The 72,089-nt window shown below is 41.1% G+C and overlaps 1 protein-coding gene across 1 annotated transcript; it reads left to right on the top strand.

Annotated features, from left to right (window-relative positions):
• Positions 1 to 21,120: 21,120 nt before the first annotated feature.
• On the top strand, positions 21,121 to 50,183 carry EFL1 (elongation factor like GTPase 1). Its single transcript, XM_061558260.1, has 24 exons — positions 21,121 to 21,259; positions 24,374 to 24,489; positions 24,705 to 24,772; positions 25,181 to 25,265; positions 26,247 to 26,380; positions 29,241 to 29,378; positions 29,848 to 30,071; positions 31,499 to 31,622; positions 31,776 to 31,855; positions 31,968 to 32,104; positions 32,992 to 33,114; positions 33,846 to 33,945; positions 35,034 to 35,194; positions 35,696 to 35,886; positions 37,755 to 37,890; positions 41,047 to 41,178; positions 42,296 to 42,443; positions 42,976 to 43,128; positions 44,168 to 44,375; positions 44,891 to 44,997; positions 45,159 to 45,276; positions 45,838 to 46,309; positions 46,833 to 47,017; positions 49,409 to 50,183. Exons 2-24 carry the CDS (start codon positions 24,399 to 24,401, stop codon positions 49,595 to 49,597), a joined length of 3,504 nt encoding a protein of 1,167 aa, XP_061414244.1. The 5' UTR covers positions 21,121 to 21,259; positions 24,374 to 24,398; the 3' UTR covers positions 49,598 to 50,183.
• Positions 50,184 to 72,089: the final 21,906 nt, after the last annotated feature.

The raw sequence follows: 72,089 nt of genomic DNA, 5'->3' as shown, positions 1-72,089 counted from the left end.
CAACTGATTGTGGAGCATTCCTGTATAATTATGCATATATTTATTTTACGGTACAGTATGATGACGAGTAGGCCATAATACCCTCCAGAGACATTCTCTGAAGCTCCCTCGCTCTTCTCCTCCCGTCCCAACAATCTCCTTCCCTCCTCTCTGTTTTTTTACATTGTTTTCGTTGTTTTCTCTCGCACTCCCGTGTCCTCTGCCCTCAACCTTGGCGTCACCTTAGACTTCTTCCCTTATTTCTTACACCCACGTCTCCACTACTACTCGCATATGCCACTTAAATCTATTCAACATCAGGAAAATCAGCAATTCCTGCCGTTATTTAACCACCTGGACAACCTGAACTCTCTTCTTCTTATTGGTCTGTGCTCACTTTCCTCCGATAATTTCAAAATTATTCTGCACTAGTTATTTTCAATCTCCCTTTGAATGCTCACACTTCGCCTCCTCTTCAACTCCACTGGCTTCCCCGTTATCCGTATTTCTTCCCTCTTTGCACCCCTCCACTGGAATAAACTTCCCTCGAAGCAGTCCCCCTCTTTAACCTCCTTTTATTCCTCTCTTGAAGCCTCAACTCTTCTCTATTGCCCGTTTTCTTCCTGTTCCCTCCCCTCGCCACTCCACTCCTTCCCATCGCTGTCACTCATTCCTTAATCCATGAATGCCCCTGTCAACTACATCATTCCATTCTGTAATCTTTCTGTAAGCTACGTAAAGCGCCCTGAGTGAAGGCGCCCTATAAATATAAATTAGATATGATTCTGCCATCAGTGACGTGAGAAAGACATTTCGGGGCTGAACTTTTGCCAGTTTCCCCTATAGCGATGTTCTTTTTTATATTCAATCTTCTGCCTGATGCAATGTCAGTCAACGTACGAGCAGATTGGTCACACGGGGGACCCAACACCAGTTCATGAACAATGTACCACTGATGTTAGCCATGGATGGGAATCAAACTCAATTCATAGGATAGTGTGCTCACCACTGCACCACCCGATTGTAAGCAAATATATTATTCAATGTTCAATTCTCCATAGCTTTGCATCTCATACAATTCAAGCAGGAATACCGAGTTGTGGTGATATCCCATTGAGACGTTGTCTCTATGTACGCATGTACAAATATGGCTAACATATTTAGAAACATATGTTTAGAGTATTTGGCTGCAATAGATTTTCACATGAGTCACTTCGTTGAGCAAGGTCGCTTCTGAAAAAGAGCTACATAGCTCAGTGGGCCTTACCTGGTGACATTAAAAAAATGCTTTTTTAAATACAATATATTTTTTCAACTTTAGTTTAAGGTTTAATGCTTTCCTCTGGCTTCTTGGCAAAGAAATTGCCAAGGAAATGAGCCAACCTGCAAATTCCATTCTTCGTATTTGTAATTTTATTAGGCTCCAAAGGTTTTTGGTGCACAAAGGTTAAACATGTGAAATTGATTACATTGTTTTAAAAAATGTCAAAGGAGGTGACAAACGTCCAATAAATATAATTGGCTTGCGAGTACTTGAAACTGCTGATTTAGTATTGAATTACTTAAGTGTGACCATGTTATTTATTTTAAAATGTGTTCTTCCGCAATATTCCAATATCGTGAATATTCCTGATTTGCTGTGCAATAAAAGTAGAGCAAAATTAAGATTCATTACACTATTGGTTTGTTTCATAATATTCTAGCTACATAAAATATTATTGCACACACAGCACTCCTGTTTTAGGTCAAATGTGTTTCTTTTATATATATAAAGGGGTCAATTGTCTCCATCATCGCCGACATAATAGGAAGCCTTGTTTATGCAAATATCAAATTGCAAATTGCAGCCACTAATGTGCTATCATTTGGGATTCATCTGTTTCTTCTCAGCGTTGTCAAGCCCAAGAAAGCTCTCCCTTTGTGTGACACAGAGGGCTGCTGTGCGGCTGCGCTCTGTCACGTCTGGATGTGCAGATTGTGGGAGAAAAGACGCGATGGACTCGTTAGTGCAAAGTCAAAAGCAGTAGCACATCTCTCAGCCGGTGATTTTCAAAACACGGTCTGGGTCACACGAAGTTTGATGGGGGCCCAGGGCTGTGAAAGTTTTGGGGGCCCAACTTGATGTCGTATATTCAGTTCCTTCCCTTGACTGTTTTATCACCACCCATGGACGATGCCAAAGACTCCATTATTATTTACCTTGGTTGCTCAGTTTTAGGTATTAAATTGGATACATTGTAACGCTAAATCAAAGTTAAAATGAACAAAACTATTTCATTTACGGCACGTAGCCGGTGCTTATGCACACAGCGATGCTATGGGTTTTTATTACCAAATTACACCAGGATTTATCATCGTGATCCAGAATTGCGTTTTTACCATTATAAAGCAGTTATATATTTTCAGAGGCCCCTCAAAATCTGCGGGGCCATGGCTGAAACTCCAAAAGCCCCCTGCGTTAATCCGACCATGAACACAATGGCTGTACACATTTTTATCTACGGATTTTGCACATTCGGTTGAAGCTGCATGTGAAACCTTAAAAGCAACACGGATGTGTACTATCGATTCAATGAATGCACGGCATTGAAAAATTATCTTTTTTTTACATAGTAGAGTGTATATTGCCGAAGTAGATTGTCTTCTGAATGAAAATGTAGCCTTCAGAAGGAAGCAGATCATGAAGAGCAATCAATTAGAATGTCATTTATACGGAGCAGTGCATTAAGCACACTACTTATGTAACATTCAATACCTCTAACCACAGTAATGTACTGCAACACAATACTTACTCATTGATTCACTGAAGTTAGACATTTGAGGTGAATTCGAGAAGGTGGTGTTGAAAAAGTAAAATTCTACCTCACAAACATGCATTGCTCGTTACCTAACTGAGTAGAGTAAATTTCACTATGTTGAATGGAAGGGCAAAAAAATCACGTGTCAAGTAAAATGCAGACTATCACTTACTACATTCTTACAGAAAAAATGCATCAACAATATAGGTGCCAGACTGTCAAGTGTTTCCGGATAGACACTCTAAATAATGTAGGAAAATGCTCTTTCTTTATTTTCAGATTTTAGTGATGATAATGCATAAAAGAGGGGGGGGGAGTGGAGTGATGGTGCAGTGGTTGGCAAACTGCGCTAAGAACCTAGCAACCTTTGGCGAACACTCATGGTAAGTGATATTTTAACGAATTCTGGGCCTCCCATTTGTGGTGAATCGTCATGGAAGTGGAATCTACGAGGTCGTAATGGGAACACTGACAAGAGCCTATACATTTTTTTAATTATAAAATATAATAATATAAAATCATTATTTTGAGTTATGTATCATGTAACTGATGTGAAGTCAAACCTTTAACAATTCAGTAATTTGTAATAAAAGTGAAAAAGTTGTCCGTATAACTGAAGGATTAGAGCTATTGCCAGTCAGAAGCATACATTAATATATATTTTCTAAAATTGTGTCGTTATAAGTTTAAGGAAGATAAAAAGCCAAACAACGTGTTTTTTCCCCATGTGATTTTCTTTTGTTACTTAGCACAGAAAAAAAAGATAGTTTTGTGCCTTAGTAGCAACCTGTCGTGGAAAATTGAGCCTTTAAAGTCTGACATTAAACTGTAACTATTTTCTGGAACCATGCAGGAGTGAGGTCTTTGCATCTTGCTTTCACCAACACGTGTGAAAAGCACAATTTAAAAGTAACGATATCTTCTTTTTTCAATTCAAAGATTAAAATAACTATTATAATGACTTGTGTCTTTGGTTCTGTCGGTAAAGTCACGTAGGTAGAACAATAAAATAAAAAAATAATATATCACGACGTTTCGATCGCAACACAAGCGGTCGTCCTCAGGCGGAAAAAAATAATGCAGCAGTGGAAAAATAATCCACTGCTGGGGACGACTGCGTGTGTTGCGATCGAAACGTCGTGATAGATGCTTTTTTTTTATTTTTCTACCTACCTGACTTTACCGAAAGAACCAAAGAGTTTGGATTCCTGCAGTCACGAAATCTTCAAATCAAGAATGACTTATGTCATCAGAAAATCTGAGATGGTTAATATACGTAAATTCATGTTTTCATTTCTCCACTGCCATATTTGGAATGCGTGTTGTTGAATAAAAGAAATGTGCCTAACAACGATCTCTCCTTTAAATGCTAATAATGTTTACGCCGTAACAAATCACCCTCAATGCAAGGCTTTCCTTTGTGAAAAGTGGCATTATAAATATTCCTAAAACAACTGCATGATGGGAAATATTTCCTTATCCAATTCTTCGCCTGTACTTAGATGGCTAGATGGCTGTGTAACTGACTCACCATAATCGGAAACATCTGGTAATTAGCGCTCATTATACAAAGAACACTGCTATAATTGCATTCTAATTGTAAACAATGCGATCGACATAATTGTGAGCTGCGGTTTAATTGTAGGCCCGCATTGCTTGTGGATGCCACTGACACATACCACGAAATGCCTCTATAATATTGGTATTACAGATCACACACTGCAACCAAGATTACATGCTTTAAATGACAAAGGAATCCTCTGCTGTGTAAAAGGCAAAGATGCAGCCCTGGCAAAAGTCTTGCTCATGTGACTGCTAAGTGGAAGGGCCTTCACTGAAGAGAGCTCTAGAGTCCGTCTGGAGGGTATTTTGGCCTACTCTTTCACTCTAGCCAGACAGAGATGCGAGTACCCACACGATACGCCACGACATGTTACCTCCCAATACTTTTAATAGTGGTGTTCTCTTCCTACTGCTGGTAGACGGAGGCTGGAGTATTTAAGAAACGTGCACCATTATTTCTACGGCCACGCCAGGAGATGGAACCGGTTGATCTTGGAACTGTGAGGCTGCTGTGCTAATGACAGCATCCCTTGTACTGTGCCGGAAATTGATCCATAAAAAACCCATAAATTAATTAACTTTTAAATGTATTAATGAAATTGGAAATCATTTCAGGAATTAGCACACTCTCACCATGCCTGTTATTTTGTTAAATGCATTAAAATCCACTTACCTGTTATTTACCCGAACACATTCGCTTGATTATTTAGACGTTTCAATAATTGGAAAGCTGCACAAGTAGTTCTAAAATTCAAGATAGGAGCAAAACAAATAGACCAATAATTATCTCGTTAAAAAAAGATGGTCATTGTTTTTATTCTTTTAAAATTGCAGGGTAATGGCGTAATGCTAAACAAAGCACACATAATATCCTATAACGGAGGTGGTGTCCCTGAGGAACCATTACATTCTATTTAAGTGTATTTATCCGAGCACTTATAATTGCCAGTAATGTGCAGTGTGAAGTGGCTGGCCATTGTAAACATGACAAAGTTCCTGTGCTTCCTGGCATTTCTCTACAAGGTTGTGTTTTATCTATACGTTTTTAGTAAATGCCAAACCAAGTAAACACCAATTAGTATATGTTTTATTTGATGGACAGGTCACCTGTGATGGTGGTGGTGGTGTAAAGTGTGGATACACTCCCACGTCTTCCAAGTGTCATCTGGCCAGCATGGAACAGCCTACCAATCTACCCTCTAGACTAGAGGGACTATCTTCAGCTCCCTCCAGTGGCAGCCATTCCTCCAGCAATAGTATGAGCAAGATATTTCAGGGCTGCCCCTATACCCATGCTGTACATAGTATTTGTTTTAGTATACGAGGGGGTGTGCATGAAGGGTGCGAGATAAAGCCAAATGTTTTTTATTGTTAAAGAATTGAGCAGTCCTCGGTTCTGAAAATTACGCTTACAATCCAGGATTTGGATGAGATGACATTTCCTTCCACATCCCATGTAATAATATTGAGTATTGAGTAGCAATGGAAAGTATGCTATGACACACGGAAACGCACTTAATCAAAACAATTGTACTTAAATGCTGAAAGCTCTCTTGCTCTTTGCAACATGTGCATTATGATAGTTTTGCTGCAATAATATTTAATTGTCCAAAACAAATGTGCAACATCTACGTAAAATGTTACATTTCATATTATACTGTACTTTATATGCCGTAAAAAACTATTAATAATCAACGATGTTGAAGTCATTGCACTTGCTTGCAAAACCGCAAGTTGCAAAAATAAACTCTTTCAAAGTATTTATATTCTAGTCAAAACGAATGTGTGCTTACTCTGCTCTATATTAACGCTTCGAGGAATCGGTTTACACTAATGTGCAATACACAGGCATTCAATTATATGAAACATTGAATTGGTGCCACGTGCAGAAAAAATATAATTAAACGTAGCTGAAATAAGGAGGCATACATTTCCTTGTAAAAGCCTGCTCCTTCCATGAAGAGTATAATTATTGTAACTTGACAATTTTCAACTTTTGAACACCACCCCTTCTTCGAAAACTACAGAGAGAAATATGACCAATTTAATGAAGAAAAACGATTACTCAGATTCTTATTTTCTTATTTTATATATACAATACATATATATATGTATGTATACAATATATATAAATTAAACCACACGGCATACTTGTTAATCAGAGGTAAGGAAACATAATTTGAGCGCTATATTTAAAACGTTATAACCAGATGTGTAACGTTAAAAATTAAAACCAAAATTTGTGCAGACGATGCAGAATATGCCCATTACCGTATCTAAATTTTGGAATTGCAAAATAAAATGTGTGGCACCACAAGTAAGTAAATGTAAAGTGAGAGTAAAGCACTCCATTTTTCAAATTTAGTAATCACCAAGCAGAAATCTCTGGCACCAGTGATTTAATGCCTACATGAAATATATATCAGGTTAACAATGCTATGTAATATGACTATAAAACACTTGTTTACATATTGTATTTATCTTGAACCTTTAAGTTTTACATTTCATAAAGATACTGTTTCCCCATGTGCCCGAATTCTTTACAATTCCATATCTACTATTTTCTTTAAATTGTAATTGTGTTAAATTACGTGTTGCTCTATTTCCCCCTACATTTTGTTTCAATCCTTTAGGTAAAATGAATGGGGATAGCATCCAGGTTAGATCTGTGCATAGCGTATTAAGAATTCATTATTTAATAACTTCATAGCGAGGGATCTCTCCAGGGCAAGAACAATCTTTGCCATGGTATTTCGAGCTGATGAAGGCTTTGATGGTTTTTGAACGTGGTGACGTTTATCAGACTCACATCTGACATTCGAAATGGAACGAGTGTTTGTCTGAATTGAATGCTGGTTTATGGAAGCTCCTGTTGATTAAGCTAATTTAACCCATGGGATCGCTTATTTATGTAACATTTTTGCAACTGTTGGCCAATTGACTAGACAACTCAGGTTTGCTTGGCCATTGGAAATGCTTGTGGTAGTTTACCATCATAATGTTTAAAATAAATACATACAGTACATATTTATGAAGAAATGACACATGCTCTGTGATCTATGGTCCATTTTATAAACGTGCCTTTTCATCTTTAATTTTGCACATCCATATCAGAAATATAAAAATAAGGTAGTCTATTATAGCATGGCAGTTTAACATAAAATGGCCAAATTTCTTTTAAAAATTCTTCCTGCCACTGTCCAACCAGTAGCGTACACGGATGTGGTGGGAAAAGTGGACCAAATAGCCTGTAAAAACTTCCTCTGCTAGAGTCCTTCTGCCAGCAATGGCATGATCATTTTGCGAGAGCAGTACGGCTGTCGATCTTATTAAGGTGCAAGCAAAGTTTGGCATACTGAATTCGTAACCTGATTTCGAAACCGAGGTGGTTTAAATCTTAGACAATTTCTTCGCCAAGATAAATGGGCAAGCGGGTCAATTGACAGGTTGTTTAAGGTGGAATAATTCAAAGTTACTTTTTTATCTGGACAGCGTGAACCAGACACGGATCAAAGGCAACTTAAACAGAAGCAGGAGCCATGGGCGCTGTGTGTCGTGCACATTGTTACCATCGCCAATTAGGCAACTGTTACTCAGTGTTTCTTAAGAGTGTTCATTATTTTTAAAAAATATAATACTGTGGCAATGTGTAAAAGCAAACTCAGACTGACTTCTTATTCTTTATCAAAGAAGCTTGATTTCTTTCGTCGTGAATTATTTTTTATATGTCTGCAGCTGTTAAATAACACACACAAGACAACCACATTTCCCTAAATCATTTCCGACACCATCTTTGGTCTTAGAGGACGCGTATTTATTTTCTCAGCTGTAACTGCAGCAATCGCCAGCATTTAAAAAAATATATGACAGCGGCTTGAAAGATGAGTGGATTTCTTTCGGGCGCTAAATGTTTGTGTTTCAGCGGCTTGAAAGATGAGTGGATTTCTTTCGGGCGCTAAATGTTTGTGTTTGCGAATGAGCTCTAGGATGAAGCGCGTGCGTGCGTGTGTGTGTTTTAAATGACTCCAACACACGCAACACAGACAGAGAGACGGCGTATTAAAGCAACAGCGACATGTGCGCTTAGAAGCACAACACATTCTGCTCCAACATGACAAGCTCGCGAGCACTGTGCTTTTTCATGGACTCAGGCGGGCGGGGGGGGGGAGATTGTGGTCATGAATGGGGGCTTAATGGATCGCAGGTTGCTTTGCTTAATCACCGTCTGGAAGCTTGAAATATCCTTTCAGAGATACGGGCCACTGTCTTTAATCCTCCTGCCTCTGTGTTACCCAGCAGCATAAATGGTGGCGCGCCACCGTTAGTCGGCAGGTCACGTGTGTGGGGTAAAGCGTGGGTGGACTTCCACCTTTTTCTAACACATCTGGCCAGTGCGAAAGGGTAGGGCAAAATGCCCTCTCAAAGGACTCTGTCGAACTACTTCTTTCGGAGTCAGCAGCGGCATGAGAAAGACATTGTATGGCTGCACATTCACTTTTTTGTTTAACCACTTAAGAAGGAGCCATCTTCATCCAGAATCGTTGATACTTTTCTCACCGTGGCCACCGCAACTTTGGTTCCAGTAATCTTTGTTTCAACATCGGTCTCCAGTGACATCTCAGCAGGAGCCTGTGAATGAAGACAACACTCTTGTTCTCCTGTTTATCAATTAAAAGGACATCAATTAAGGCTGGTGAGGATTAGGAAATGCTCACTAGCCTTTGGACAATTAATTATGTTGATTGTTTTAGAAAGTTGGCTTTTAATGCTGATTCCCATTGGCGATGAATGCAAACTTTGGGGAAAAAAATAATTACGTTTTTAAGTCTTCAATGGCTAATTTGCACATGCTTACGGTAGCTGTATAATGGGGATTGTTTCCACAAACTAAGCTTAACATTGCACAACATTGGGCATATGTTAATGATAGTGGAAATCAAACTTCATAACCGTCTGTGCTTAATATGCTCCGCACTCACTGAACATTCAAGGGGTAATAAAAAAAAGAATATGTTTCACGATATTTCTTTTGGAAAACTGATAACATTGAGTCCATACATCTGTCGTTCCGTTTTGCTGGATGTGTTCGTGCACGGTCTCATTGCTGACCAAAATGCCACCCAATCATCAGCCATTGTCTATCCACTGCTGGATGAAGGCCTCCCCAAGTCATAACCCCATCTCTCAGTCTCAAGATGCAACAATCCATCCGGCTCCTGTGCACGAGCTGATGTCATTACTCCATCTCTGCGATCGACATCCTCTCGCACTTGTCTGCTCCTTTGACTGCCGCTCCTTCATTGGTCTCGACCACCGGCCGTCGTTTCTTCTCGCGACGTGTCTCGCCCAGGGCCACCTACTGTTATTGACAGTAAATATGACGTATCTTACTTGTGTATGTTCTCAAATCCACGTGTTCCTCTTCCTGTCTCTCTTTGCATATTTCAAGATGTTGTTCCATTTTGTCCATGTCTAACCTTTTGAGCCGTATCCCATACACGCTGATTGAAAACTTTGTTCCCTAAGTCAGAGTACACTATTTATTCACACATTGCGGGGCTTCACAAAAAAAAAACATCCAAAGAATGACGCGCACGCAACTTCTCCGTTGGTTCGGATGATATTGCGACGTTTCTCACAAGACCGCATGTACAAAAATGATGTTTCATCCTGGATTGAATTCATTATTTGTTCTACTATAGTAACTTAGTGCCAGTGCTCCATAAGTGCAACAAATGCAAATGTCAAAGGTGTGCCAAAATGTGGTCTCAGTCTTAAGTCAACATCCATGATGTATTGTACATTATCAACTGTGCAGACAGGGGGGAGTGAGGGAGAAGTTAAACACTTTTTTTCTGGTCACTTTGGCAGGATTCAATTGCCTAACAATGTCGTATTGGTCCCACACAGTTATGCATATCAATTAATATGTCCGCTAATTGCATATGCTTTGATGATTTCATGATGCCAAAACAGGTCATGCATATGGCTATAAATGATCGATCGAATATTGTTTTTTTCTCACCACGCTTTCGAATAACGGCGACAATTTAATAGTTTGACAAGACAGGGGCAGAAGACAAATGATGTCTGCGTGTTGAAGTGTTCCCATGACTAATGGCTATGAAACGTAATACACTAACAACAGTAACATAGTCCCCACACAACATGCTACTGACTAAACCAAGGAATGTGATAGGCCTTTGAAGGTGGCACAGATATTTCCCCTGTATTGGGGTTTTAATATAACAAAAGCTTCTCTTCAAACCGTTATGAAAAAAAATGAAGTTTCCATCACCATCCCAGTAGTATGTTTGGAAAAACGACACACGTTAACTCAAAGGAGATCATGTGGATTTCATTAAATGTTACATTATTAGCAAAGGCAATGAACGATGACAGAAAACTGCTTGTGCAGCAGGGAGGTTTAATTGATATTTTTTTAGTTTTTGTGAATTTAAAACCTCATCGGATATAATTGGCAAATTCTGAATGTAATTATACTATTATCACTAATAACCCTTTTTTATTTAGGGAAATATTCAACTGAGTCTTTAGACTATTTTGTTTTCAGGAGGATCTTAATTCAGATGTGTGACCAAACTCCTGAATGACTACCTGAATGAAACCTATGCATTCGGAGATGACGTTCAAAAATCACATATATATGTGCAACTTACCTTTCTCGCTGCATTACAGAAGCCACTTTGTGGCCATGCAAGTGTGTGGTTTTGCCCATATAAAACGTATGTGTGATTCACACATTCTACTTAAAAAGTGCAGGATTAAATATTCCCCCGGTCATTATTATTTTAATATCTGTTTTATTTTCTGTCAAAATCTTGCTCATGCACACAATGCAGAATAAAAAAAAAGCTTTGCATATTGGCCTTGGATCTTCATAAGGTGTTTAAAGAATGTTAAATCAACGTTACTGCCTAGATCCTGACATTTCACATGGATCAAATTGCTTACACAGTTCCAATTGTATTATAACTACAAAGAGGTGTTGTGTGGGCCTGGAATTTTAAAATGGATATTCCAACATCAATATGTAATATTAATAATGCTCAACCGCTGCTTGTTCGAGTCAAATCAAGTTCATGTTAACCTATAAATTGAAGCTTGCAGATGTTTTTTTTTAGACAAATAAAGATTTGTTAAACAGAGACAAACCCAAACCAAACTTGTAAGTTTTTGGCTATAAAATTAGGTCAGCGTCAAGGCTGATAGTGATTGGACATTTAAGGCATTTTTCAAAGAATGGTTGGTGAATACATTTTTTACATTGGCAAATGTTTACAGCTTTGCAAACTATTCAATCTACAACGACTAGGCGAGATTAAATCAAATCGTTATTTGTCTACTATTGGACAGGGACAGCTAAGGAAAGGAAGGAATGGGGAGGAAATGTGGGAGGCATTTGCCCAGCACTGGAATGAATGCAGGCTGAAAACAACAACATATGTAATTGCTGACTTGTTTATGCAGGAAAGCCATACCGAGTCATACGACTCTCTTTCAGGAAGGCCCTGCATTTTATTTTGTATATGTTTTCATCCAATGCATGAGAGTTATACGTGTGGGAGGAAACCGTTGCACCTACAGAAAAGGCATGCATGCACGGGGGCAACGCTCTATCCCCATACAGATTGAAACTGATGGCGATTAGTCCACTTGCTGTACTGCATTCTCCTGATAAGCCTTGCCTCCATAGTGCTGTATTACTGGCACGTTCTTCCAAAAGGACAGTAAAGGACATTTCGCTCTGGCTCAGAAGCCCTTTGCATTTACAAAGTCAGGACCCTACATTCTCCTAAGAAACGAAAATTTCCCACAGGGAACCATGTCGTTTTTATTTGCAACTCCCACAAGGAATCAGTTCTTTTTACATTTTATCACAATCAATCTTGGTCAATCCACTGCTGACTGAAAGAATCCTCTACCCAGTGTTCTTCATTACAAGGCCAGCAGACCACTAGCGGTCCCTGGTGGCCTTTAGTGCGGCCCCTGACGTGTTTTCATGGTGTGTTTTCACCAATTGTGCGTGTTCAATTATGTATTTTCACCGATTGTTCAAACCCCAATTGTTTTAAATATGTGGCGGCTCTCACACTGATGATGTCTTATCGGCGAAAGTGGCCCCACCTCTGAAAATGAGCGAAGAACGCCGCTCTAACCGTTGTCTCTCATGATCCTGCAATGCAATGATCCAACAGCAACTTGCACACGCGATGATTTTATTGCTCCATCTCCCCTCGGACGTTTTCCGTTACAGATATAGTTACCGAGCAGTGGACTAATGTACATTTAATACCAGCGCAAGCACGCAGTTTAATAAATGCATTCACACATAATATAGGCTTTTAGTTTGGTTAGATCGCGTAAATTTAAATGCATCGTTAAACCCGCCTCCACCCGACAAAGCCAATTAGTAAGGTTTGTCACGTAAACAGAACATGCCAATTCGTTACTATTCAGCACACTGGCGTGTTGGAGAGAAAATCAGCAAAATTGACAATCTGACCCCAAAAACCTATATTATGGATATTGGTCGCGAAAGCCTACGTGTTAAGCATACACACATGCACAACAAATATATCCAATGAAAAAAAACTGACGTTTACATTCGCCACATCCACATATGGGTCTGTTATGCCATTATACAATATATAGTACGTTATTATACTGCATGCACACGCATTTCAATGTGAATAGTAAAAAGGCACAAAATACAAGCAGAATAAGATTCACTTCAACAAGCCCTCATAAGAGTACACACAAGATAACCACGTATTACTTTTCTTATGAATGTGAACATATGTGTATGTACACTGGGACTGACCAATTCATACACATCTAATGTAGCTCTCAGAGACACAGCCTTGTTCAGTTATATTTATTTTGAATAAAGTATGCCGACTCACTGCGAGTGACTATATACATTTCGATTTAAAGCTTTCGTGACTGCAGGGATTCATCTTCTTGGTTCTTTCGGTAAAGTCACGTAGAAGGGAAGTAATACAATAATAAAAATAAAACAATGAAATACAATTCTCACGACGTTTCGGCCACAACGCAAGCAGCCGTCCTCAGGTGAAAACCAGGTCTGTCGGGGAGACAGACCTCGTTGTGGCCGAAACATCGTGATAATTATTTAATTATGTTTTATTTTTTGATTATTTTATTACTTCCCTTCTACGTGACTTTACCGAAAGAACATAGAAGATGACTAGATACACTTGGGTAACTTAGAAAGCTCTATTCTGAGACAACATAACTCTAGCCATCCAAGACTAACAAGGTGCCCATTCCAGGATGATGAAGATGACCCGCTCCAAGGTGATGACGGCCGACGGCAGTTCCCCCACAACAGCAGCCCAGAGCCCCGGTTCGCGTCGGCTTTTATCCCCCTCACGACCCGGCCACGCCCCTATTCCCGAACCCTCTCTCACTGCACCTGGCCCTGTCTGTCTCTGCCCTGATTACAATTTACGACCGTAAATTGCGACCCTGTCAAAGCTTGTAGCATCAATCATTATTAGCAACCACTTAGGGCCCACATTACCCTAAAGTGACCTTGTCTGTTCCCGTTACGTTAATTAGTAGCCATGGTCACGGGGAGCTGTACTGTCCCTTCATCACCCTGTACTGTCCTTACACACATATTTAATATAGCCATTACAGCAAATATACATATGTGCTCTCTCACCACACTGTACTTATTTGTTCAAACAGTTTTAGGAAAATCGACATTTGAATGTAATTTTTTTTCCGAAAATTAAATAAATAAAAATTCCCCCATGAATACAATATTAAAATACGAAATTTGCTTTCTATTGTGCTTGTTCCATGCTTGTTATAAGTCCATTCTCTCCTCCGGCCGCTATGGGCAGGAATTCCACACAACTCCCCATTTGCACCCCCCCCACCTCTCTCTCTATTGAAGGCCTCGACACAGAAACGTTGTCTTTCTGTGTGCCTATGTGTGTGTCTCTCTCTCTGTTTGTCTCTGTGTGAGTCTCTCTCTGCTTGTGTGTCTGTGTCTTATGTGTCTATGTTTTGTCTCTCTCTCAAATTTATCAATCTTTGGAAGAACGTAATCAACCAGGTCGGGACTGTTTTGTTGGCTGACTCTCTGTGTTGTATTGCATTATGTTTCCAAGTTTACTATCTTTATATTCTCATTCATTTGTACCTGATGATGGTTGCTTGTGTTGCAATTGAAACGTCGTATTCTATTATTTAATTGAATTTAATTTATTTCTACGTGACTTTACCGAAAGAACCAAAGAGTAATTATTGCGGTCACGAAAGCTTCCAAACTAGTTTTAATATTAAAATAATCAATATTTCAGTAATAAAGAAACATTGTTCAGTTTACCTACTGATTAAATGACGTAACACTTTATTTCACTTAACATTATTTTTTTAGGATGCATTATGGAAGGCAAGTTTATCGTGGAAGTAGGCCAATTTCGTACATTAATCAACAACAGTCATATACCCACGTCATTTCTATCCCTCTCCATCCTGCAAATAATAAGCGATACACTCGCTTATTTGCATGAGACGTGGTTGGTAGTCCTCTGAGGTGCATTCTCCCCTTTGGTTGCGTTTCTATCACCAGTGACATCCATCAGCTATCATACCTTCCAATGATGTGTCCTGCCCAAACCCATTCCCCTTATGTTCCTTCACAGGGTGCTGTGGTGGGGAAATGTCATCTGCCTCGCCTGGTGATTCAGGAGGTTGTGGGTTCGATCCCAACCCTGATGATGCCTGTTCTCCCCGTGGTCGCATGGATTTTTCTCCGGGTTCTCCTGTTTTTCCCTTCACATTTAGAAATATTCGTTTACAGTGTTTGGCTGCTATAGATTTCCACATGATAAGCCACTTCGTTGAGCTATTATTTGTGGCCAGGTCACTTCTGAAAAAGAGCTATATAGCTCAGTAGGCCTTATCTGGTAAAATAAAAAAAATAGATTAAATAGTTTTCATATGATGTCTTTATTTTGAGTTTGTTCCTTAATTTGTGTGTTTCTATTTTTGTTCATCGGTGTAATTCCAAGGATACATATTTCAATGTTTATTTTCATACTTTTAGGTACTGTTCCCTTTTGTCTTTTTTACTCCAACATTCTGATCTCTGTCAGGTGATGTACGCTGAATAAAATGACACATTTATGGGTAAAGAAGAATACTGTAGATACAATTAGACGATTATACGTTTTCACTTATATGGTCTTTGAAGAGTCACAAATAAAATTGTAAATGAATGCAAAATATTCTGCACAGTATTTACAAAATGGTGAGTGTATTGTTTTTACTCGCTGTGTAAATCACTAGTTTCCGAAAGAAAACTCAGAAACAACAAAACAACATTTTTTTTTTTGCCAACGCTTGCAGGAAGACTCTGGTGAATTCTGCCAAAATAAAACTCCCTGAAAAAAAAAGCGAGGGGGGGTATGCAAAATGTTTGAGACTCTGCGACTGTTGAAAGTTTAAACTAAGTGCTGTGCAATTTGACATTTATGAGAAATGAGAGGGTTATGCCAACAAATGTTAGAGTATAGAATTCACACATGTGCTGGCATATCTCATACCTTCAGCAATCCCCACTAAAGTGATTAAAGTCAGACGTATATATGATGAGAGACAACCTGTACCTTGGTACAGAATTACCGTGTCTCCATGATATTACCTTTACACATAATTATAGCCAGAATACATTTTAAAATAAGAACAAAAGATCACAAACAACATATTTTCCAAAGCACGTGTCACATGCTATGGAAATGGATCGAATTTGTAGACACGTTTATTATTATGGTTAGAGTTTACCAGTTCTTCCTTGCAGAGCAAAAAATATATATGCCAAAGGAATGCGCATGGACCAAAGCCATTTGTATTTATAAAACATATGCTTACACAGTTTCACCTTTGATTTTGCATACTTGAATATTGACTGCCAAGTTAAAGAGTAGATAATCAACGTCAACAGCTCTACAAAGAACTTGCTTATATTCGTGCTTTTCCATGAACTGTCATTGAGCTGACTGCAGCACAGTGTCAGAGAAAATAAATTAAAATTCGGAGTTATATTTTGCAGTTATCCCATCTGGATTCTAAAAACAACCTACATGGTCATGTGCAAAAGCGACGGGCCTGACGATCAGAGCAAAATGGAAACTATGCTGAAAATAGCTTGAGGCTTTTCAAAAGTGTAAATCCTAGTGAGAAATGCTTCAATGTCAGCGCTAATTGTACGCACATAAATTAAGCCAGCGCATTTCTCTTCACAAGGTCTGTGATAAAACTGAGCACCTCATAGGATCCAATCCTTTATGCATTCACAGCTTTAAAATTGATATATTTACATGCCTCACAAAATGCAATTTTATATTCATTGGGAAGAGACTTGTATCAAGCTGTGCTCAATGTGTTATCAATATGTAGTTTCAACTTAATAATTATTTTAATTTACAACCCTTTGTCCAATCCAGTGGTGGATGAAGACATCCTCATGCTGTGCCAGCCATGGGGGATGTTTGATCTATTACCTCACTACGTTGGTCCGTGTGGGTTTATCAAGTGGAAGGGCACCCAGGATTACCGAGCCGGGAATTGAACTCAGGTGGTCACTGGAAACTATGCTGAAAATAGCTTGAGGCTTTGCTAAAGTGTAGATCCTCGTGAGCAATGCTCTGATGCGCCATCGCTCTGTGCACGCCAATCTAGTGAGCCTTTCATCTTTCTATAAAATAATAATTTGTTGGCTTGTATATTAACATTATAATCAGAATATTGTTTAGCATTCATAATACTGTATTGTCAATAAGATCAATCATAATATTTTCACCAATTTTTTTAGTGAATGCAATTAAAGGTCTATTTTTACAAGTACAGACATTTTATTAAAATTAGATATTTTGCAAGAGCTCAATTCGAATTATGGGACTATTTCACAACGACAACGCTCAAGTAATTTAATGCACAAACAAAAACGATCGTATTTTCATTTAAGAGTATTTCGTGGCATTGTTTTGCAATCACATAACGAATGCATGCAATCATGCAAATGCATTTTTACAGCCTTGCAGTTTTCTCCAGAAAGGTTTGGATAGTAGGTGGTTTATAAGAGCATCTGCACGTCTAATTTGCTAATGATATTTTTGACTCGAGCTTTAAGAAGGCACTTGGCCAGCTTCCACATTGTGATGCATGATACTGTCATTGTTGAGATCCTGACAGGGTGCAACTGAAATATTATTTTGTCGAGTTAAAGGTTTATAACTGTTTGAAGCAATATCATGGAATGTAGTAGCAATACTCAGCTAATGTTATCTGTGTATCCAGGAAATATTTGCTAAATGTCAAGACTCTTTTTAATGATGGTCCTGCATTGGAATGTTTGGACCATTGCTTTACACAGAGTGTTTGCTTCTTTATCATATTCTTAGGTTTTTGCGTCTTGCACCATGCATACAATGAGGTAACACGGAAACGTCTACACAGATGCGTTCATGAATCCACTTTCTGTATCACTATCTTGTATGTATGTTGAACTTCTTTCACACCATACGTAGCCAACTGTGATCATAATCGGAGGTGGTCACCTCACAGGTCAGTAGATTTGGGAGTTGTAACATATCTGTGTTTGCCACCAATCTTTGCCTCAGTAGGAAATGGAATAAGGAAGTAGGGTGTCAAGAGAACGGATGGCTGAGGGTAGAGAGTTCCAAAACCATGAGAGCAGCAAAGAAGAATAAACGACCTCCCACAGAGAACATTTATTGGGGGCTTCAAGAGGCCTTGGTTGCTGGAGCATAGATGATGTGAGGGGGAGTAGAGTGGATCAGATGAGAGAGGAGAGGTAGAGTTAGGGGCAAGTCCATGGAGGATAGCTTTCCCATGTGTTGTCAGGTTGTACTATGTGCTGTTCGGGAATGATGTCTGATGCTTTGCTCCACTTGCTTCTTCAGTTCTTAAAGAAGCTCCCAGATGGCACTGGTTTGGCAGCCAGTGAAGGGCTTAGAGTCTTTACGTGGTTCTATTTACACGTGGAGTCTGATAGTGGAGTTTTGGTACATCTACCATTCATTCTGCATATCCTGTTGCCCTGAAGAAATATATATAATCGTGTTGTAGTGTTTGAGTAATATTCCATCGATGAATGTTCTGAAAAACACATTTGTGGGTGAATATAGCAAAGCTGTGCGTATTGAGCCAGAGGGCCGCCGTCCACGCGGACGTCCGAAGAAGCGATGGATGGATCGAATAAAGGAAGACATGAAGACGGTCAATGCATCCCCTGAAGATGCCCTGGACCGAGCCAAATGGAGAAGACAATGCCGAAAAGCGGAATCTGCGCCACAGCGGGAACAACGCTAGGAAGAAGAAGATTGTAACCTCTATTTATGGACTGGAATATAATTACTGTGTTGTAAATATGTTTAATTGTTTAAAATAGTTTGAGTTTAGATTTCAGGAATTGCTTAATGTATGGCCCAATCAACGTTTTAGTTTGGTAACTATTCTTGTCAATTTAAAACGTGTTCATCAGGCTGCATGGTGTAAAGTTCAGTCTTCAACTCGTAGGCATTCTATCTTTTTGGTCTCTCTATTTCTGTGCTATGAAGGGCCATTGCCCGAAACGTCGCCTGTAATGTTTACCATCACAGTATCACAGTATTTACTTTGTTTTCTTTGGTAAGTATTCAGAATACTATACTACGTCGCCCTCTGCTGGGAATGATGAGGAAATGCAACATTTCTTTAAGTAACACTTCCTGAATTTTATAGCAATACCAAAATACCAAAATAGGATATTATGGAGAGAAGCTAATACAAAAAATCGGATTAACTATGTGCTTTGTATAGTCCACTGTATATATATATTATCGTAATAAAGTGCACGTACAAATGAACAGAACGCATTGATGCATTATTTTTCCATCAACCGAGACCATTATTAATGCAAGCCACGGTGTGCACGCTTAACACAAACAAACATAGAGTTAATGACAGGAGTTAGACAAAAGCATGGTCATGCATGGTTTTCATTTAGCTTCAGAGGACCAAGGGGATCTGGAATTGAAACCGAACTGCTCTAGGATGTTTCTTAAGAAAAAATAATGACTTCAGAAAAGTTCTGACAAAATAATGAGATCTCATGGGGCCACCCACGGTTTTTTTTGCTTCCTTGGAAAAAAAAACAAGGCTCCCCAATCCATATAAAGTCTGGACAATAGCTACTGGCTCAACCATGAAAACAAGTTTTGCCAACTTCAGTCCATTCTGTTTTAACAACGAAGAGATTGAGGCTCTGCATGTAACGTCTGCTGCATTTCTATCACGACATACTATAAAACGTTTCAAAGAAGAAGATAAAGGTGACAGATGAAGAGTGCATGCTAGCGTTGTTGAAACTTTAGTGGACATGAAGTTCAATGTAAGACATACTAACTGCCGTGTTTGTCTCTATGGGTAAAAGACTACTTGTGATGTTTAAATTAACATTTCCATTTACGTAAGCTGCGCACTTACAAGAAAATACCGATTTGCTTTTATATTCAACGAGAAATTCAACACAAAAGCAATTCAATAGAGTTGTGTGGATTCTTGCAGTTGCAGTGTTCGTATTTCAGTTGGAAATGTTTTATGACGTTATTGTAAATGTATCATGACCAATGTATATATATGTTCTTCACAACGATGCTAATGATGTAAATGCATCACATACAGTCATTATACTTGTTTGTTTTTTCTAATCATTCTCTGGAGAGATATTTTATCTCAATCCACAGAGTATTTTCCACATCTTTAAAACGTTTGTTATTGTTTAACAAACAAAATAAATACGCAATGTCTCCTTCGAATATTTGTTCTTCCATGTAAGAAACAAAAGTCTTTTTTCCACATCCCATCAGCCCCACATCCTTTTGGGAGTGCACATTTCAGCAGCATTGGCGTAAAATGTCGTTTATTATTTTGTTTGATATGTTTTAAACTTGCGTTTAAACTTTGCATTTGAATAGTAAACTTTTCGTAGATATCGAGTAACAGGCAAACACTTCAATAACCAATTTAAAGCTTTCGTGACTGCAGGGATTCATCTTCTTGGTTCTTTCGGTAAAGTCACGCAGACCTGTTCTTCACCTGAGGACGGCTGCTTGCGTTGTGGCCGAAACGTCGTGAGAATTATTTTATTATCTAAATTTTTTTTATTTTATTATTTCCCTTCTACGTGACTTTACCGAAAGAACCAAGAAGACTTCAATAACCATGAATATATAACTAAATTAACTAATTTGTATTAAAAGTAAAGTTATACAATGTTGCTGACACATTGCAATGAGGTTAACATCAGAAATTTTGACCGAGCCCTCTGAGTGATGCAATCGGTCTTTGCAAGAGGATTAAAAGCGCCTTTCAGACATGTTTAGTTCCTGAACCTTGCATATAGGGCTCAGGAATTTACGGGAGACAATTAAAAGTGCAGTTTTCGTCTGATCTATATTGGGTTTCTTTTGTGTGCGTTAAATTAGATTTTATTGCATTGTTACTTTTTTGCGCGGTGACGTCATGTCAGTTCCCCGCAAGCGACGTCTTTGGCCCCCCTGTGCGCGGTGACGTCATGTCAGTTCCCCGCAAGCGACGTCTTTGGCCCCCCTGTGCGCGGTGACGTCATGTCAGTTCCCCGCAAGCGACGTCTTTGCCCCGCCCCCCTGTGCGTGGTGACGTCATGTCAGTTCCCCCTTGACCACGCCTATCGTGACGTCACGACCGCGGGAGAACGCACGTGCGTGTCATACCCGGTACAGTGCGACATGAACTAGCAAGTACAGTAGTCCTGTTGTGTATCGTCGACGTGCCGGCTGATGAGAGGCGGTAACGTCGGACTGTTATAAACTCAGGTAAGGGCTGCACGCACGTTGACCGTAGATTGGGGGGGGGGGGTCTCGTTAATAGGTTCGTCAACACGTGTGCTCGCATGGTCGGCTGCATGTGTTTTAGTGAGGCCAGGCCTCGGGTTTAAAGGGTTTAAATACTGCTCCGCGTGTTTTCAGGGAGGCACGCAGTTAATTAGGTTTGGTTAAAAGCCTCTTGCCGACTGTGGGTGACCTTATTGTCTGTTTATTTTATAATTATCTTGTAAACAGCTTGGATCGGAGTCTCAAAGCTACTGCAACGCACGTTGTTTTAAGCTTCGTAAATTTATTAAAAGACTCTTAACTTTGCGGTCAGGCGCGTCATTACCTCGGCAATGTTCGTAATGGCGTAGTGGACGTCACCAGAGTTGTGCCTTTGAAATCCGGACCGTCAATTTACTAAAGTAATTATTGACCTAATTTTAACACAGCTGCGAGGAACACACGCGCAGAGTATATATATAGCTTTTAATTCGTTGAAAGGGCAAGGTGTCTTCGCGTGCGAGCTTTGGGCAGTGTGGCAACCCTGAATGCTTGGGTGTAAATGCAACATGCCTGTAGTACAGTACACAGTACTGTATATCCAATCAACCACAGGACAACCAACAACTTTTGGCATGTGCTCATTTAAATGTACTGTACTCTACGTAATCGATCATGGAAGTATGATTGGCTGAGCCGACCATAATTCAGGATGTAAGCTCACCAAATCACCGTTGGCCACCAATGTGTATCTGAAGCCAGGCTTGGGCCACCGTGTTTAAGTCGAGGTTTAAATGATTACCTGGTGCCGTATTATTCTTTGGTTCTTTCGGTAAAGTCACGTATAAAGATAAAATAATAAATTAAATAATAGCATACGACGTTTCGATTGCAACACAAGCAATCATCAGGTATAATGAAATAGCGACATAAAATCTGACCAGAAAACCACAAACAGACATATAAGCAGACAGATATCACCAAGATACACAGAGAGAGCAACCCAGGTACAGAGAGGGGTAATCGTCTCTGTGGGGTGGCCTTAAATAGACAGAGGGGGGCGGAGGCAGAGAGAGGGAGGGGGTTAGAGACAAAATTTACATGTCAATGAGTACGACGAGTAAAGTACGCAGGCTTAGAGGGAGAAAGAATACGCTAAATTAAATAAGCTAGCAAAGTATCGAAATGTTATGTAAAACGACACAGAGAGTCGGTCAACACACAATTAACGCATAGCCTGGTCGATTACGTATTTCAAAAGTTAGAATTTAAGTGTGAAAATTCCAAAGAAAGACAAAACATAAAAACAAGAGGAACGGAGAGACACAGAGCAGAACCTAAGAACGACAAAAAACGAGTGTAGACAGAAAAAATTACACTAAATAAACAGGCAGAGAGAGAAAACAAAAAACCCAGAGAGAGAGAAAAAGGTAAACTTGGAACTTCCCCGTAGAAGTGGTTCAATCTTAATTTTGGAGCTTTCGTGACTGCAGGAATTATTCTTTGGTTCTTTCGGTAAAGTCACGTATAAAGATAAAATAATAAATTACCTGGTGTCGGTGCGGTTATGATGAGACTGAGTTGGCGTCTACGTGAATGTTGCTGGCTCTCCGAACGCCGCGTGACTCGTTAAGTCCTCATTTTTGCTCGCCAACAAAAACAATGTCCAGAGTGTCGAGCGAAATGCTTGTAGGATGTTGACAAAACATGACAAAATATCCGGTCAGAGATTTAGAGACGGCGGGGTGGGGGGGGGGGTTTAGTAGGTGAGCACGTTGTTTATTTGTGAACTAGATTTTTTGCCTGTCCAAGGATGGGTGTATGTTGCAGTAAATATGAAATATTCAATAGAAAATTATTTCAGCTCATGATTATTAATGAGGGGGGTTGTCCCATGTGGAGTGACGTCACCGCTAATGGTTATTGGGGAGAGGCGCGGCATGTGGAATGTGTAAATTTGCAGGCGTGCATGAATATTAATGAAAGGGGGGCTCTTGCAGTGACGTCACGCACGGATGTAGCACTGCTGCTTAAATTCTTTTTTATCGTCACTTTCTGTAAAGAAACGTCATATTTGAAGCGACTTTGCGTAATACATTTTTTAATTTTGCTCGACCTTCCTCTGCGTTAGTGTAAAAATCCACCGTTCCATGAATATATAATGGGGGGGGGGCTAATTTGGAGTGACGTCATGCACGGGACGGACAGACATTTCTGGGTGATTATAGTCGGTAATGATGGAGAGAGACTCGTTTTTTTTAAATCCTTTATATTAAGTTCGCTTGCTTGCTTAGGACCGTGCAAATCTTTCGGTCGTTTTTTAACCCACTTCCCGTGATCCAATCGAGCTGACATTTTCCACACAGACTCGTTGTGCGTGACAATTAATGTTCGTGAATTTTTTTTCTCCAAAATGTTACACTTTTTAGGACAAAAAATATTATATTTAATTACCAATTACTTAATGGTGCAATGCAATCATCTGACCCATAGGTGGCAGCCATCTCAAGCCAGAGGACGAGAGGACTCTAGCCGCCACGCATATAAAGGATTTATAGTGAAAAACTTTGTTTTTATGGGTTATACTTATTACTGGGTCAGCACGTTACAAAGTGCGTCAATTTTAGTGAAACCGACTCGTCAGTGAGCACAGTGCTAGGCTGCTTGCCCCCCTGTTACATGCCTCTTGGTAAGACTTTGTTAATTCAGATCTTGAATGAGGTTTTATTCAATCGTAGGACTAATGTCTGGTTTTTCTTAACTTTAAGTTCATCGTTAATGTAAAAATACGTCACCTTTACATTTATCTACGCTACCTGCATATTTTAGATTTACAGTGTGTATCAACACATTTGTCATGAACACACCTTTAACAAAAAATATATAATCAGGGCACATTTTAGTTGAATGCTCTTCTTCCAAGCAGAATATAGACCATTATAATTAAGGACCACTGGTCAAAACATTATATTGTTATATTATGTTATAAGACAATATTAATGATGAATGCGGTACTTTTGATGTGTGCTTGTGCAACATTACCAAGTACAGTAACCTCAATTTCTTTTGCACATAAAACAATAACTGTGTTTTTCTTCTGTCCATTGTATCGTTCAGTTATTTACAGATTATTAAAGTGACCATGAAGGACGTGGAGGTTGCGAAGATCGGTGCCCTGCAGAAGATCACCAGCAACATCCGCAACATCTGCATTTTGGCACACGTTGACCATGGTGTGGCAGTGTTTGCTGCTTTCTTTGAAAAGCACACGGCTTCCATATATCACACGGCCCTTTGCAGTATCATTCCTTCTTGATTTTTGAAGTATTATTCCTGTTGCGAAGATTTGTGTGGTGATCTCTAGATGCCTAATAGTTCAGTGGTAACATAAAAAAAATCCACTCTTGATTAATTGTGCATTTTGTATTGACATTGTTATTTCTTTCAGGAAAAACCACCTTAGCTGACTGCCTGATAGCCAGCAATGGGATAATTTCGAATAGGCTGGCTGGAAAGGTACATTTTTTAATTACTATTTGTTTTTATGCTTGCTATGCGTGATAATAATCTACTATAATTGTGATTAATATATGATAGAGACAACATACTTTCTTTTGATTATACTGCTTCGTAGATGTATGTGGTTATGCTTTATAGCTCTCCGATGTTTTTTTTTAGGTTGCACTGCTTATTGTTTGGAATTGTATCCGATGATTAATTTCATATCACATGCTAGTAGCTTCTTCAAAAATATGTACATTTAGGTGAATTTATATTTTTTGTTATATTAAAGTCAAATTCAATGTAGCTTGTAAATAAGCAAAACAGATTAGTTGACTGTTGCCCGTAAAGCTTATTCAGTTAAATAAGTTAAGATACAGGAATTATCAAAGAGGTCAGTAACATATGCTCTTGGTTCCACAGGTGCGGTACATGGATAGTCGGGAAGATGAACAGATCCGTGGAATTACAATGAAGTCAAGTGCCATTTCGCTCTTCTATAACAAAGGTTTGAATTTTTTACCAGAATTATATTAGTTTCCCAAACTATGCTTTCTTGCCAAAGATTACACTGACACTTTTGTATACGAAAACATCTCTCCACATTCTCATTCACACTGCTTTATCGCTGAAATATATATACATATATAAATTGTCTTAAGATTTATAGCCTTTGAGAGTCAAGAGAAAGTAGATGGATTGGCTGACTTATAGTTGGAGATAATACTTTACACTGGTGCCTTAAAAATCTTAAATAAAATTGATATGAATAGTTTGTAATTGATGGATAACACTTTTTTTCCAAACGACTTCAAATTAATAATTCTATTTCATTATCAAGTGTCAAGCGAATATTTCATAACGGTTATGAATTATGATGTTTGGTCAAATCCATATATATGTTTTTGCATTTGGAAGGAAACCAGCCTACCTGGAGAAACCCCATCGATGAGGGGATAGATAACGTGAAATATCAGCACAGACCGGTCATTACGAACCCACATTTTGTTTTGCAATCTCCTGGCCACCCTGTAGCCCGGCAGGTTTGCGAGTATCAGAAATCTGTATGATCAAATGGCCGTTGCCTCTATAAAGTGCAGAAGCACCGCAAAAAATGTATTTATGTTTGCCAGGCTACCCATGTTGAGTTGTAGCATTATTATTACTTGCTCAAATTGTAGTGTGCAAGTGTCTGAACTGACACTTTTTTATGGTAGGACACAAGAGCTTTGTTGATATTCTTCAGTTGTATATGTGTATTGCTCTGGTGACAACACTGCCCTATTTTTACAATTTTGCGGCATTTTTCATTCACACTATCTTAATATATTTTTTTACTTTTTAAAATTATGGATTGTAGTTGAATCAGTGCAGTGTGAAAATGTCACGTCAGATTTTGACATCATTGTTTTGTTGCCTTTATCACGTGATAATGTTAACGGTTTTACATGTGCGTTCCTGTTGTTTGTGGTTGCAAATTGCTCTGCAGATGACGAGGAGTACCTGATCAATCTGATCGACTCGCCAGGGCACGTAGACTTTTCTTCCGAGGTCTCTACAGCTGTTCGCCTTTGTGACGGGGCCATCGTTGTGGTTGATGCCGTCGAAGGTGTATGTCCGCAGGTAACGTTTCCAGTACCATTCTTTTTCAGGAGGTGCTATTGCTCTTTTGCTTGCTTATTTTTGAATGAGTTTGCGTTTATGTAATTTGCTTCATCCCTGGACGCGGCTCCTCACATTGGGTGACCTGTGCCTTCTGTTGTGCTGCTCCCCGCTGTGTGTAAATCCCTTGCTCAGCGCTTTTCGAAATTGAGACACAACGGCAATGCTTACACCCAACCTCAAGATGCATTTACTTGTTCTTGCTTCTGGGTCTAGAAATTAGCTTCTATACTATGTAGTTTTTGCTCCCTTTGGCCAACGTTTTTAAAAATGTATTTTTTGGTGTACAATGCCTCGAGTACCTTGTAGAAAGGCGCTTAATAAAAGAGATTTATTTATTTATTTATTACCACTTAATGAGGGAAGCAATAGTGAAGCTGTGGGATGTCAATACTTGAAAAGGGTGCTTGTGAAATGCCAGGGTTGATCCACTGATAGTTACCCCAATTCAAAAAGAAAAACAGAGAAAACTCAATTTTATTTCAAAGCCTCTACATGTCTCCTCACCATTTTTAATGTAATATTGTCTTACTCTCCTCAAACACTTTGTCCAACGTAGCTGATGTGATTGGCTTATAGCATTCAATGAAGCGTGAGCTGAAGTCATTGACATTTTGCGATTTTTGTGACTTACACATGGCCTTTGATGTTACCCTAAAAGAAAAAAAATTATTGTGGGGAGATATCTGGCGAATGCAGGGCCATGCAACTGTTCCACCTTGGCCAATCCAACCCAGGGCCACTCAGGGCCACCTCGGGCCACCTCGAGATTCCCTGATGCCCTGAGGGAGAATGCCACATGGGGCCTCATTCATTAATGACGTTAAAAATAGGCTAGCTGTCGGGGGGTTGGGAGGGGCCTCTTTTGTTTGAGTGCAGGCCCATAAGACAAGGTCTATAGAAACCAGTGGGGTATTCATAAATGCGTCACCTTGTATTATGTATAAATTAATGCGCCCTCTAGAAGACCAAGATGTAAATTGCAGACAAATTGTGCCATTTTCACTCCAGTGTAAAAGCCTACATTTCTGTTATCCAGATCTGTAGATACGTTTTAACGGGACATTGTGGTTAACCTATCCAATACAACATTGTGAATTTGTCCTGCTGGTGAATTTGTATTGGCAAATAAACATAGAGATGATATTATGTATATGTGCATGGTAATGTAGCATTCACTATGCTATCTTCCCAACCAAGAGTTTGAAACTCACTTGTATCCGTGGGTGTTTGAAATGGCTTACCAGCTGTTATGCATTAGCCATTATGTGCACAGTAGTTTATTTTTTTACTAGAACAACGGTTGCATTTGAGAACACAGTTGATTAATAAATGTAATGTTATTGTACAAACAATGTTACTTTTTACGACTTTAAATAAATAACTTTTTTTCTTACTAAACTATTTGTTTATTTGTCTAGAGTAGCATTACCCATACAGTGTATATTTGTGTCAGGTCCTGTGAGCATGAATGTTCATCCCACTACGTTTTTAGGATCAGTCCCTGTTGAGGCTGCTTTATTATTTGTTAAAATATACCTAATTAGAGTAACTTCATATATTTTCTAAACTGTCGCATGGCTTCCCCAAACTGGTTTTATGCAGCTTACGGTTTGCTCTAATGTGTTGTAGACTTGTGCGTCGTAAAATGGAATCATTTCAAAATGTGTATACTATGATATCTTACATTGATACTTTTAACACACCACGCACAAAACAAACAACGCATTTGAAGCAGCTGTATGTCTGGCAACTTCACTGTTTTAATGATGCCCATATGTTTAATGTTGATGCTGGCAAAGGCATGCCATTTAGCACCTTTGTAAAGTTTAAGGGGAAACTTTTTTTTGTTGAAACATACAGATAGTCTCTTTGACCAACCTCACAAAAGCACTTTGTTTTAAATCTTAACAAAGCTCCATTGGCTGTGAAAGAAAGCACCGCAGGGAATCTAATAGCTCTAGTTTTCTTTTTAGTGGAGACAAGCCAGTGTGTAGTGGAGCAGTTGAGACATTTTAAAAGGGCACTAAAATTGAGAAAAGACATTCATTTAATATCACAAATCTATTTGGTTTTAGTGAATGGGTCATTGTAGTATTCGTATCTGTGTGTTATTTTAATATCTGTGAAATGTGAAACCCACATTGCCGTGGCAGCATTATTAGTCCTGTACGCAAATTAGTGCGCTAACTTTCCCTCGAGAAAGGAAACCTAGCATGCTTATCAGCTGTGTAAAGCTGGCCTGTGCTTTATTTTAAATGATTTATATTCATGGTATCTATGAAAGTTGCACAGCAAAGATGGATAAGTCTATTCTGACATTGGTTTTCACCTTGATAATACAATAACTTTTTTTACCAGCGATATACTGTGGGACAAAATTAACGCTGTATTTATTCTTTGCTCTTTAAAACAAAAACATTTAAATTATGTAGCATCTAAATTTAACCCCATCTCAAGACGCTATGCAATCTTGTCACACGACATTGTGTCCAGTCTCAAATGCAGAATCATCACATGGGTATTGATAGACATGTTTATTGCCCAAGTAGTCTGTAGTGCACTCTGAATGGATTTATTTTTCTGTGTTAATCACCAAACGAGAAAAAAATAAGTTACAAATTGCATTGAGGAAATGCATTGTGAAAGACAACTAAATTGTCCCTTCATCCTGTGGCTTCTAAAATAAATATATAAAGCCTTACAGGCTTTCCTTTCGGGTGATTTACTTCCCGTGATTAGTATGTGTAAAATGTAAACGGTGCATATTAAACCGGTTGCACTCCAGTAAAGCGGGAACATTGGTGTTTTGTTACCTCAGACCCAGATGGTGCTGAGGCAAGCATGGCTGGAAAACATTCACCCTTGCCTCGTGATCAACAAAATCGACCGCCTCATCACAGAGCTGAAGCTCACTCCAACCGAGGCACATATCCAACTGCAGAAGATTCTGGAACAGGTAAATTCCATCCTTACCCCCCCCCCCCCAGGATGATCTTGTGTTTATGGTATGCAAGATCATTACGCGCCACCGTAGGAAACTCCGTTCTCTTGTCATAACGTGAATACAAATATAGCTATCGTACTATCAGCCTATTGGCTTTACAGACCATAAAAGTCTGCTGGACATAAAAAAGACTGCTAGTCTGGAAATCCAATAGGCTTATGTTCAAACATACATTGTATTTATATGTGGAGACACAATGGAGTTCTGCTTACTAATGATTTTGTTTATGCGGTAAACTTTTAAATACATTTGTATTGGGTGCATATGTACCTGCTACAGTTATAAAAAACCAAGCTTAGTGTGCAAATATATATTTTTTTACCCTACCATGATGTGTCAGGTATTTTAACCTATCATTTTTTGTTGTTGAAAAATGTCTCACAATGACGTCAGTCTTGTGATTATTTTTGTCTCTCGTTAGGTCAATGCTGTCACTGGCAGCCTCTTCACCTCCAAGGTGCTCGAAGAGAGTGCAGAAAAGGTTTCCTCAGGACCAGTGGAGGGCACCCTGGCGAACGAAGGGAAAGCTGACCCCTTGTTCGACTGGAGTGCAGGCTTTGAGGAGGCAGACGACTCGAGCCTCTACTTCTCTCCAGATCAGGGGAACGTGGTGTTTGCTTGTGCACTCGATGGCTGGGGATTCAGGTTTGTCACGTGAACTAAACATGCCAATCGGTTACTAGTTCAGCACACCGGTGTGTTGGAAAGTAAAGCCACAACATTTACAATTCGAGTACGAGATTTATCTGGTAATTACAACCGGCATCATCAGGCGACAGCCAGGGTTGTGGAGAAGTCCTCCTGTTTCGGTCTTAAATAAAGGGCTAAAAGTGATGACGCTTGAGAGACAATCAGGTGGGAAAACCAGAGGGGGGTTATTAATATATATAAAAGGGAAATTTGTGAATGTGTGTCTGTTCGAAATGTTTAGCATACTTCCCAACATGCAACAAACTTGAAATTTGGCATGTGGGCAGCTTCCAGACTGTACACAATGCAAAAAGTATGAAAATAGACTTTTGTATTTTGGGATGCGGGGGGGCGCAATAATGGATATATTTTGCACGGCAAGTGAGCGGTGACGTCACATCTGTGATGTCACCCGCATGCGGCAGCGTTACGCAGTGTGCCTGCTGACGTCACGCATTCCCCCTACCCTGCGCGTAGGCCGTGTTTTAATCCAAGACAAGAATCCAAGTCTTGGGCTAAGCCGGGTAGTAAAGCTAGTGTATGCATATAAATTACAATGGATATCCATTACCGATTTATTGCAATATGTTTTGGTCTATCATGCGAGTACAATGCGAGTCCGTGGCAGGCAGCAGAGGGCAGTGTAGCAAAACAAATACTTAGTGACTTCAATGTCTCCACATATAAGCTTTCTGCCTTCATCGGCATGATGCAGTACGGTGAACCCAAACGACCTTCACGGTGTGAGGAGGCCCTCAACCAGCAGTGGATTGATAAAAAAAAGTTCTTGCATTTTGGCGCTTAAGAAAACACACTTAACCATTAAATCATTAAAAGTACTATCATCGCCCTACGCAGCACCATTTAAGGTTAGACTTAAATCAGCATTCCTGTTCAAAACAAGTAATGGAGCAGCACTCCTCTCCACTGGTGGCCCTGAGCCAGCGGTGGAGAATCGACATTTCCTTGGCAGGGGCCAGTCATTCCATAACAAGGCCGCTGTTGACTCACCACAAAGTGGTGCTACACATTTCATCGACCTTTGTCGGCTCATAGCCTCAGTTGTGCCTCAACTGGGAATTTGGGCTCGCAACCTTCTGATTGCGAGTCACTCACCCTAACTGCATTGCCACCAAGCCGGATACAATATATATGGCTATCAATATGTGTCCTGACATCTTGTTATTGTCTATAGGGCTGGAATGGGCTTTCTCATGTGTTGCGTAACCCCTGGGGAAACCACACACATTTCGGTCACTTAGCAGTTGGTGGAGGGTTTTGGCTCGTATTAAATCTTTACCCTGCCACTTATGTGGCAGAAAATCAAAGACAGCGTTGTTCACAATGATTGCTCGCTCGCTCTCCTCCTGTCCATTTTGCAGTATAGAGCATTTCGCACGACTCTACTCGAAGAAGATAGGAGTGAGAAAGGAAGTGCTGCTCAAGACCCTGTGGGGTGATTTTTACCTCAATACCAAAGCCAAGAAAATCATGAAAGGGGCCCAAGTATGTGTCAAAATGCAGTTGTTTATTACACTTACTTTAACATCATGAAAGGTGTAATGTATATATATGTGTGTTTTATAGATAAGAATATTTTTTCCAGTGCATTTCTGTACAAAATGTAATTAAAAGTGAGTGTTTGATTTTATGTTTCAGGCCAAAGGGAAAAAGCCCTTGTTTGTGCAGTTGGTTCTGGATAATATTTGGGCCCTCTATGAAGCTGTTGTCATTAGAAGGTGAGTTGTTGCCACATATTTTTCTCAGAAAAATAAATATTCATTTTGGCTTCAAATCTTTTAGGTTTTTTTTTTCTTCTTACTCTACATTGTTTTGTTTTTATTGCAACAGAGACAAGGAGAAGTCTGAAAAAATTGTGAACTCATTGGGGCTGAAAATCCTTGCAAGAGACATGAGACACACTGATCCGAAGGTCTACCTGAGTGCCATCTGCAGCCAGTGGCTGCCACTCTCTGAGGCTGTCCTTTGTATCCAAAAACGGCTGAAATTGCGTTTACATTGTAAGCTTCCTATGTACAAGGATGCTCGCGTGATGTATTTGTTAGCACACAGGACTTGCAATCCCAAGGTCGCCGCTTTGATGTAATCTCCCGGCACAGCCGTTGAAACGACGCGCAAGTTTCTTAAATTCTCCCGCATTTATCTACCCGGCAGTACAAATGGGAGCACTGTAGTCGATTGGCAGGTCACGCATGGTGGGGTAAAGTGTGGGTACCCCCATCTCATCCTAGACGTCTGGCTCGTGTAGAAGAGTAGACCAAACATACCCTCTTAGACAGGCTCTCTAGAGCTCCTTCTCGTGGAGACCATTTCGCCGGCAGTGGCGTGAGCAAAAAAATTCAGGGCTGACACTTTACTTCTCTACCTTTGTATTAATCAAAGGAGAAAGCAATACAATTCATTACATTTGGCTTCTCTCTCGCGCCGCAAATGTAGAGCATCCCAGGGCACTTATAATATAAAAAAAACTTGACAATACAAAAAAACGTTCACCAATCAGTCCAGCTCAAGGATAAGCTAATGCAAACAAATACGTTTTCAAATGTGACTGAAAAGATTCAACTGTGCTTGCATTCCTGATATGACTTGGGATCGAGCTGCAAAGGCAAAGCTGAATGAAAGTATCTTTGAGGGCCTCCGCTGGATGGCAACATGGATATACATGTTGCTTGACAAAGTGATGCAACATAAATGCAGCTTTTTTTTTCCCTTGGTGTAATAAAAGACCACGTTACAAAGGAAGTGATGGAAATAGAAAACGTGACCTTCGGTCCTGTCAAATACGACAATATATCTTCCAGTGCATAATCGCGTGCGCCTTGAGAGTTTGGTTTCCTTGACTGGCGCTGTGCAGCAATGGTAAGCTGCCGTCTTCCCAGCCCCTTGGAAATGTCTGCACAGCGCGTGGAAAAGCTGCTGTGTGCTCGCGCTCAACGCTTCGAGTCTCTTCCAGAGCAAACACAAACTCTGAGGGACGGTGAGAAAGAACAGAGATGCAGACTTCTGCAGTTTACGATTACAACCACTGCTTGTTACATGCACAGGCCTATTGTCAAAATCCACTTGCTTGATGAGGGCCTATCCAAGGCAACGCAGGTTGTGGAACTTATTTAACCATATTTCACCACGCGCGTCAGACCGAGTTAATAAAGGCGGGGGAGCATAAGTGCTTGAGAATGGTACGATGCGCTAATGGATTTGTCTGCACTACCCCCTGCAGAAAATATAAAACCCACAGCCTGCTTACCACAGATATCTGTGTTAGGCATGGTGGTCGCCCATCCAAGCACGCACCAGACTCCTGCTGCTTTCTGATATATTATTGTTATTTCCAGTCTTATCTTGATTGGCTTTATCTCCCAATTAAAATTTTTTGGGAATGTTTATAATGTTTCTGAAAATTAGGAAGATTTTTTTGCATGATAAGTTTGAGGTTTTATTATGAAATGCATGTATAGAAAATATTTTTCGTACAGTAACATCTTGATTTGAAGCTTTCGTCATGTAGATATAAAAAAGAAATATATATATATATATATCTACGTGACTTTACCGAAAGAACCAAAGAGTACAATAACATCTGTAAAGCCTTAAACCAAATTATTACCATTCCTGACAGTTCAGTCAGAAAGTGCCCTGTGTTTAATAGTGTCAGTCATTGTTGGAACAAACATAGATTTTAAAACTGTCCTTTTCTTCCCTTTGCAGATTTCATTTCATGTAAAAGTTCTGACGACGCCCCTGTGATTGTGTTTGTCTCAAAAATGATTTCTGTTGATGCAAAGGCCCTTCCTCAAAAGAAGCAAAGGTAGGAATGTACTCCATATGTCCGTGATACTGTGGCAAGATGGTAAATACCTCTTCTGGTATGCAGGAGATCATGGGTTCGATCCCGACCCTGACGCTTGTATTTTTCAGTGACGTGAGGGCAATGGCTGGGGAGGCACTGGCTAGTGTCAGAGCCAGATTCACACACTGAGGGGGGCGTGGCCTCACGGAGGGGGGCGTGTTAGACACGTCCCCCTCAGTGAGGCAGATGTGATAGCTGCCTCCCCTGGTGCTTTTTCATTGCAGTTTCATGACGAGACCAGCGAGCCTAAATATCTTTATAGACATACGTGAAATAGATTACCTGGGGTATGGAAGGCGAGGACATGAAATGAAGGGGTCTACACACATTACATTGGTGACATACTGAGATAGTAACAGGCACACGCTGATTGCCCGCGCTCCATCCAGTTACTGAGGGGGTTGCCCAATCAGAGGGGAGGCTGAGCTCGTCGCTGCCTCACCTCTCGTCTCTCCCTGTGGTCGCGTGGAACTTTCTCCGGGTTCTCCGGTTTTTCCCTGCACATTTAGAAACATGCGTTTAGAGTATTTGGCTGCAGTATATTTCCACGTGATAAGCCACTTCGTTGAGCTATTATTTGTGGCCAGGTCGCTTCTGATAGAGCTATATAGCTCAGTGGTAAAATAAAATCGTTTATAGTTTACAGAAACCACACTCATTATGCCAATCTTATTGCATTGCTATTGCAGTAAAATACCACATCGCTTCTCCGACTCGCTGGGGACCGAGGTATGGGCTGATTTGTGAAAAGGTTGGATGCGTGAATATCTGTAGAAATGTACAGTTAAATTGTACGCAAATGTGTTACTGGACAAAAGGATCAAACTGTTTTAAAGATGTCAAAATACTTATTCCGTGTACATTTTTTGAATTTTTTTAACATGTATAGATAATAACTGCGACACCGTGCACAAATACTGCACTAGGTGTGTGTGGTTAATTGGTCAGGGCGGATATGTGATGTTCGGTTATGTGACGTTCCGTAGTTCTGTTTATTTTACTTGTTGACTGGTTTTGCTCATTGGCCATGTGCCGTGTGTCTTTAGACCTCTTACCCTGGAGGAGATGGTCCAGCGAAGGGAGCAGGCCAGGCAGAGGCACTTAAACAAACTCACCGGGCAGCAAACACAGACAGAGCCACCTGGCTCCAAGACAATCATGGGGTGCTCGGAAACAAGAGACAACCAAGAAGCCAGAAGTGACCAAGGTGATGATGACCGTTTAATCATAACCAGGGATACCCACCTGAGGTGCAGGACCTCATCTCGTGATCTTGATTTGTGGGGTCCGGCCAACTCCTCTTGAGTAAAATACACAGACAAGATTTGGCTGTGTTGTAATTTACGAAATTATATTTTTAGTCCATCATTCTATGAACCTTCTTCAGGCCCAATGTGTTTTTTTAGCAACAAATAAGCAGGCACGAACTGGATCATCAGTTACAACCTTGTGGTGGAACAAACTCTTCTCTGTATGATTATGTTATCACCCACAATCCACGATGGTAGCATGCGCCACATTTTGATCTCTTGTGAATTGTTTTGCACGTGGAAGTAAGCCAAAGTGCCCGGAGATAACTTGATGCATGCAAGGAGAGAATACTAAAATTTTGCACAGACTAGTCAAAAACCGTTCCTGTTGTACTGCTGCCCCCATACGGACGCAGCAACAACAAAATAGAAATTATCCTGCGGCCCCCCTATTCCAGGTGTCAACGAGAAACAGGAGACTGAGACGGTTCCATCAAGAGACCTGACTGAGCGGCCAGAGGAGGACACGGAGGCTTCAGATAGAGAGCACTTCGTCGCCTTTGCGCGGGTGTACAGCGGCACGGTGCGGAAGGGCCAGCGGCTCTACGTCCTGGGGCCCAAATATGACCCGGCAACGGCGCTAGAAAAGGTATGCACATTGCAGTGTCGCATTTCGTGGAAGGAAAAAGGGCAGCCCTGGAATTGCTTACGCGTGCCACCCGCTGGCAGAAGGGCCTCCACTTTAGGGAACACCATCAACATGGTATATTGCCAGTTTTTCACGCTCGTCACATAGGACAGTGTTAGAATGATAATTTTAAAAATACTTAATTACAAGGGTTCCAAAAACGATACATGTTGAATAATTTTGCCAAAAGCATATTTTTTGTTTCTACCTAAAACAGGGGTGGGGAACGTCTGGCCTGCGGGCCGTATAAGGCTCGCAAAATCATTTGGCAGTTACAGCCATCACATTAGGGGTGAGTTAATTAAATGTTTAACCAAATATAACAGGCTAATCTTTAATTTGATACTTTTGTATGGCCCGCGAATGATGTTATTAATGTCCAAATGGCCCTTTGCAGAAAAAAGGTTGCCCACCCCGGACCTAAAGGATACTCAAGACGGAAGAGTTTTCTGGTCCAAATCCACTGCTTTTTATTTAGACATACTCAGAATTTCAATTCTTGAGCTTTTAAGGAATTCTACCCAACTGTAAAAAATAATATATGTGCCGTCTTTATTTCTAAAGAAAGGCCATTGCCAGAAATTTTCGCTTGATATATTTTGGTTGCAAGATATTGCTAATGACAGTCCTGGTTGAGGGTCTTGATTTTTGCAGTGCTTATATATCCCCAGACTCGACTGTTATTGATATAGTAGCATAAATGTTACATTGCAACACTGTTTTATACTGTTATATTTTTTATTGACCAATATTAACGACCACATCAGAGAACACGTACAAACACGGTTAACATCGGCATATCAGGGGAGGGGAGGGGGGGTGCCTTCTGGGTAAGCTTTCCTCTTCAAACAGGAACCGGTTAAGGGTTGTACCAGGTTCATTTTCTTACCCAGGCATTAGATGGGGACCGGGGGGCAGGGGAGGGAGAGAAGGGGGACATTTTTTTATATTCATAATGTAATTATGTCTCCTTGAAGAGGTGCCTTATTTTTTTACTGAATCTAATTTGCTTAATTCATTGACAATTTAAGCTTAATTTGGGTGATCTGATGTTCCACATTAGTGAAATCGGTTCACAGTAATGCACGCCTTGTGTAGCGTGCAACGCCTAGCTTGGCATGTGGGAGATTTTACATTTAAATTTTACACGCCGGAAAATGGTCATTGGCAGCAGGTGGAGCTCTTGTATTACGTCTTGTGGACAGCAAATTCATGGCGTGACAGTTTCTTTGTTTGCGACATTGTACATTTTTGTAGCTGTAAAGTGCACAATTTTTTTTTTAAATATTTATACAAAACGAATGTAATCATAAATATAATTTTAAAAACAACCGCTGTTGTATTATACAACTCTTGAGTGACTCGTGGAGATAATGGTACACGTTTGAACACCGGGCCCCGACTGGGTTTGAATCATTCAGTCACTGGAGGAAAAAGAACAGCATCTCTTTTGTAGCAAGTTGAATTTCTCAGCACAGCCACTGCATAATGACTGCCTAAAATATTGCATTACCATTTGCTTTTTTCCCTTGAATCTGAATGACACAATTTCAAGGGCTAAATGTTTCTAGATCTAGTTACATATATACAGGCAAAGTATTAACCATTCATTTTACATAACTGATTAGAGACCAAAATAGCGCCGATGTAAGATAGACCATTGAAGGATGCTGGCGATGGAAATACCCTTGAAGGGTATTCTGTCTTGTTTATGAACGTTGTGTGCGAAGGTTATTTTTGTGTGCATTATTAATATGGGAGCACATCCGTGTTTACAGATTTGCTTGTGGTTCGTGTGTATGCGTGTCCCCTGCGCTGTTGTGTGCCAGTTGCCAGAAGGCCCAATCAGCGAAGCACTGCTGGTAGGGGTGCCCCACCTGGCCTGTGTGACAGTGGACAGCTTGTACCTGCTCATGGGCAGAGAGCTTGAGTCTCTTGATGAAGTCCCAGCTGGCAATGTGCTTGGTAAGATTCTTTATTTAGAAGAGGTGTGAATTATTCATCATTCTTTAATTTTCTATACTTGGCAAGCATATATACTTACTAACCCCCTCCAGATCAGAACCGCACAATTGACTTCTTTCATCCATTGTTGGAGCGGTGGACATTTCAGAATTCCGTTCAAATTGTATGCACTGGTTAAAAAGAAAATGAGACAGCCTTTATGGGATAAATGTAGCCTCTGTTCAATAATGTTGGTGTATATTACCGTCTTTTGTAAGCCTCTGGGCATTTACCTTGTGTTATCCTGCAGGAGGATAACGGAAAGTACAATAATACCCCACCATATTTTGCACTTGCATAACCTCTCTTGGCCCAGACAACTTCCACATATGTCACACATCCAGTGCAGCTGCAAAATGTTTTTTTTGTGTTACTTTTACCGTTAATAGTGGTTATTTCTATAAAAGGCAATGTGCATCATTGAATCGGCTGGGCGCCTATGGGACATCTAATGCACTGTTTGAAGATACAAAGCCAACATATCTGTGATCTGGAGTTTGAGCTGTAGGGTGGACAAGTAAAAAAAGGTTAGAAGCATTGCCTCCCCAGGTTACGAATATTTTTGTTCTGAGTGATTCAATGCCCCAATGGAGTCACTTGTGTTTTCTTAAGATTTTTAATTTAATTTATATTGATAATGCTCAAGTCTTGGCTTAGAATTTGGTTGATGTGGAAATGAATTAATCATTCCAAGCTACATTGGTGGCCAGGCTAAGTCAGAACTTAATATACCATCTGAGTTCACTTTTAAGTGGTGCTTGGGGCTGAGCTTTACTGTGTGAAAAATACAAAGGTTCTCTATCACAAATGGTAATAGAATCATGGTTGAGCTTATAAAAAGAGTGTGCACTTTACTCAAATTAAAAAAAATACTGACATTATTTTCCATCGGAGCATAAGGTGCCATTAAGTTCACTGATCAGTGTTGTGTCACAGTCACCATTCTGAACATATTTACTGGTGATGTTCGGCACGCTGGAAATCTAACTTAGTTGGCCAGTTGTATCGAGCATAGCGTGCAAAGCACTGTACCGCCATGGTATTTTGATTATGTGCATTATTATGAAAACATGGTGCATTTGCACCATCCATTTCATTGCACATTGTTGGTCAATAAAAATACCTTGTGCAAAGAAGCTTCAGTATGATTACACTTAACATTGGATGATTGCCTTTTTAACGTGTTTGGTTTAAAACGAAATACATCAAAGGGTGTTTGTATATTGCATCGAAAATAAATTACCCAGCTGCAGACCTAATTCATAAGAAATTCCACACATTTACACAAACGCTATAGTTTCACTCTCGCGAAGAATGCAAAGCATGATGTGGACTGCCAAAATGTGAGATGCTTTCCATAATTGATACGTGTGTATGAATAACTTCAAGCGTGTCACTGTTGGTAAGCTTCCTTAAATGTTGATGCAGCAGAAAAACACTGACTCTCACATTAGCTCAGTCGCGGGTATGCTTAATGTAATCAAGAAAATCTCAAGGCTTGCGAGTGCGAGTTACAAGCACGTGTATTGTGCAGGGCTGCAGCCCTGGTGGGGACGGGGGTTACGTTCGTGACCCGGACTTGACCGCCTCTGGAGAATACGCAGTGCGGCGATACAGTGAAAGCCACGGCACAGCGGAGCACCATATGCCGTGTGTTCTTGCCGAGTCTGGAATATAACCTGGCAGGCGCCCGTCCCTTGGGCACCTATTTGCGCCTGTAAGGGTCAGAATGGCACACGGGGGAGGTTAGCCGCGGATAAGCGTGACCATCGAGTGATACATTTGTGTATGTATTGTTTCATTAGCTGCCTGTTAGTGCTTGGAGCAGGCCACTGTTGGGCATATTGCTTAAACTACCCGGCTTATTTTGGTGAGCACCTATATTTAACATTCCAGATTTAATTACGTTGAGCAGTCTTAACAATACGACCCGACTCCGTATTGACCGTAACAATATAGTTTCTGCAAATGTCCAACATATTGCCGTTTTTAAAAAACTACGACAAACTTTCAGTCTGCACTCCGCATTATTGTAAATGCTACATCCGTGTTTAATTTCCAGCGTGCGTTGCTGTAATAATATTCGTATTTAAGCTTCCGTCGTGAATGCCAGTTAATTGATTATAAAGGGCACTTGATGCGCAGACCACCAGTGGCTGTTATGCAGGAGTGGCAGGGTCTGCAGGAAAGCTCATGCACTTTCTTTTAATTCCAAGAGTCACTGGGTTAAGCTGCAATCTTGGGAATAGGTGGGGGGGATGGGGCGTCTGTGCTTGGAGTCTTGAGCTTTCACGAAGCGTATACCTTCCTTAAGGGGCAGCTCCGTGCGGTTCTATCAAGGCCACGTGTAAACTTCTCGGGGTCCCTTCACGCGACGTTGCTTTGGTCACCCCACTCCCCATGAATTGAATGCCCAAGTTAAACCCGGTCACAATGTCAACCTGCCCAACGGTCGTCGCCGATTTCTCACTTTTAATGTGTTCGTCTCGTCGACGCGTTGCACGTGCGTTTGCGTTCGTTGAAAGGTGTACGCAAAACAATGTGTGGTTGAGTTCCATCGGTGATGTGAGAAAAGCATTCGAGTAGGAGTAGAAATTTTAATAAGTAGTTGAAAAGACTTGGGTGAGATTTAAAAATATGGTAGTTCTCCGCATGAAAACATTTGGCACGGGCACTTAAACCAATGTTGTCATAAGCTTACTGAGAACAAGCTTACTGAGAATAGTTTACAATTGGAAGCTATGAGTGGGCGTTGATGGAAAAAGTGTCAACGAAGCTGTTAATTATTTTGAGTGAGTGAGAAGACAAGCAAGCAACCAAAATACGATGCCAAGTGATTAGACAAATGAAGTGTTTAAAATCGCAACAAGAATGCAAGCATTCAGTTCTGAAAACATGTTTTGTTTTGCCTTACATATGATAGAGGATTTTATTAATAATTGTCTGAGTGAACACTGGTGGCATTGCAGGTTATCAAGAAAAATGTAAGATTTTATAAGTTACGTTTTTGTGGCATGGTGTTGTTCTGATGACCTTTTTGAGTCATCCAAAAATAACTGATGGAAACAAAAAAAAATACTTTTACATGACTTAGAACTGTGCCTTCGTCCTCCCAAGGAATCGGTGGACTGGAAAACCATGTTCTCAAGTCAGCCACCATCTCCAGCTGCTTGGCATGCCCTCCTTTCATCCCGCTCTACTTTGAGGCCGTCCCAATCATTCGCGTGGCTGTCGAACCCAAACACCCGAGTGAGTCGCCCACGATTGTATGTGTGTGTTTTATTTAATTATTGCGTGTACTTGGTTGTGTTCTCTAAATGTCACAGTGTCTGTTTATGGAACTGCCTATTTATTGCGCCTTAAAAGAGACTCCATTGGCATTGGTTTCAACAGAGACCGTGAACACTGTATCAATTCTTTGAAACGTCCTAAGTTCGTAAAAGATGGTGGTGGCTCGGAAAGGCCTTAATCCAACATTAGATGACAATGGCTGATGGTGATGAAAACAGAAATAATATATTTGGCTTATCTGGGCAGTGAAAATCATTTCCAGCAAGAAGGGGGGACAACATTTTCATTGATAGCTAGGCAGAGACCGCATTTTAGAGATCTATTCTTTTCAAGCACGTTGCCAAATAATTTTTCCAGCTGTGCCAAAACATTACAACCGCCCGATTTCTCCACTTTGGAGAAGGGTCATTACCTGAAACATGAGACGGCTCTGATTTTTTTCTGTTATAAGGCAGTAGTTGGGGGTGGAGTGGTGACGCAGGGTTCATAGTGCTATCCTGCGAACCCCGTGACCCGAGTTCATTGCCTAGCCACGGCTGACATCAGTGGTGAATGATATCTGAATCCGTTCTGGATGACCCCTTCACTAACCCCCACTGATCAGCGTTGTGATGTATTGTCACACCACACCCGTGACCAACACCGCCTCCACACAGCGGCGTATTAACAAATGGATGAGCATGGTGCATAATTTTACGAGCAAACTGTTAATGATGACCTTGGTGCAGTGTTTTTGCGCCTATGAAATTGTTACCGAATGTAACAGCCTCTTATTCTTTACCTTAATGAGGCGCAGCGTATTTCTTAGAAGAGGTGCGTGAGTGTGTAGCACATCCTGGCAGGTGCACACTGCATTTCAAAGATGACACAATGTCCCCGAAGTAGGTTTTATCTCCATAGGTGTCTTCAATGTCACGCTAGGCGGCTGCAAGTTTTGTTTTAAAATCTCGGATCTATACACATTCAACACCTGCACCGCTGATGGTGAAGTCTTGGATTTCTTTTTTTATTTACCATCGGCAGTAATGAATTGCATCGGCACCTCCGTGTCCCTTTTGTTCTTTTTTTGGCAAAGGTGAGATGCCGCTGCTGGTGAACGGCATGAAGCTGCTAAACCAGGCAGACCCCTGCGTGGAGGTGCTGATTCAGGAGACGGGGGAGCACGTTCTGGTTACAGCAGGGGAGGTTCACCTGCAGCGCTGCCTCGATGACTTGCGCCAGAGGTGTGAGATGAGCTAAAGAAGTAACATCGCCCCTCTCTGGCGTTTACCAATTTTTGTTCAGCATGATGTCCGATGTTTCGCTGCACTTGCTGGGAGCATCTTTCGGAACTTACTCCATTATTCAGCGAAACTTTGGACATGATGCCGAACATCATGCGGAACAACCCGATAACATGTCGCGCGGAGAGCCAACACAGCGCTTCTATGAAAACGTACAGAGTAATAAAATCACCGCTGCTTATGAATTCACATTTCAAAGATTCCATTTCCATTAAAAATGAATGCGTTAAATCTCCAATGCAAATCAGCTTCGCACATAACTCAACGATATTTCATTCTACGCTTGTGCATGGCGCCATTTATGCCCATTGCTGCAACCCGCATTGGCCGTTTATACTAACGAAGCAGAACGCAAATTAACTTTCATGCATCGCTGTCAATCACTGTAACTGGCTGACATCAGTGCTCGTGGTGCACCGACGGGCGAGTGTATAAATGGTCATTTAATGACGTTTGCCTTTACGCCTCGCAGGTTCGCCAGAATCCAGATCAATGTGTCCGACCCCATAATCCCGTTTCGCGAGACGATCATTCGTCGTCCAAAGGTGGACATGGTGAACGAGGAGATCGGGCAGCAGCGCGTGTCGGTCATCCACCAGAAGCAGAGACAAGACCAGGGCGCCAGGTGCCCGCTGTGTCCCCTGTGTGGCGTGGCACGTCGCTCATTTATTTCACGTCCGTCAGAATCTACTGTGTTTTTTTTTAAGCTAGTGTCTTGTTTACGTGAAATGCGTTTGTTGTTTTTTTTTATCACGTTGTTAGTTGATATGGCCTCCTTGAAGGCCCTATGTGCACAATTCGATGAGCCGAGCTGCAGGTGACGAAAGTTATTCTGGGGGGAAGAGAAAACAAAACGGCCAATGTTTTGTTTTCTTCTTATTTCAGACCTTTTAATGAAGACATTCAAGGTGAAATAGTTAGCTCTGTGCTTGCTAATATTGTTGCCTTGGATAAATATTAGGTTCTCCAGAACGGAGATCAATGTATAATGCCTTTCATGAATATTAGTTGAAAGGGAAAGGTGGGGCCTTGCTGTTTGTTGCTCATTCCACTTCTGCTGGATTGGCCTCCACTAGATGGATTGTCTAAAGAGCCTCTCTAAACGTAATTTTTGCCGACTTTTCCACAGTGGCTAGACATCTTTGAGGAGGTGGTAGCACCTACACTTTACTCCACCACATGCAACGTGGTGATCAACTTACTTTGATCTTCCATTCATATTGCTGGGTTAAAATCTAAAGTAGGATTAACAATTTTTTTTTTTACATTCTAGTCAAACATACATTGGTCACAGAACTCTTAGGCAAACGAGTAATTGAGGAGTGTGTTGCGGTGTATTTCTGCAGTTGTCCAGCTCTGTTTTCTGACCATGTTAAACGTAGCTCATTTAGAACAAAGACGGTCACTGCATCGCGCGCTTTCAGGTGTGCTTCTGCGGCCTTGTGGAATGCTCTTTTTATGTTCGGAAGCCATTGGAGGCTATGTACTTTTAAATCTCGATTGAAAACTCATTTCTTTAGGATGGATTTTGCGTTTAGTTTGTGGTCCTTCCCCCACATCTCTGATTAGCGCGGATGGCTACGTACGGTGCGAAAGAAGTTCAACAGACATACAGACATTTGTGTTGTTGAACGCGTTGTTGGATGTTTGTCCTGTGACGGCAGGATCCCGGAAGATGTGCACGTGAGCGCGGACGGGCTGGTGCTGATGCACACTCCCAGACGGCAGTGCGCCATCGCCATTCGAGCCACCCCTCTGCCAGAGGGCATCACGCAACTGCTGGAAAAGCACGGAGACCTAATTCGCACCATGGAGAATTTCAACATGGCTCTTAAGGAGGGCCAAGATATGACGGCTTGGCAGATCAAGGAGGTGGGCTGGAGCTGACCGTTATGTTTGTTAGCCTACTTGGCGAGTCGTGTTGAAATGAAGCTTTGACTCATGGATCAATAACAGTTATTAAAATCGCGGTACATGCAGCGTATAACGTACGTTAGAATAAATGTTGTTACCACTGTGTGGGTTTTTTGCGCTTGCGCTGTGTAGCTCTCGAACCTTTCGTTGGCCATGACCCTCCGACCTTTCACTCCACTTGCTGGGAGTTTCTTCAGACACTCGATTGTGAATGCTATTTTAATAGTATGCGTTGCATTTAGTGGTGACACATCCCTCCCTGCATCCACTAGATGAGCTAAAATTCACTGCGATATTAAACGAAAAGATTATCTGGGGAGTTGCAACTCTGAATCGCCATGAAATGTGTTGAATCACCAAGGCATGGATTGTTCTACTCTCTTGAGGACAATGTTAATATTGAAGTCAATCGTTGATGAAAGAGAGTGATTCATATTCATGTAAATGAGTTAATCTTGTCATTCTTTTTGCAGAGTATTTTGCTGGCAATTCGAGATTTTAAGAAGCAACTTGAAGATAATTTTCGTGGACTGAAATGGAAAAATGCAGTTAATCAAATCTGGTCATTTGGACCAAGAAGGTATGTTTTGTTTTAACTTTGAATTACAGGTAATTTGTTCTTGAACTGAATCATTACAAATACAAACCTGTAAGAATTAACAAGTATCCATTCTGATAAGTATAATATGGAAAGTAGTCCAATATCATGTTAAGACGTTCATTGTTGGTGTTGCTCTGTAGGTATGGACCAAACCTTTTGTTAAACCGTATCAGCGGGTACCAACGACCGTCTGTCTGGCAATGTATTGAAGGGAAACCAGAAGATTTTCATTCCTACGGAGAGTACGACAGTAGCCTGGTAAGGCTCTATTTTTTTGTGTTTTCCAACGAAGGTTAAATAGCATTGTGTCTATCGTGGAGGTGATATCTCGTGTAGATCAATTTTAATATAAAGATTTGCTGCTTTGGGGGACTTAAACCTGCAGAACAGTGGCGAAATTGATCAATTTAAAAAACCGTTGGCCAAAATATGGCGATTGAAACCAGCACTTAGGATAAGCCTTGTTGGCCAAGGCAATGACGTCACGCATCATGTGCTCGCCTCCCCTCTCAATGACCCCATTACGTGCGACGTTATCTCGCAACGTCGCACATCATGCACCGTGTGACGACGTCATCTCGTGCGGGCTCGGAAGGTAACATAATTATCGCTAAATCAACACCTTGGAAAACAAATGTTGGAAAGCATTACAGAATCCATAGACACGCTTAATATTTCTTATTGGATTTTTTCTTAATCGTTTGCTGGTAATTTATTTGGGTGTATTTTTAGGGCTTATGTTATGCCCTCCTTTTATAATGCGTGGCAAGTATCCGTCTCTCTGAACGATACGAACGGCTCCACTGTCACGTGCTGCAGGCGAGCGGCTTCCAGCTGGCCTCTCTCGCCGGACCCATGTGCGAAGAGCCGATGATGGGCGTCTGCTTTGAGGTCGAGAGATGCGAACCGGGCTCTGTGGCAGGTTCAGACCGAGAGCGGCACGGCGGCACCGCTGAGGCTCACGCGAAGGCGCTGCAAAGCGAGAAGAAGAGCGAACGGGCAGGATCGCCCAGCAGCGGCCATAGGGAGCCACCAACTAATGCGTCGCACGAAGCTGGCGACAAAAAAACTGCCGAGCTGGGCAAAAAAGAGGAAACGAAAGATGATTGCAATTCGTGCACGGACAGGCCTTCAAGCGGCAGAGTGAACGCTAGTGACAGTTATGGCTCTTTCACTGGACAGCTTATTTCCACCATGAAGGAAGCGTGTCGGTACGCATTCCAGGCCAAGCCGCAGCGCCTTATGGCTGCCATGTACACCTGTGAAATACACGCGACCGCTGAGGTGCTAGGTAAGCAACGTGGGGAAAAAAGTATCGCATACGTTCTGATCTCGTACTACTGTGTAGGTTTTTTCGTCATTGTGCTGTACAGCTCTCCGATGTGTTTTCTGGGTTGCACCGCATATTGTTAGGGGGATGATATTCAACGTTTCAATCCACGTACTGGGAATCTCTTCAGTTGCTGAAAAATGCGGTTCAACCCGAAATAACATCGGAGAGCTTTTTGTGATCTCTTGCCCTGCTGGGAGGTACTGCTGTCATCACACCTTGCTGACAATGATAGGTCACTCGACCTATCATTTCATGTTCAATAAAACGAGTGCCACTTTTGGGAAGTAAACAATGATCATTCTGTTTTGTTTTGTTGTTATCTTTCACTCCTTTCAATGAAGAAATGAAGGTTCAAAGGGTTAGTTCTGTAATATAGGTTAACCAGAATCGTCATCAATGTGCAATGCCTTTAATACATCATAGTAAGCATTTTATTTTAATGTAAATCTGCTCTGTGCCCACACACACGCGCGCGTGCCAGGCCGGGTTTATGGCGTGCTGTCGAAGCGCGAGGGCCGCGTTCTGCAGGAGGAGATGAAGGAAGGCACGGACATCTTTATCATCAAGGCCGTGCTTCCCGTCGCCGAGAGCTTTGGCTTCGCCGAGGAGATCCGCAAGAGAACCAGTGGCCTCGCCAGCCCGCAGCTCATATTCAGCCACTGGGAGGTAAATTGCACCGTTAATGTAATAGCAGGAATGGTGCCGGAGTGTAATGGTTAGCAGACTGCAATTGCAAATCCAGAGAGGTCTACGGGTCTGTTCCCTCTCCAAGCACGTCAGTTAAAACAGCGGGCCGCGTCTCTTAAATTCCCCCGCCTGCTATAGTCAACGGTATAAATAGGTATGCCGCAGCTGGTCGATCGGCAGGTTGCAATATGGTGGGGATATATTGTGGGTACTCCCACCTCTGGCCAGTGTGGAAGAGTAGACCAAATAGCCTCTAGAGGGGGGCTCTTGAGAGCTGCTTCTCGTGGGAGCCCCAAGCAATTACTCGGGCTGCACCTTTATTATAACAGCCAAGGAGTTTTTGCCCATTTGACAATGCCGGCTATAATGAAAGCCAAAATAGTTCAATGAAGAATAAATGTTCAAGCAGCGAGTGAATTAAAATCGTGACCTTAAAGGGGCACAGAAGGTAATATAAATAGTGTTTGAAGTTGTTTAACTACATGCATTTTCATGAAAAAATATATCCCTGGAAGGTCCTAAGGTCAAACGATCAATTGTCTAATATCGGGAGGGTTATTTTAATTCCAACGAGACCACACGTGTCAATAATCATTTAGGTTAACGTAGTAAAAGCTTGCTCGCCGACGTTTCTGCTAAGACTTGTGTGTGTACTTATTGTTATCAAAGGTAGTTTTATATCATAGTCATACAGTTAATTATAATTCACAAGACCTCTGTCAGGCTACGACTTAATGAAGGACTACCCACACCTTTCCAGACATGACTGTTTGGCCATACCAAGCTGGTCACAGTACAGGTTGGGTGTTGCAGGACCATTATTTTAATATCACTAGCCGGGAATAAAACTCCGGTGGTTGGCGTTCATGAAGCAGTGTGATATAACCTTTTTGCCACCGCTTCACCCCAGATTTGTACAGCTTCGTGTAAGTTTGGTCGCTTACATATTTTTACGTTTTCCAAAACTTTCCAAAATCACTCGGTCTCATTATACACCATAGGTCTGGACCCTGTTGTTATTTTATGAATGTATGCGATTCCTAAGATCTTTAATTCCAGATTGAACAGCTTCAACCGTGTGCTTCCAGCAAGTTAATGCAATGTATAAAAGTAGTGAAGCCTGCCTGCATCAATGAGAAATCTTGAAAGTGTTTACAGTATTTTCACCGATGACAGGGAGTTTACAAGCATGTAAGCATTCTTTAAATAGCAGGTTGTCTGGACGCCTGAGTAATGGTGATTGCAAGGTGCTATGTGTCTGCCACTCAGGAAAGGGCCCGTTGCATTGATACTTAATGATTGTAAACTGCTGCCATATGTCATATAATTAGAGTGGGGTCAAGAGTCAGGAGGATGTATGACCTGGGAAAAGGTCACAGAGAGTAGAGCGCTGGTCAATAGCGTATCAAAGGATGAATGTCTCGTCAAAAGCATGTGCCTTAATGCGCAACACTGCTTTTTTGGCGCTTAAAGAAAACCCATTGTAAGTGGTTTATTTAAACAATGATTTATGGCACAATTCAATTATGAAATATACGCAGTCCTAAATTGCATCACTGTCTGATTACAGAGTCAATGGAATTACATTTAAAAAATGAGGGAAAAAGGCTATGCTGGTGCATCTGCTTCAGACAATTGAGTCATTCATGTTCTCGTAACTTTAGACTCTTCAACTTTGGCAAACGTAAAAGTATTTTGTGTTTGAATATGAAAATATCGTGGGCAAATGTAGACACATTTTCCTCAGTTTGTACATTATCGTAAGCATTAAAATAAGGAATCAGAATCTTGGGATATGGCCACATTAGAACATTATAGTGCCTTACAATATATGTGTATACATTTAATTAAATATATCACGTCTTCTTTTGGCTACACAGCTTCGGCTTTTATTTAAAATAAAATATCCTTTTCTAGGCTTGCAGGATCCCCTCCTAATCCTTGAGCACCGCAGCTTTTTGTTTGCACCTCCGAACATGCGCACGTTCATGTGTGCGCGCTTGTTGTTACCCTTGCACTGGGAGCGGTGGCGTAGCGGTGAGCGCATTGCTTCTACGAACACAGCAACCTAGGTTTTCATTTTTCGCTCACGACTAACCAGTTACATTTCTGCGCACGGCCAATCTCGGTGACAAATATTCAGACCGATCCTGGGGCTCCCCTAGGTCGACTTAGCCTTAAATGAGTTTACCTGGTACGACGTGAAAACATCTGCGTTGGGGAGATGAAGACGGCCGGGAGTTTTGATTGGCCACTCTGCCCCCCATATTCGCCGTGACGGCCTTCATATGCGTTCGCCAATCGCGCTTGCCCCAGCGGTCCTTTGTTAAGGGCCATCTTGGGTTCTTTGCCCCCTTTGTCCCTGTGAAGGTGATTTCCAGCGACCCGCTGTGGGTGCCCACCACGGAGGAGGAGTACGCTCACTTTGGCGAGAGGGCCGACTCTGAGAGCAAGGCGCGACAGTACATGCGGGCCGTGCGCAAGCGAAAGGGGCTGCACGTGGAGGAGCAGGTTGTGGAACACGGAGAGAAGCAGCGTACACTCGGCAAGAACAAATGAGAGGTTTTTCTGTTGTTGTTGTTGTTGGGATTGCTGACAGGTCGGCCGACTTCATTTGGAACTCAAATTCCAGGTTTTGCAGAGGATCGAGGTAGCTTCTCGGTGCATTTACCAGTTTACAGTCAAAACGCAAGGGCTTTATTTTCATAATATTAAAGGTATCGGTGGTAAAACAAAACTCGTAAGGTTGGGCATTTTTTTGTGGTTGAGGTTTTTTACACATACGTATTTGTGATAAAATGCCTTATTTGTTTTGGTTTGTATTTTAATGTACATTTCATTATTATATTATCTTTTGCTGCCTTCAGTAATGGGTGTATAAATATTTGATGACAAAGATATTTCCCTGCTATTTTATTGTGGAAGAATAAACATTGCTCAAGTAAACGTTTAGTTGAGATGAAAAAAAAACACTGATTTTGCATTATGAATATTTATTTAATGTTTATGCCATCTTTTGAAAATTAGCATTTATAATGCTAACTTAAAAAAAAGTTACGGATCGCTTCGAGCCTTTGAAAAGTTTCTTGGAGAATGTAATTTTGCTAATTGGAAAAATTAATAAAAATTACGGCAAAGAGCCTTGCGAACGATGTCCTGAGAGTTTTTATTGCACTTTTGTTAATATGCTAAACCTTCAATTAACTGCACCTCAATTAATCACAGACATGATCGTCTGCGCTCGTGCACCATTAAATGCAGTTTTATTTATGGACCCGGGGTGGGAGGGTGATACTCATGTTTTTGTAATTTAATCACTGCCCTGACTCGTACCCAAACCCCACATCCTCTCCCGCTTGCCTCCGTGCACCCCTCCCTCATTCCTACCCTCACTAAATCGGTTAGTCTTATTAATAATAATGTTGGGTTAGCCACAAAATTGATAATTTGCTCAGGAAACGACCCCCTCAGCCGATGTGATCAATTGAGAATTTGTTGTTGAACCTGGTTCAACGGCGTTTAAGACTCGTCGCACAGTTAAGCGACGTAACAGGTCTGTCATTACCTGTTGCTATTTTGCCCTCGTTACAAAAATGCATAGATACCCCTAATGACTCAAATTATTATTTAGAACACCGAGGCCAAAAGGCTAGAGATTTTTTTTTTACACATCTGTTAATAATTACAACGCACATTTACGGTGCCCTGTTTCATATCAGAGAGCGGCAATTATTTTTGGCAGTTTGTAATTCTCTCATAATGGTTGACCTGTGTTTTTAACTAGGCCTTTGCCAGGGCAATATAAATAACTTGAGGTTATATACTAAAAGTTCACTTACAGCCCATTTTCCTTGGGTCACGGAGCTGCTGCTGTAGCTGGCTTGCTGCTGCTGCAGCTGGCTTCATGCTGCTGCTTTCAGTCTCACGAGAGCCCGCATTAAGTTGGAGAGGAAAAGCATTTCGTTGAACTGCTTTCCCTTGACACCGCTGAACACGTCCACATGGATATTTGCTGACCCTTTGACATTAAATTTTTCGTGACATTTTTTTTCATTTATATATTTTTTGGCTTTGTAACCTGACACTGGAAGCTTCACCGTGTGGGCTCATAGGATGCTGCTTTTCTAACAAACAGGAAAAAGACACTCAGTGCTTCCTCAATCAGATAAAAGTACTCCCGTCTGCCGAAAATTTTAAGGGTGCAGGTCAAAGGCCATTGTAGATTAGTGACCCAGTAAAGGGTCATCAAAGGTTGACTTGTTGTAAGATGCTGCGAAAGAAGATTCAGCCCAGCAACTAAAATGCAAGAGGGTCCATTGTTCAATTATCTGTGCACGGAATGCTAGGTGGCTCAATTAAGTAGATGGCATTGATGCTAGCCAAAGGTCACCCTTACTACGCAGTATATTATTGGGAAGTGAGATTGTTCGGTGTGACTAGAGCAATTTGGTTAATAATTAAAATGTAGTTTATAACTCCGTAAGCGTGTGACGTGCATGACTAAATGCTCATGATCCAAAGTGTCACAAGGTGCGGCTTTGTAGATTATGCTGCTCATTGCGAAAGTGATGTTTCATTGACTTTGGCTGATACATAATCTGGTGGGTTGTTTTGGATGGTGCATTAGGTTGGAGAGTCATTGTTAATGGCAGATTCTTGTAAAAAAAATTAGTGCTGCTGTTTTTGCAAGTATATTTTTCAGAAATATAGAGCTCATATCGATGCTTCAACAAAATTATGCGCTTTTAGCAATCTCGTAACGCAGCCTTGTATTCTTCCACTGTTTTCATTTCGCCACTAAATTACAATATCAGAAGTACTGCTCTTCAGATATTGTGTTTTGCCAAACACAATAGTTCTATTCACAATATGACATTACAAGACATGGATTTTTTTTTTCACGGAAAAATAAACCTCCAAAGAAATTACGTGGAACTCTTTTATAGGCATGAAATTGCAAAAATTTGTTGCAGGCACGCCGCCTCCTAATTGAAGTAGAATTTGGCAACCGATGTTTTAATCACCCGCTGGCTGGGTTTTTTTTTTGACCACACAGGTTAATGTTTAATTTTTTGAGGCACCTTGAAATTGGCGCATTAAATGCTGTGCCTTGTGTGTGTGACCTGATGTGGCTGCGCGAGCCTCCCCCCTCCTCCTCCCGAGCTGAATGGTCTCGGTTGTGGGTCCCGTGCATGGCTTCTCGCGAAACGTGTGCAGCCGTCATCCAAATGGGGGGTGGGAGGGGGGGGGTTCAGCTGTTCCACGGCCTCTCCTGGGAGCAACGATAGCCTTCAAGCTTTCGTTCTCCACAAGGGAGGGGGGAATGAGAGGGGCTGTTTTGCTAACAATTAGCCGTAGCCCGCCGTGATTTTAGCCTGCGCGCGCATTGAAAGGTGGCAGACCAGCGGCGAGGAATGCATTCACGTGAACGTTCGGGCGGTCGTCTGGCGGCGGGTCTGTATTAAACACGATGGGATTTTTTTCCCCTTCATATATATGTGTGTAACGTTCACCCCGAAGATGTTGATCGAGCAATTGAATAAAAAATGACTGATTGGGAACATCTTGACATTGTCCCGGGCACGGTTATTTTTTTTTTTATAGGCTGTAGCAACTTGTTAGCTTGAAGAACGGCTCGTTAGAGATTTAGTATTACTATTCCCTGCAAGCTCTTAACAGTTAACATGCTTTTTCTTCAGTTGCGCATAAAGACGTAAAACCTCTCCCCCCCCCATAACCACCACCCTCTTTGGTTTAAGAGCAACGTTGAATGGATGTCCAGTGTGTTACAGTGGCTCCGGGCATAAATGCGGTGTGTAAGTATTATGATGTCTGACACATTGCATCCTGCGAGCAATCAGTCGCGTACATTTTTTTCCAGGCCCCCTCAAATTTTTTTTTCGACGCAGCGGCTGTGTCTTTGTTTAGGTGTAACCTTATATAACTTCAACATGTGACTCTCATTAAGTGAACTGTGGTGTACTAAAATACCAAAGGTGGCTATTAAAAAAAATCCTCTGCTGTATGTTTTAATTGCAATGCTACAGGTATTGAATTACGCTAAAACAAGGAGATACAATTTCATGGCAACTGAGGGAGTAGTATGTAATGTTTTTTGTTCTTTTCATGTTACATTTTTTTAAATACTTCATACAGTAATACAATTCATCATATAAGCCTACTGCTTATGTAGTGGCGTATTTTGGTTGAATAAAATAAACACGATACATTTCATTAGGTAATTTGATGTAAATTTATGAAATATGAACGAAAATGCATTTCACTGATATTCGCCATTCTTTAGGCTCTGAAAACCACGCTTTGCAAACAGCGCTGTTGAACGTATAAATTCTGCGTAAGAATCCGCTTTGTCCTCTGAAATGTTGAATGCATTTACAACACCCCCTTTTTCTTATGAGAAATGTCCAGTACGTTGGTGAGGACTGGAGCATGTAATTTTTGAAAGTTACACAAGAGGTCAATGTTGAGCCAACTCTTCGATGCTCCACCACTTCAGCGTGTGAGAGATTTTTTTTTGCGTGGTTTTGATGTTCTTGCACTGGCTAGACTTACAACGAATCACCCCATGGTTCTCATTTTAAACCTGGTTAGGCATCGGTTGCAGGAACCCTCGATGCACACCTATTTTATCAGAGGTACGAAAAAGAGGCGGTGTAACACCTCGCACAAATAATTGTACATGCGTGCATATGCATGGTCAGCTTTGCTTATTTTGGAACTTGTGTCTAAAACCTTTTGGCCAGTCTACACTGTCACATGCACTATACAATTATCTTTTTTTGTCGAGCATTTGCAATGGCTGGACGAAGCAGACCGAGACATCCTTTAATCTGAAACATCCTACTCAAAACAGCTTGCTGTCTGTAATGCTGCCAAGAACAACCATTCAAAGGCAGGACTCGTACTGCGACCCGTACAGCTTAAATTACTTTTGCAGAACTTGACACACTTGCTTGCCCTTTTTACAGTTTAGATTATTTGATGGGAAACTGGCTGCTTTTAATAGTGAACTTTTCACGTGCCAAAAAAGTGTATATTTATTTTTGCTCCTTTTCACAGACATGATAATTGCTATAAAAAATTAATGCTATTGCTACATTTCCACCGATGTGATTGAGTTGAACTTTCTCGGTAACGTGGCCTCTCGTGAAGTTGACTCCATTTTGCGTGATTAATACTACGTCTCTGTTAGTTGTGGCCGATTAGGCCATTAACTGAGACATTGACGTGAAATGAACAACCGTTGCGTATTTTTTGGGGGCCTTCGCGAATTATTTTCACGATCATCTTTGATTAAACTGCCGTACGTAAATATTGAGTGCATGCCCTAATTACGTTGGATTATGCATTACGGCTGCGTTGACTTTCTGTCACCCCCCCCCGTAAGAAGATGACTGGAATCATCCACGATAACTAGCTGTCGCCGCGCAGGGCCACACAAACGACCCTTGTCTTTCCGACCTCCAGTGTAACCCCCTCTCGATTTGAAGCTTTCGTGACTGCTCTTGTAATCTCTCATTTACTTGATACAGCTGTCGTGGCTGTGACGGTTCCACCTGAAGACGGAAGCTTGTGTTGCCTCCGAAACGTCGTGATTTTTATTTTTTATTTTATTTTACTTTTATTAATTTTAATTTTTTTACCTACGTGACTTTACCGAAAAAACCTAAGAATATAACCCCCTCTCGACAGAGAGAGAGAGAGCCGTCAGCCCCGCTTTCGCGGCACGCACGTTCCGTTTGGATTGTTGATGACAGAGCACGGACCTGAATGTTACAGCTGGCGCACCGCCCAATGTGCAGTCATTTATATTTTTGATTTGGGCCACAACGAGAATATGATGAATTTGGGAAATACGGAGTTGGGGAGGATGTGACACTGCGAAGGCTTAAATTACGTGGTTTCGGGTCGGAAATTGACGGTCGGCTACAAGGTTTTGTCATTCACACTCTTGAATGTCGCACCTCGGATGTAACAATGCAAACGTCCATTTTCGTTCATTGCCATCATCGCATTTATGGGGAACGTTTTTCTTCTTCTTTTTGGATCCGAACTTAACCCTGTGGGTTGTTAATGTTTGCAGTGGTAATGTGGAATTTGTTGTGTCGTCTGCAGTAGTGAGTTCCACTTCTTAATGTCAGCGGCGAGCCTGATGAACAAGCAACAAATCCTGTAATCGCACATGAAAATTTCACCAAGTCTACGGTACATGTTTCAACCATCTTGTTCATAAAAGGCATAATAGCTGTGTGAGGTTGTCCACGGATCTGGCATTCCCTTTGTGGAAGCATTTTGGCCGTGCAGGAAGTACAGATTAGGTTTAATTTTCTATAACTATAGCCGTGCATTTCCAACCGTATTCAAAGTTAATACGTTCAAATACACTGGGACCACATGGGTTCATGAAACAAGTCTTCCAGCTCGAAATAAGTTCATTTATTGCATTCCGGCTGAACGGCAATAGAGGCATCAGCATGAATGTTAATATCACCTTTTTTAATCTTAAGAAATGTTGAAGCACTCTGGGCAAGCGACTGGGACTGTGATCAAATAGGCTGACAGCCAAAGCCTCAGTGTAACAAAGTGTGTCTCTTGTAATAGGCACCGTATGGGATACCTGCCAGGGTAATTAAACACTGTTCCAACTCAGGTCTTTGTTACAACCCTTGGATCTAATTGAAGCCATTTATTCCCTTTTATGGTAATAATAGTGCACATATAATAAGCATATACTTATGCATAACATTGCAACACTCTTCTCCCCGCCGTGTATAATTTGTTTGAAGAGATAGGGGCAGAGCGGTGGTCGCAGCGATTAGTACAACTGTGCAATGAACCCAACGACCTCTTGATTGAAATTCACAGCCACGGCTAACATCACTGGTGAATTATATCGCAACCTGTCCTGTCGTCACCCCTTCTTCACCAAACCTGCACTCGCCATGGTGGTGAAGTATGGTCAAACAGACTCGATGACCGACACAAGCCGTGGGGTGGCCTTCATCCAGGAGTGCATTGACAAAGGCCTTAACTTGTAATACAATGCATATGTTCGTGAATTTTTTAAATGGAAAATTATTCAAGCGGATGGAGATAATGGGCAGGTAAGGGTTTGCCAGGCAGGGTGGTCATGTTGATATTACGATGATTTGTTCACAAATCTGTGGACTGATAAACATGTATTTATCGCTTCGTTGCAGTTTTGTTTCCAAAGCGTCAATTGTTATCCAGTAATTATGTACATGCGTGGCAGTCAGAAAGTTATTCAATTCATATACTAAGTAAATAATAATGATCTAATGTTAAACTTGTAATGAATAAATAAATGCCTTGTAATGATGCCCTCTTGAATATACCAAAATATACAATTACAGTATTAATTGTGTACTTACGATCGTTGATGATTAGTACTAGGTGTGAAACGAATAATGCATCGGTTCGTAAATTATAATAGATTATTTTACTTATGATATGTGTATCGCTTCGTGCGTGTGAGAATCGATTATTTTAGAATCCGTATGTGCTCGTTATTATGAAAACGCGTACAGCCACTCGAGGATCTAGAGTGCATCACGGTGTGAATACTACAATAATTATTCAATCAAATCTTAACCCTCATAACAATTTGTCAACTCTTGATGGAGACGAACTGTTTTGAGCCTAACTCATACTCTACACACACAAAATCATCATAGGATGGACAAAAAAGAACACTTTTAGTTTTTTGTTATTTTCTTTGAACCTATCTCTGTTACCGAAAGACCCAAAGAATATGAATTCCTGCAAGTCACGAAAGCTTTAAGTCAACTTTTTATATTTTCATTATCCAACACTTTTTTTTGGCTACCCACGAGGTGTTCATTCGGAGTTTTTGTCTTGCAATATTACTCACGGTGTGTGTGTCACTGCAACAACGAGGTCAATCGGCAGGCGTGTTGGTTTCTTGCAGTGTCATTGGTTTGTTACAGATAGGTCCCGCACTTAAGTAAGCCTGGGACTCTGTGTTCACTGTTTTCTAATTCTCGGTTGTTGCCTCCATGGGGGGAATGCTCAACCTCTGACCCCCATTGTCAGCCCAGGAATGCGAAAGAAAGAAATTACCTGCCCCACCTTCCACACGGTGGCATTATTGTTTCCTCAGTAAGGCATTTAGGACAAGGGAGATATGCGGCGTGCATCTGTACATGTACAGCCCTATGTCTATCGACTGTTGGATGGAGGAATCTCTATGCCCTGGCTATGGGTTGTGGGGGAAATTTGTCTATTACCATCACCACGCTGATCGTTATGAGGTTGGTGAAGCAAGGGAGTCACAGATGCAGGCACATTGAACAAATGCCCTCTAGAACAAGTTCCGCCCACAACGTGATCCCCCTGGCCTATAACACCTGTTATGCATCGTGATCACTCAACCAAACAAGCACTATCCAGGCTCAAAGGTGCTTGGCTTGCGAGATCTGACGTCGAGGCCGGGCGCGTTCCAAGCTTAATGTGGTCATCGGCAAATGTGCTCATCCTGTTAGAAATGAAAGTGTCGTTAATGAAGATGGAGTGAGAGTGTAGTCAAGCAGATATTCTTGGAAGAGGCAAACAGTCGGCGAACGAACACGTTATGGTTTGATACTTCGGTGACAGATTCCAATCACTTGCTGCTCTAAACGTAAGCACGTGTGGCTTAGTGAAACTCTTACTTAAAAAAAAGTTGAGCCTATTTTAGTCTTTCAATTATTACACATGTATATGAGAGCCGCTGCTGTAAATGTCTCCCCCCCCCAACCCCTTCCTTTGGCTACTACCTCATCAGTGAAAAGAGGGGCATTTGTACATTTGTTTTAGAAAAGAAACAACTGTTTACACATGATTCACGCGCTGTCAAAATCTGGGCATTTGTCCTTGTTGAGTTGACCTGCAGACACGACAGACACTCGGCAATTTCCTCCTGTCCGGAGGAAATAGTGCACGCAAGAGAAAAATAATCCCAACTTGCTGCACAGACTTTCTGTACTAAAGTACAACCCTTCTGAGAGTTTAAATAAATAAAATAAGTAAATTAATGATACGTACGATAATAACAATTACTTTGCAGGATTTGTGTGTGTGTGTTTCTTTGGGAGTAGGGGGGGGGAGGGAGTCACAATGTTATTTTCAAAGGTGCTGGGTTGCAATTAATTTGGTTCTTGCGGAAGGGGGGTGGGTGTCATGGGGACACGGGGGTGAATATTTCGGCTCGCTGACCTTGCACCGCCCACTGTGATTTTGTGCAGCGGCCCAGTCTGGCTTTCTTCCTGCACGTGCACCCAACCAGTCCCCCCCCGCCCACACCATCTCCCAACCTCACCAATCCTTCCATCCTCCAATCACTCACGCAACCATACTCCTGTAGGCGTGTTCTAATAACTATCGCTGTCATGGGCCCAAACAGTATCTCATTGCTTCCCAACTTCCAGCACCCCCAGACTGACTTTTCTCAGATGAGCAATGACAACTACAGAACTTGTAATGTCAGCTGTTTAGCTACTTTTGTGGTGTGTGCACGCAAAAAAATACCCGAGTAACTCCTGTGAGCATTGTTAACGGCTCGGTCTCATGGAAATGAAATGAAGATGTTTGATGGAAAAACGAAATGTAGTTAACAGCATTTGCCAAACCACGGTAGTTGTACATGCTGGAGTTTTTATGTTTTAAAAATAAATATTAATTATCATGTATTTACCAAACTGGCAACTTTATATTTTTTTACTAGCCTGAAGATTTGTTCACTTAGCAATCAAAAAACGTATAAAACTGTACTGCAGAGCGTCACGTGAATGATGAAACAATGACGTAACTTGACTGGACTCTGTTCTGACTTCAAAGAATCATGCCGCTTGGTAATCTTCGTGGCAAATACAGAACAGAATCAACGGCATACTCGCGTCATCGCGCACAGCGTTGTAGACCGTGTCCTGTGAAGTGGCTAAAAGGGCAGGAATGTACTGCAAGTTATTCACAGCTGGCATATGAATGTTATGCCTATATGCACCAGTGTTGTTACATGTGTATGAGAAGGATGGGAGAGCGGGGGATGGATTCGAATATAGTGTACTAGTAAGAATATGCTGCCCTTTGCCAATCCATTGCTGGATGAAAACCTCCCCAAGCCAATGACGTTCGTGGGGGTTGTTTGACCTTATTTTCTCACGTCGGTCAGTGTGGATTAATTAAGGCGGGGAGCATAGACGCCGGGTCATAGTACCGTACAAAAAGTGGTGGGGCGGTGGGGGGCAGGGCTGGTTCTGATATCACTCGTCACTGGTGGAAGCCATGGCTAGGAATTGAACTGAGGTCACCACGTTGATGGCAGAGTCAGTGAACCACTACCCATCATCCAAGGCTTCTATTAACGATATCACACTGTACATTTGCAGGCCGAGATGTCTTGTGAAACTCTATTTCCTTTCTGCCTTTTGAAATGATCAAATATTAAGCGTTCCCAAAAAACATATCACTTTTTTGTCTTGTCAAAAAAGTGATTTGTACTGATCTTCATGATCTAGAGTATCACATGGTGCTCAACGCCAATCGAGGCACTCAATTCGACAGATAATATCTGAGCAAACATTTTGACAACCACTAAGCCATGGGGTATTGCTATATATAGATAGAGACTACATATACTAAAATCAAGATTTAATAACCTAAATGTTTTTCCAAAAACATATTAAGGCTTCATTTATACGAAATTATAAATGTAAAAAAATCCTTACACATGTTCTTACACTCATTTTAATCACAAATTATCAGTTGGCAACAATAATTGTTGGGGGGGGGGGAAGGAATGCCCCGTGTATTGTGCACTACGAGCTACTTATCAAATATATAGGAAAGCATTTTCACCTCTTAAACATTCTACTTTTGTGTAATAATGCAGTGTTAATGATTAATGCCCTGTCCGCTTTTTTGTGCCTGCACAACATTGGCAATGGAGCTCATTTATTTTTTGTCGAACCTCAAACCTACTTTCTGTGCTCTGCAGTGTGTTAAAACAATATACCGCGTATTGACCAGATGGCGACACTTCATCATCAGCAACGATCTATCCACTGTTGGACGAAGGCCTTCTTTCCACGTCGTCACCATCTGAGAAGCGCAACTTTAAAAGTAGGCAACACTTATCTCCACACTCGACAGTATTCTCTCCAAGACTGAACATTGTCTCGGACTGCGTGAAGATCATAAAACACCCTCGGTTTCTTTTTTATTTTAAAGGCCACTGTGCGAAAGTGTCACGGGCAAATGTCACATTATCCATTACTTGAAAGGGTGCTCTTAAAGTTATTGCCGTGCCGAGTATTTCCTTTGCAAGTGTTCACGTTAGAAGTGAACAAATAGACTGCAAGCACACGAGGAAACTCACCTGGCTCGCCGACTAAGAATTATATTCTTTTTTCCTTAGCCGAAATGTGGGGAGAAAACGTGGTGCCCAACAGCCATGTGACTGTGAGGTCTGGCTGCAACTAATATCGTGTGTGTTACACATATTGCCTGTTCCTGTTGAGAAACATCAAATAACTGGGGGTGGTGGGGGGAAGGGCGCCCCAGAAATGTAATGAAATGCAAGACGTGTATTATTTGTAATCCACCGTGCATTAGATTACTCATGCTTCAGAAGGCTCAAGGCTCAAGGCTCGCACGAATGTGGCACATTTTTCGAAGAAAAATTGGCAACTTTTTGTTGTTGTTGCGTGAAGACGTATTTTTTTGTTATTTGTTCTACACACGAGAAATGTATCACCAAATTAACAGCTACTATGCAGTAAAATAGCAATACATATAAATAACCTATTTGACTGCACACATTGAACCGTTGCTCCCAGATAAAAAAAAACGGGCTCTGCCCACACGACATTGACCGCAGAAGAAGGAAAAAACACAAATACACGTTCGGATTCAACACGAGACATGCTCGTTGCATTAACAAAGAAAAACAAAATGTATTGTGTCGTCATGTTGTGGAAAGAGATCTGGAAGTTTTGTGGGATCCCCTGGGTTGATGTGAAATCCAGGGCTGGGGGCTTGCACGGCCTAATGGCAGCAGGTGGCCAAATCCTCTCGAGGGCTCCATTTTGCCCCACCCCCCCCCCCCCCGAGAAGGGAAATGATAATGATGATGTATTTACTTAATTGCCATTAGAAAACAATGTGCGTGGATTATTTTCATTTGGAAAGTCACATGAAGGTTAATTTATAATGGTTTTGTTATTTCAGTTTTTTTTTTCTTCCTCCTTTAAAACCAAAATTACAACATGCACTCGATTGTTAGCACAGCGTGAGAACTGCAGTGGTGTTTTTTTGGTGGGGTGGAGGGGGGGGCCGGTTGACGGTATTAATAGCTTCAACCACATTCTAGCCTGTGCTTATGGAAGCTGGTAGGTATGCATCCTAAATATTTTAAAAGTTTAGGTTCAAATGCAAAGTGCAATCGTTTTTTTAGACCCTTGAAGAAATCAAAGCTTTTTCCTGGAATGTTTTTGTGAAAATTTAACAGCGCCATCTGTACTCAAAAACTGCATTTGAAGAGGCTTAATATTTTATAAACGTATGTTATCTTCCCATTATTGTCACAGACTTGACAAAACACAAAACAAATGTTGGTTACATTTTAAATCTATGGACAACTCGCGATTATCCGGGTCAATGGGAGGGTTGAGTGAAGGGATGGTTTGGATGAAAACGTAAACACAGATAAAACGAACTCGATGCAAATTAGGCCGTTAAAACACGATTTATTGTTTACGCACGTAGAATGGGGGTGAAGACTTAGCAAACCGTGTCCTTTGTGTTTTTTTACTGTTTCTTCAAGTAATCGGTCACTGAGTCACGAGTGAGGAGCACCAACAAATCGACCAGCTCAACCCGAGGCACCGACGGAGCTTGGAATGACACATTTTCTATTTTTCCTATTTTTTTCCCCCACAACCACGTTGATATCCACAAACCAGATAAACCACAAGGATACCGGGATAGATAACCATAGTTTTATACCACTTTTTTCATTGTCACTATCGTACGCAATTATGACTTTTATACAAGAGAAGACACTGTGACCACAAGTCACCAGACAAGAATGTTTATTTGTAAATGTTACAGCTTTGAACAGGGTGGCTTACGAGGGATTGGTAATGTAAGAATGAGATACTGCCAAAGAACGCACTTAGAGGTCAGTGAAGTAAGTGTATGAGTGTGCTTGTAATGATCCATTCTCTGAACGTTTTGTGCCTTCATAAATTCCCTGCTGCAGAGGAAGCGAGTTCTACTTTATAAAATCATGCGTTTCACAGACTAGTATGAGATATGTCTGGATTGATGTTACGTTATAAATGAGGTTTTTAGAGTGCGCTTACAACTCACGATTTACATCTTTGTTTCAATCCCCGCTATGTTCAAAGGAACGTCAATTCCAGCTCACAGCTTCTACGCATACACGTAAAAAAAAACTGCAATGTGGAAAGTGCATCTTAGTCCATAGTGTCATCTTCTGACTCATAATTAGTTTATTTTGGGTTAGATCGTTTAGTTATAATGTAAATGTATTAACTATAACCTTGCACCACCCAATAGGGCGAAACTAATTATTAATAAATATAATTGGTTGTGAAAGCCCATGTATGAATATCCTGTCAACTTGTGTCTTTCTGTGGATATAAAAAAAATATCTTTATATATGCAAATGCCTGACCTTTTCGAAATCTGTTCATCATAGCAACATTAATAAAAGCCAGTATATACTATTTATAGTGTCCCAGGAAAACACAACATTAGCATTCCTCCTAGTTTAGTGAGTTACGTGGTTGTCACCCAGTGGAGTAACATGCCAATGCCAGGCTTGCATGCTTTTCAAGAGTGCGTATCCAGTGCGCTACAAGGCCACCGTCCTTGAGTTTGTTTCCCATCGCGTGGTACATAGTCTATCATGGCGATGAGAGCCCACGGAAGATCCTCGTGGGATTTGTGGCAGGCAATGTGTCTGAAGAAGAAATGCAGCTATCTCCTTGTATCCTTATTGCTCTCTGGTGGCGAGGCAGTTTGTTTTCGCCTGACCAAGGCTTCGTGTGCTCGTTGTGCTTCCTCGTTCCACGAGTCAGAGGTGTCCAGAGTCTTCTTGGTTCTTTCGGTAAAGTCACGTAGAAGGGAAATAATAAAATAATACAAAATTAAACATAATAAAATAATGTAATCAAATATATAATTTTTTTTTATTAAACATAATAAAATAATATATTAAAATATATTATATTAATATGTTTTATTTTTATTATTTTATTATTTCCCTTCTACGTGACTTTACCGAAAGAACCAAGAAGATGAATCCCTGCAGTCACGAAAGCTTTAAATCGAAATTTTATTATGTTTTATTTTTATTATTTTATGTTTTATTTTTATTATTTTATTATTTCCCTTCTACGTGACTTTACCGAAAGAACCAAGAAGATGAATCCCTGCAGTCACGAAAGCTTTAAATCGAAATTTCTTCTTCTTCTTCTTTCTGTCTGTCGTGCGGCTGATGTAGATGCAGAGCAACAACCACAATCTCACGTTCAGGCGGACAAGGCAGATAACTACGGCAGGCGCTGCGGAGTGTCATTGCCGTGATGTCTCCTTCGTAGTTTTGGGTCGGAGCATTGCGTCGTTATAAGTTGTATCGTCTATATTCTTAGGTTTTTTCGTTAAAGTCACGTAGGTAAAAAATTAAAATTAATAAAAATAAAAGAAAAAGAATATATTTATTTTATTTTACTTTTATTATTTTATTTTTATTTTACTTTTATTAATTTTATTTTTTTACCTCCGTGACTTTACCGAAAAAACCTAAGAATATGAATCCTTGCAGTCACGAAAGCTTCAAATCTAGAGTCGTATCGTCTGTTCTGGATGACCACAGTTACACACTGGAGAATTTTAGATTTTCTATTTGTGCATCAGGAATTTGCATCTGCCATGATTTTGTACGGATTCGGTTTCGAGTGGACCATGAGCTTCGTGGAATATCAAACCCAGGGATCTTCTACGTCGGGTCTTTCACAAGGCGTTTGTGAGTTTCTTTTGAACTCCATTCAGCTCTCCAAGCTTCATCGGGGGGTGTCCAGATGTGCTTTGCAGAATTTATCTGTGCCAGCCACAGAAGTGGTACAAAACACAATATGTGACAGGTGGAGAACTTTAAATAGCACCTTATGGTACAGCGGCGTTTGCACTGGTGTGTAAGTAAATGGGTGACCATAATTTGCTCGTGCTGTCAGTAAAAGTCAATTTTCAACCTAAAAATAAGCGAATGTTTTTGGCAGAGGCTCTTCGCCTACTCTGAAGATGGGCCATTACCCAAACCATTGGTTTAGTTTACGTGTTTTTAGTTATGTTGCAATGTTATAAATTGAAAACATATTTGTTATCCTAGGAATTAGGCAGCCCAAGTTCTGTTTCTCATAGTACTGCTATTGCAAATACCTTTGTCAAATCTCTTTCACTTTACTGGAATATTCAAAGTGTTACTCAATGTCTATTTTGCGACCACAATTATTCGCAGATCAGCTGGCTTGGTATGCAACATCGTTGGCAAATTTGATAAACGCGCCGTGCGTGTGAGTGTGTGTGTGCGTGTTTCTGTGAGCATTCCTAAATGTTTGGATGTTCACCATCAATCCAGTTGATTTTAAGGTCAAGTAGGCCGGTCGACTTATCTGTGGCGATCAAGGCATGCCGTGCGATGCTTAGTAACTGTCAGCACTCGGGTTTTTCCAACGTAAGGAAGCTATCCATGGAATTCTGTTATCAAGTATAGCACGTTTCTTGCAAAGAGGGAGTCGTGTCTGTTTTTGATTTGGAATATCAAAGGTAAAGGTGCCCCCGTGCACTTTGCTTGCCAATGTCACTGTTGGCAGAAAAACAAACCTCCACAAGAGCAAAGTCTTGAGGGCATTTGGTCTGCTCTTCCACGTTGATGTGGAGTTAGAGTCGACGGGGCGGGGGCGGGTGAGAAACGTCCCCATTGTTTCCACTGCCGCTCCAGAAGATGGAATTGAACCAGCAACAATTAGATTGTAAGCCCAGTTTTGCTCACCATCACATCACGGTAGCTCCCGTTATTTTAGTGTATGGGCTCAAATGATGAGCCAATAGAAATGCAGGGTTCCCCCCCCCCCCCCCCCCCCCACAATGAAACCAATGTTTCTCTGTGCGTTATATTAGCCTCATAATTCCACAGGTATTTGCCCTTCCCTTGCAGTCAAATTGGCAGCTTAGTCATCGCTCGGATTCCAAACACAGCTTGGAGTTTGCAACACAGAGTCCATGTCTATCGAGTCAAGAGGCTTTTAGAGCACCTCAGGTGATTTTGGCAGGTCGCTGCTGATCTTCGTAGGTTAAGGAGAGGATGTTAACAGGTAATATTTTTTCAGTGGTTGACCTTTTTTGGGTAGAACCACCCTGTTCGCGCTTATTGTCAGTCAGGAGGTGGCCCCCTCATTCTCAAAATGATGGAATATACATAAAAAAAACTCTAAATAGCATAACAATGCAAAAATGTGCTCATATGAAGAAAACAAATCAATACAAAATTGCGTTGTCTTCATACATTATTACTAAGCTTATTTTTTTATCATTAAATACTCGAGGTGTGATGATGCAGCATTCTGATTCATGTCACCGATTAAGCTCACTAAGCAAGTGTAAAAACTGATTGTGTCAATTGTATCCGTATACTGTGCGTTGTATACTGTGGAATGGTGGGTGCAGTGGTTAGTGCATCACACGATGAAACCAAAGTTCACTTCTGAGCCACGGCTAACATCAGTGGTCAGTCATACTAGCACCGGTCCTGCCCCCTCCTCACCAACCCGGACTGACCTGCGTGATGAAGTGTGGTCAAACAACTCCTATGACCCATAGAGCGTGGAGGTGCCTTCGTCCAACAGTGTATCGACTTACAACTGTAAATTATCGTGACAATTATACTTGTGTACGTTGTACGTGATGGGGTTCCCGTGAGCTCCGCTGCCACGAGAGGCATTGACCATTCAACACAACACACTTAATCTCGTTCCATTGCCTAAATAATCTTGGATGTAGTCAGTCCACCGCAGCTTTCTCGCGCTGCTGTAAGCAAATAACCAACAGAAAACAGCAGCGGACTGTTGCCGTAAAGTATTGTTTTTAAGTCCAGTGACAAGTGAAAACATTATTTAAGAGCTACAGTGTGATGAAGTAAAAAAAAAGGCAATCGGGAATCTGTGCAGCCGAGACTTTTATAGGTATTTTATATTGTATGGCCCTTGGCCCAAAGGAATCCGGAAGATCTGCCTCCCCCTTTACGATTGTTAATAAATTATTGCATGTTGTGTACATGGTATTTATCTCGGTTTTGATTGATGTCCATGGTCCTTTAAAATAATGCACTCAGGATTAATAAAATGTCTTGGAAAATGGGCCTGAAAACCAATTGTAAAAAATATATATATATAACATTCCTAGGAAATACGGCATATGTGGTGGAAAATTATGCAGTGGTTATTCAATATTTTATTGCTTTGATATAAATTTTGTTTATTTGAGGCTACTGCGCCATTGCAAATCTTATTAATAAAATGCTTAAATATAAAATTACATTCTTATCTCTCATTATGTTCTCGCTTTAAATGTAGGGATATGAACCTTGGGTAAGAATCAGTTGGAGAGGGCTAACGTTTCAGGCTTAAACAATTGAAACTTTAAACATTCCTTCGCATGGAAACCGTGTCATAGTATACACAAACAGATAACCCCCCCCCCCCGTGTTTTCAATTTACCCTGGTATGAAGACCTCCAGGCAAAGCCTCAACTTTGCGCGCTCCGACCAATAAAGCTGACGTGTGCCTTTGCGAGGAGGGTGAATCACTGTGATCGTGGCTCTAGGCGTCTATTTGTGGAGGCATATGAGCCCCCCCTTGCCCAACGCGAAAGTTGGTCCAGCTGTCTAAATTTCTGGCGGTTGCCCTTGTGTGTTACCGGGATGATCTCTTAGTAATCCCCAGGTTATTGAATCGCCTGGCTAAAGTGGCCAGCTCAACCCAAAATAAACACGCTCTGCATAGTTTTGGGGGAGGCAAAGGAACATTGCGTGTAATACTTTTTTTTATCATCTTTTCTAACATTTTTGTTCGCCCGATTGAAGCAATTGTGATTATTTGTCAATGGAAAGGATGATGCATTTTTGTACGTGTGGGCTGGAGGGGCATTTGTGCATTTATGCAAATTTGTACTCTCTAAACCAGTGGTTCTTAACCTTTACTGTAGCCTTGCACGCCTTTGGTTCTCAATCGTTCAAAATATATCACGTTAATAAAAAACAAAGTAGTTGTGCTTATGTGCCTGTGCTAGTGTTTTCGATGATTTACCTTCTAAAAAAAACACCTGGCCATGTCTCGCACTCCCAGAAAGGCCATCTCGCACCCCCAGGTGGTGCGTGCACCCTAGGTTAAGAACCACTGCTCTAAGCAAAGGAACAATTTTAAAGTGCATGATGGAAAACGCATGGCGGTTCTTTGAGTGACTATTAGACGATATGCATTCGGAAGACAATCACTTAATGGGACTGTGAATACTCTTTGATTTCATTACATGTGCATTTGATAATTGTCCATTTGAAATGTCAAACAAGTGTATAGAATATAAAGAAGAAAATAACAAAATGCATGATTATAAGGCGTGAAAAAAAAGCAGCGTGTCAGGATGGTATTGACCTCTAGACACAAAGACAATGGCCGTGGTTTTAGGTATCAGTAAATACCTCCGTGTTTGTATTTGTATTTGCGGAGAGCGATTTCAGACGGTCTTCGGTATCAGGGCAGGTGTGTTTACTTGACGAGCTTGCTGAGAGTAACCAAGAAAAATGAGCCAGAGCTTTGTGTCAACCTTCCTGTAGGTATTTGCAAAACAAACAGCTGACTCAGGGGTTTAGGGTAGAGGCTTTCTTGTGGTCTGGGACGTGCCACAAGGGTTGCTTGTGAGGTTGTGTTTATCACAATACGTCTCTACGAGACAAAGTAACCCTGAACCATTTCATTTCTCAGCCACACCGCACCCCAATCGTCTAGGCTCTTAAAAACTCACTTTAATACCGAACAATGTCACACCGATAATTTTGGTCTGGCCAGTAATGATGGGATTTTGCGGCCCTGTCTGAGAATTTCGGGGAATGTTAAACACATGGTTACCTTGAAGGCGCATTTTGTGGAAAGCCACAAATATTGCTTTTGGAAATTGGGGAAATTAAATCCGCGCCATTGTTTTTACAGATAATTACAGCTCTAACAGTATCGGTGAAGCAGTTGGTTGTAATCATTATTAGGGTTCTGTTATGACAGGATGGTTGTGGGTTACATTGGCAATATCCATAATACAGCATCATATGTCCATAATGCGTGTGTCTGGGTACTGGGCCAGCACTTGTGTGATCCTGAGTTAAAGCCCTTGGGCGGACATGTGAAAAAAATGAGAATGTTTCCTTGGTCTGGAAAAAAATCACATGTGCAGCTTGTTTGATGGCCAACAGCACAGCCAATGGTGATTACACACAAAAGAGCTGTCAGAATTAGTGTTTTCACTTAATTTGGAGAAATAGCAAACCTGAAAGTATAAACAGCTGTAAAATAGAGAAAATTGCATGATGGTCAAGTGGAGGCCATGCTTAAAATTTGTTTAAGAATCACTAACCGACAGAACATTTTAAAAACAAATAACACCTCGGATAAATAATCTTCCTCTCTGGACCGTGTACACTGTAATTATTATTTGGAACATTTAAAATAAGATACATCTCTTTCCTGCCTTCGCGAGAGTGGCTGCAAACCCCCTTGAAACATTATTACCCAAAAAAGTACGTTTGAGAAGATTCACGCATACTTGTATTTTACGTGCATACATTCAGTGGATGTAGAAGTAGTAATAATATCAGCTAAATATACTAATAGAGGCTCCAAAGAAAGCTGTCTCTGATGTGGCCCAATCAGTTTCAAAGATAATGCATAAATTACCAGAGTATTGTTTTTTGTTTGCATTTGACTGCAAGTATTGTGGTTAATGTAAACATGATTCCTTGCAAAAGGTGTCAGTTTTGTTGCCAGAAAAAAAGGGGAAAAACCCTATTAGTATATTTTGGTACTGGCAAAAGAGGTCCCATGATGAAATAGCAGCTAACTTTTAAACCAACTTTCATATTCAAGAAAAAATATCGATGCATTTTAGAGCCTACGACTGATCTATTTCACGCTACAAATAAATTGTGTGGCGAGTGGTATCTGTTGGGGTCCCGTGCCCCCTAGCTGCCCCAATCCACACTGAATGAGCGTGATGATGACACACGGCCAAGCAATTGTCACGACTGACGCGGCACGGGAAGGTCTTCATTCAAATGTTGGATTGGCGAGGCGTTTTAACTCATCCGTTGATTGTTATTACGTTTTCGCAAAACATAGGGCGTAGTTGAATGATGTTGTCAAATGGATGAAACGTACAAAATATATAATGACCAAAATGAAATCGATACGTTAAAGGAACAAATAAATCGCCGTTGAGGTTACTGAGCTCTGATTTTTTCACGAATCAAAACGCATGCTTATTCCAGGAAATGTTTACAAATGTGATGGCCTTGGCTTTTCGAATGACTCGCGTCTATTGATGACTGGGTCATCTATGTTTGCGTGGCAGTTTAAGACAAACGTGCAGGGAGTCATTGAACGTTTTCCTGAAACAGTCTACCAGCCGTGGCAGGTCGATTAAACAGTCATGCCGTTCACAATCAGCTATTTCGCCGGCAGCTATGGTTTTGGGATCATTTATGCCACACTCAATTGTGCTCAGTTGCACTGGAAGTGAAACCATGAAACACCGCAATGCGTTATGCAGCCAAGTTGTTGCCAGCAATGGTATCATAATAATAATAATGTGGCACTGGGTGTTGCTAAATTGTTACGCTACAGTTTTCACTTTTCCATATCACCAATTTTGCCAGATGTGTGTCTTTATATTTGCCGCATTAACGCAACTTATCTGATAAATGCTCTTTCGTGCAGTTTGCAGCTGTCATTTTCTAATTTCACTGCAGCACTTTTGCATTGTTCACATCTACCTCACGCGTTCGTCGTGGCATGCACGGTTCAGGATAACGAATTAAAACGGCGTCTGCGATGTGTGGATTAACACAAAGTTCCACGTCCACTCTCGATAACGAAATGAAGACCTGCGATACTCGGGTCCACACCTTGATACAAAACCTTCCGTTGCAACGTCAACCTCGTTAAACATTCGACCTGTCCATCCTTTTGTGCGAATTTTCCCACCGCCTCGCAATATTGACATTGCTTATAATTTCCTCGTAATGACAAGGGGTGGGATGGGGGGAAATGTTCAGAGAGCTGAGCCAAGTGCTGGGAGCCCCGAGTAAAAAGCTGTGAGAAGAGCTGTCATGGTCACAGGCATCCGAGGAAACCCAGACCCACAGTTTTCCTGGCTGCATCCCAAGCAGGCCACTAGGGCAGAACGAATGTGTGCCGTCCACTTCGCATACTGCGGCAAGAACCACTTTTAAATGTCTCCGTGATGCGAATAACATCTCACAGGCGTGCGTGCGTGCGTATGTTGAGTCTTCTTTCGCACCGTACTTAGCCAATCGGAGGTGCGCCGGAACGACAGCAAACCCAACACACAGAGCTATGGGTCGTTGTTTGCCAATCAAATGTTTGAACATCACAACATCTATTCTTTGGGTCTTTCGGTAACGTCACGTAGATGGTTCAAAGAAAATTACAAAAAAACTACGACGTTTCGATCGCTTGTGTAGTGATCGAAACGTAGTCGTTTTTGTTGTTTTTTTTTAACCATCTACGTGACTTTACCGTCAGACCCAAAGAATATGAATTCCTGCGGTCACGAAAGCTTTAAGTCAAGATCTTAACACCTGTTTAATTGCCAGAAAGGGTAAAAACCTCTGCTTATTTGTCATCAAACCAAACACAACAACAACAAAAGTTCCCCAGACACTTGAAGCAGCTCCCAGCACGTTGAGTGTTAAACGTCGGACGTAGCGGCCAAACCACCACCCCCCCTGCCCCCTGCCCCCCGAGATCTCATACAACAACAGTGGCATCACGACATACACAGCAGCGTCTCTCAACAAAATGTTCACCGGAAAAAATTCAATGGCAACATCACGGCCGTTGTAACAAATTGGGGTGGGGGGGGAGCAATGGAGAAGCAACGAAATCCACGTTTTTTAATTCGCAACGCGTCGTTAACGTGCGCACTTTCTTTCAGTGATGCAGCAGTAGCAGCAGCAGCGACGGCGGCTGCGGCATTGTCCATTATAAAATATTCAAGGACGCGTTATTTCATTATTTTATATTGTGTTTAAATATGATGCAGTCGTGATTTAAGTAGATTACGCGAATGGATAATACGCATCAATTGTTTCCAGCATTTTGCAATTTGCATTATATATATTATATTGGCCGTAGCTTACGGTGGAATCATCGCTTATGTATTCCCTACAGCCATTACTCAAAGTCATGACTCTTAATTGTAAAGCAAGTGGTATTCTGTGCACATATTGTTTGTGAACAAAAAAAAAAACCCTGCATCATAAAGAGTTGCCCCATTAAAGTGGTCTCCCTTCGACGCTGTTTGCTGAAAGCCAGCTGCTGACAAAATGGAGCTCTAATCCTAAGCAGTAGCTGGGTGCAATGGCACTGCAGTTTCGTAAACGTGGATTTTATGCAGATTGTTTGCCATGTCTCGGTTTTCCTGTAGACAAATGGCTTTAATACATTTTCGGTGTTTTGATAACAGGCTCGCACCTCCTTAATATAACAATATATATTTGTCTTATTCCCCTTCAACGTTTTAATTGGAACATGTTTATGGGGTTTTTTTTTCTTCCTAGAACACGTTTAATTCTAAGAAATATGAACCAAAAAAGAAGAAATAAATTATTTGAACGGTTTTTATATTTACATTACACGGG

Source organism: Lethenteron reissneri, chromosome 24, assembly GCF_015708825.2.
Source record: "Lethenteron reissneri isolate LAM-NWPU_2019-01 chromosome 24, ASM1570882v1, whole genome shotgun sequence".
Lineage (NCBI taxonomy): Eukaryota > Metazoa > Chordata > Hyperoartia > Petromyzontiformes > Petromyzontidae > Lethenteron > Lethenteron reissneri.
Note: the sequence above shows the minus strand (reverse complement) of the source record. Positions and strands in the feature narration are given on the sequence as shown.

Bases quoted from the DNA above. Each gene is read 5' to 3' on its own strand.
- EFL1 (XM_061558260.1), top strand. From the start codon at position 24,399: ATGAAGGACGTGGAGGTTGCGAAGATCGGTGCCCTGCAGAAGATCACC. The intron at 33,115-33,845 runs GTGAGAAAGAAC...TTCCCTTTGCAG, and splicing joins AACACAAACTCTGAGGGACG to ATTTCATTTCATGTAAAAGT. The intron at 33,946-35,033 runs GTAGGAATGTAC...GTGTGTCTTTAG, and splicing joins CTTCCTCAAAAGAAGCAAAG to ACCTCTTACCCTGGAGGAGA.